This window comes from Lolium perenne, chromosome 4 (assembly GCF_019359855.2).
Source record: "Lolium perenne isolate Kyuss_39 chromosome 4, Kyuss_2.0, whole genome shotgun sequence".
Lineage (NCBI taxonomy): Eukaryota > Viridiplantae > Streptophyta > Magnoliopsida > Poales > Poaceae > Lolium > Lolium perenne.
Genome location: NC_067247.2, coordinates 289,171,906 through 289,243,994, shown reverse-complemented (window position 1 = coordinate 289,243,994; position 72,089 = coordinate 289,171,906). Strand labels below are relative to the sequence as shown.

Below are 72,089 nucleotides of genomic sequence, written 5' to 3'. Positions count from 1 at the left end.
ACTATCAGATTGAATCCACAACATGATTCAAATAGATTCATTACACCAAGCCACATGTCTTGACCTTGCTATACACTAATTCCATTAATCAGTGCAAGAAGGCTTACCTGAGCTGCACGAACCACGGCGGTCGAATCCACCTTAGCTATCTAGCTAGAAATACAACCTTTGCAGAAAGAGGATTTGCAGTACGGGAGGCTGACATTGGGGACCCATGAGCCAGCAGCGTCGTCAACGTTTTAAAGGCGGCAGGAGATCGAAACAAAAAAAAAGCCAAAAATCAGTTGGTAAACAAAATCCAAGAAATGAAACTTTTACCTTTCTGAGAGGATGACATGCGGGACCCATGAGGCAGCAGCATCCTCAACTATTCCAAGGCGGCAGGGGATCAAAATAAAAATAGGAAATAGCCAGAAATTAATTAGGGTAAAAAATAAATCTATCAAAGGAAACCTTTATTGTTCATAGAGGATGACATGTGGGACCGACCTGCCAGCTGCGTCGTCATGGTTTCAAAGGGGGCAGGGGATCAAAAGAAAAAGGCAAATAACCAGAAATTAGGGGTAAAAAATAAATCCAACAAAGGAAACTTTTATTGTTCATAGAGGATGACATGCGGGACCCATGAGCCAGCAGCATCCTCAACGTTTCAAAGTCGGCATGAGATTGAAAGAAAAAGGCAAGTGACCAAATATCAGGAGCCAAAAATAATCCAAGAAAAGAAATTTTATTGTACATAGAGGATGACATGCGGGTCCCATTTTGCAGCAGCGGTCTCAACATTTCCAAGGCGGCACAACACCAAAAGAAAAATGAAGTAGCCAGAAATCAGGGGGTGAAAAAAATCCAAGAAAAGAAAGATTTCAATTGGGCTGCATCTGGACATCTGGGCCTTCGAACTATCCTGCTGGGCCTTTTGACTCGTACAATTTCAGCCCACTCCAAAACAGGAAAGTTCGGATTTTTCTAAAAAAACAGGAAAGTCCTATGCTTCGCAAAAACACAAAACAAGGAGATTCAACATATAAGTTTGTTTATGTAAAAATAAAGATTTAATTTATCCGTTTGCAATAGCTCAGAGCAAAATACAATGTTTATTGTCTGCAAAATAATCAAGATATCACATGTTTCTTGTACGGGGAGGCTGACATCGGGGACCCATGAGCCAGCAGCTTCGTCAACGTTTTAAAGGCGGCAGGGGATGGAAAGAAAAAATAAACCAAAAATCTGTTGGTAAAAAATACAAGAAAAGAAACATTTTTGTTCTGAGAGGATGACATGCAGGACCCATGAGGCAGCATCATCCTCAGTGTTTATTGTTCATAGAGGTTGACATGTGGGACCCGTGAGCCAGCAGCGCCCTGAACGTTTTAAAGGCTGCAGGAGATCGAAAGAAAAAATAAGCCAAAAATCGTTTGGTCAACAAAATCCAAGAAAAGAAACATTTACCGTTCTGAGAGGATGACATGCGGGACCCATAAGGTAGCAGCATCCTCAACGATTCCAAGGCGGCAGGGGATCAAAGGAAAAAAGGAAATATCCCGAAATTAATTAGGGGTTCAAAATAAATCCATCAAAGGAAACTTTTATTGTTCACAGAGGATGACATGTGGGACTGACCTGCCAGCTGCGTCGTCATCGTTTCAAAGGGGGCAGGAGATCAAAAGAAATAGGCAAATAGCCAGAAATTAGGGGTCAAAAATAACTCCAAGAAAGGAAACTTTTATTGTTCGTAGAGGATGACATGCGGGACCCATGAGCCAGCAGCTTACTCAATGTTTCAAAGGCGGCATGAGATCGAAAGAAAAAGGCAAGTGACAAAATATCAGGAGCCAAAGATAATCCAAGAAAAAAACTTTATTGTACATAGAGGGTGACATGCGGGTCCCAATTAGCAGCAGCGGTCTCAACGTTTCAAATGCGGCTTGAGATCAAAAGAAAAAGAAAGTTGATTGTACATAGAGGATGACATGTGGGTCCCATGAGTCAGCAGCTTACTCAACGTTTCCAAGGCGGCAGGGGATCAAAAGAAAAAGGAAATAGCCAAAAATCAGAGGGTGAAAAAAAACCCAAGAAAATAAACTTTTCTAGCACATAGAGGATGACATGCGGGTCCCATGAGCCAGCAGGTTCCTCAACGTTTCAAACGTGGCATGAGATCGAAAGAAAAAGGCAAGTGACCAAATATCAGGAGCCAAAAATAATTCAAGAAAAGAAACTTGAGTGTACATAGAGGATGACATGCGGGTCCCATTTAGCAGCAGCGGTATCACCGTTTGAGAGGCTGCACGGGATCGAAAGAAAAAGGCAAGTGACCAAATATCAGGAGCCAAAAATAATCCAAGAAAAGAAATTTTATTGTACATAGAGGATGACATGCGGGTCCCATGAGCCTGCAGGGTCCTCAACGTGGCATGAGATCGAAAGAAAAATGCAAGTGACAAAATATCAGGAGCCAAAAATAATTCAAGAAAAGAAACTTGATTGTACATAGAGGATGACATGCGGGTCCCATTTAGCAGCAGCGGTATCACCGTTTGAGAGGCTGCATGGGATCGAAAGAAAAAGGCAAGTGACCAAATATGAGGTTCCAAAAAAATCCTAGAAAAGAAAGTTTTATAGTACATAGAGGATGACATGCGGGTCCCATTTAGCAGCAGCGGTCTCACCGTTTGAGAGGCGGCAGGGGATCGAAAGAAAAAGGTAAGTGACCAAATATGAGGTGCCAAAAAATCCAAGAAAAGAAAGTTTTATAGTACATAGAGGATGACATGCGGGTCCCATTTAGCAGCAGCGGTATCACCGTTTGAGAGGCGGCAGGGGATCGAAAGAAAAAGGTAAGTGACCAAATTTGAGGTGCCAAAAAAATTCCAAGAAAAGAAAGTTTTATAGTACATAGAGGATGACATGCGGGTCCCATTTAGCAGCAGAAGTATCACCGTTTGAGAGGTGGCAGGGGATCGAAAGAAAAAGGCAAGTGACCAAATTTGAGGTGCCAAAAAAAACTCCAAGAAAAGAAAGTTGATTGCTCATAGAGGATGACATGCGGGTCCCAATTAGCAGCAGCGGTGTCAACGTTTCCAAGGCGGCAAGGGATCAAAAGAAAAAGGAAGTAGCCAGAAATCAGGGGGTCAAAAAAATCCAAGAATAGAAAGAATTTTGGTTCATAGAGGATGACATGCGGGACCCATGATCCTGCATCGTAAACGGCTCGATCGGAGAGCGTTGAACGAGATGGCGCGATCGAGAAAAAAAACAATGCCAGAGAGGCTGCTATCTGGGCCCTACATCCCTCGGCGGTGCGGATTTGCGTTGACTCAGCCGGCGAACCCGAGAATTCGAGATGCACCACGTCCCGGGCCACCATACGCAACGTTTTGGCCGGTTTCGTCGGGCTAGGTGGCCTCAAAAACGAGAAAAAAACATTTTGACATGCACAACGGACAGACCCAAAATCGTCGGCCATGGTACACCAGCAACCATGGCGCGACTTCAACTTCGTCGGCCATGGCAACTTTTCTTGTAGTGTATGTTGCGTACCTAGACTTCATGTTGTACAAGACCCGCAAGGAGTTGGACAACGCCCTCACCTTTCGCCAATCACATTACCCCTGAAGATGAAGAACCCACCATGAAGAGTAGTATCATTAAAGCACTTTCGTAGGTGTGAGTTTGTATCAGGATCCTCTTGTATCGTAGAACGAATCAATGGTTCTTCAAACCAACTGTGTGTTAGCTTTGTAATGTGTGATGCTTGGTATGAATGAAAAAGTGTTGTTGGTTTTTACCCCCTCAACACTACTCAAGTTTTCAAGTTTTGAACTTTAAATCAAACAAACCATAGAAATTTCCCTCTTATCTTATCATCTACCTCAATATTCAGATGGCCCCACCAACCCGCAACACCAACCAGGACGCAATGATGCAGATGCTGCAGATGATGATGGCAGACCGAGAAGCCGAGAGAGCTGAACGACAAGCCAATATTGCCGCACTGCAGCAGATAGCCTAGAACAATCAAGGACATGGAAATCATGATCATCCTAGATCCAAGTTGAAGAACTTTCAGAACACCAACCCACCTATGTTCAGCAAGACTGAAGAGCTATTAGATGCTGATCACTGGCTTCAGACAATGGAGAACAACCTAGAAGTTGCGGGAGTTGAAGCCGCTGAGAAAGTACTGTTCGCCACCCACTACCTGTCAGGACTTGCAAGAGCCTGGTGGACAAGTGCCCGTGCAATGAATGCGGGACAAATGATGACTTGGGAAGACTTCAAACTCAAGTTCAGAAAATATCATGTACCTCAAGGACTGATCAAGAAGATGAGAGACGAGTTCCGCGAACTCAAGCAAGGAAGGATGTCCGTGGTGGAATACCGCGACAGGTTTCTTACTCTGTCAAGGTACGCCCCGGATGAGACCAACACCAACGAAAAAAGGAAGGAGAGATTTCTGAATGGACTGCACGACGAGATGCAAACTGTGTTAGTTAACATGCCGTTCACTGACTTAGAAGCTCTTGTGGACTCAGCCATCCAGATGGAAGGAAAGCTGCATCAAGCCAACGAGAACCGCAAGAGAAGGATGATGAATCAGAATGGGCCCAACAATGCCCAGAAATACCGCAACAACTCCTCTGGAGGATTTACCCCAAGACACAACAAGCCAACTGCTCAGACGTATCGCCCAAACTACACCAACAACAATGGAGGACCCCCGAAGACTGGAGGTAACAATAACAACAGCCACAACAACAACCACCGCAACAGCAACAACAACAATGGTAACCACAACAACCTCAATAATGGCCCAAGGACTGGAAGCAATGCCGTCCCCGTCACCCCAAAGGACAAATCAACGATAACCTGCTATGAATGTGGCACCGTGGGTCATTACTCCAATGAATGCCCCAAAAAGCTTGCCAAGACTGCCCCCAATACCGCTGCACCTGCACAACAACAACGCCGCTTTGCAGCCAGAAGGAACCAAGACAACCACAACAGCCACCTCTACCACATGAATGCATCAGAAGCACAAGAAGCACCTCAGGCCATGCCAAGTATGTTTTCCAGTTGATTCAACTGCTCAGTCTCTCTTAGGAACCTAACTTTTCTTAAAATCTCGGGACGAGATTTGTTTAAGGGGGAAGGGTTTGTAACATGCCAAATTTTCAAACAAAGAAGAAAATGAATCTCCTTTTTCCAAAAATGAGAACCAACAAAAACTTTTATTACATATGGTGCTATGCATAGTGCTCATATCTAATCCTTGTGTTATTGCCATGATTGTTTGTTTATTGCATTAAACACATTTCCAAAACCCTAAACCCTAACCTTCTCAAAATCAAATAGGATCAAATATGAAGAGACTAAAATAAAATAAAAAGACATATGTGGGCATATAGCCCTAGTATGCAAATCTTGACCCATACCATTCTTACTTTTCTAAAATGGTTGTGGACCCTTGTTAAACCCCATTAAACCCTAAACCATGATCTTTTAGATCAAAGAGAAACAATTAAGAAAAAGAGAAAATGCAAATACCCCTACCTATGTGCCTATGGCTATTTTTGTAAAACTTTAACCTAGACCTTTCTACCTTGTTTAGATGATTGGAAAACCTTAATAAACCCTACCAAGTACTTAACAAATCAAATCCAAGGTGCAACAACAACAACAACAACCAAGCCTTTCAGTCCCAAACAAGTTGGGGTAGGCTAGAGTTGAAACCCATAAGACCTTGATGCTGTCCAGGACTGGCGCGTAGTTGACGAGGGAGGAAAGCTTGTTCCTTCAGGTCCCCGGCAACGGCGCCAGAAAATAGCTTGATGTCTACGCTCCCTCCTTTTCCTGTAGACAGTGTTGGGCCTCCAAGAGCAGAGGTTTGTAGAACAGCAGCAAGTTTTCCCTTAAGTGGATCACCCAAGGTTTATCGAACTCAGGGAGGAAGAGGTCAAAGATATCCCTCTCATGCAACCCTGCAACCACAAAGCAAGAAGTCTCTTGTGTCCCCAACACACCTAATAGGTGCACTAGTTCGGCGAAGAGATAGTGAAATACAGGTGGTATGAATATATATAAGCAGTAGCAACGGCACCAGAAAAGTGCTTTGCCCAGGACAGTAAACAAGCAGTAGTAACGCAGCAGTAGTAACGCAGTAAAACAGTAAACAAGCAGCGATAGCAGTATTTAGGAACAAGGCCTAGGGATCATACTTTCACTAGTGGACACTCTCAACTTTGATCACATAACAGAATAGATAAATGCATACTCTACACTCTTTTGTTGGATGATGAACACCATTGCGTAGGATTACACGAACCCTCAATGCCGGAGTTAACAAGCTCCACAATTCAATGTTCATATTTAAATAACCTTAGAGTGCATGAAAGATCAACACGACTAAACCAAGTACTAACATAGCATGCACACTGTCACCTTCACACTATGTAGGAGGAATAGATCACATCAATACCATCATAGCAATAGTTAACTTCACAATCTACAAGAGATCATGATCATAGCCTACGCCAAGTACTAACACGGATGCACACACTGTCACCATTACACCGTGCAGGAGGAATAGAATACTTTAATAACATCACTAGAGTAGCACATAGATAAATAGTGATACAAAAACTCATATGAATCTCAATCATGTAAATCAGCTCATGAGATTATTGTATTGAGGTACATGGGAGAGAGATGAACCACATAGCTACAGCGGAGCCCTCAGCCTCGGGGGTAGATTACTCCCTCCTCATCATGGAGGCAGCGATGGCGGTGAAGATGGCGGTGAAGACGGCGGTGGAGATGGCTCCGGGGGCAATTCCCCGTCCCGGCAGGGTGCCGGAACAGAGAGTTCTGTCCCCCGAATTGGAGTTTCGCGACGGTGGCGACGCCCCTGGAGTCTTTCTGGAGTTTCCTCAATTGGTACTGCGTTTTTAGGTCGAAAGGGGTTATATAGGCAAAGAGGCGGCGCAGGAGGGCTGACAGGGTGGCCTCACCCTAGGCCGGCGCGGCCAGGGTCTGGCCCGCGCGGCCCTATGGTGTGGGGCCCCCTGGCTCTCCTCCGACTCTCCTTCGGTGTTCTGGAGCCTTCCGGGAAAAATAGGAGGTTTGGCGTTGATTTCGTCCAATTCCGAGAATATTGCCCGAACAGCCTTTCTGGAACCAAAAACAGCAGAAAACAGCAACTGGCCTTTCGGCATCTCGTCAATAGGTTAGTTCCGGAAAACGCATAATAATGACATAAAGTATGCATAAAACATGTAGATATCATCAATAATGTGGCATGGAACATAAGAAATTATCGATACGTCGGAGACGTATCAGCATCCCCAAGCTTAGTTTCTGCTCGTCCCGAGCAGGTAAACGATAACAAAGATAATTTCTGGAGTGACATGCCATCATAACCTTGATCATACTATTGTAAGCATATGTAATGAATGCAGCGATCAAAACAATGGTAATGCAATGAGTAAACAAATGAATCATATAGCAAAGACTTTTCGTGAATAGTACTTTCAAGACAAGCATCAATAAGTCTTGCATAAGAGTTAACTCATAAAGCAATAAATTCACAGTAGAGACATTGAAGCAACACAATGGAAGATTAAGTTTCAGCGGTTGCTTTCAACTTGTAACATGTATATCTTATGGATAGTTGTCAATGCAAAGTAATATAACAAGTGCAATATGCAAGTATGTAGGAATCAATGCACAGTTCACACAAGTGTTTGCTTCTTGAGGTGGAGAGAAATAGGTGAACTGACTCAACATAAAAGTAAAAGAATGGTCCTTCAAAGAGGAAAGCATCGATTGCTATATTTGTGCTAGAGCTTTGGTTTTGAAAACAAGAAACAATTTTGTCAACGGTAGTAATAAAGCATATGTATCATGTAAATTATTTCTTACAAGTTGCAAGCCTCATGTATAGTATACTAATAGTGCCCGCACCTTGTCCTAATTAGCTCGGATTACCTGGATTATCATTGCAATGCACATGTTTTAACCAAGTGTCACAAAGGGGTACCTCTATGCCGCCTGTACAAAGGTCTAAGGAGAAAGCTCGCATTGGATTTCTCGCTATTGATTATTCTCAACTTAGACATCCATACCGGGACAACATAGGCAACAGATAACGGACTCCTCTTTTATGCATAAGCATTCAACAATTATTAATCTTCTCATATGAGATTGAGGATATTTGTCCAAAACTGAAACTTCCACCATGGATCATGGCTTTAGTTAGCGGCCCAATGTTCTTCTCTAACAATATGCACGCTCTAACCATAAGGTGGTAGATCGCCCTTACTTCAGACAAGACGAACATGCATAGCAACTCACATGATATTCAACAAAGAGTAGTTGATGGCGTCCCCAGGAACATGGTTATCGCACAACGAGCAACTTAATAAGAGATAAAGTGCATAAGTACATATTCAATACCATAATAGTTTTTAGGCTATTTGTCCCATGAGCTATATATTGTAAAGGTGAAGAATGGAAATTTAAAGGTAGCACTCAAGCAATTTACTTTGGAATGGCGGAGAAATACCATGTAGTAGGTAGGTATGGTGGACACAAATGGCATAGTGGTTGGCTCAAGGATTTTGGATGCATGAGAAGTATTCCCTCTCGATACAAGGCTTAGGCTAGCAAGGTTTATTTGAAACAAACACAAGGATGAACTGGTGCAGCAAAACTCACATAAAAGACATATTGTAAACATTATAAGACTCTACACCGTCTTCCTTGTTGTTCAAACTCAATACTAGAAGTTATCTAGACCTTAGAGAGACCAATTATGCAAACCAAATTTTAGCAAGCTCTATGTATTTCTTCATTAATAGGTGCAAAGTATATGATGCAAGAGCTTAAACATGAGCACAACAATTGCCAAGTATCACATTATCCAAGACATTAAAGCAATTACTACATGTAGCATTTTCCGTTTCCAACCATATAACAATTAACGAAGCAGTTTCAACCTTCGCGATGAAAATTAAAAGCTAAGAACACATGTGTTCATATGAACCAGCGGAGCGTGTCTCTCTCCCACACAAGTATTTATTCAAACAAAAACAAAAACAAAAACAAAAACATACAGACGCTCCAAGCAAAGTACATAAGATGTGGCCGAATAAAAATATAGTTTCAGGGGAGGAACCTGATAATGTTGTCGATGAAGAAGGGGATGCCTTGGGCATCCCAAAGCTTAGACGCTTGAGTCTTCTTGAAATATGAAGGGGTGAACCACCGGGGCATCCCCAAGCTTAGAGCTTTCACTCTCCTTGATCATGTTGTATCATCTCCCTCTCTTGATCCTTGAAAACTTCCTCCACACCAAACTTAGAACAACTCATTAGAGGGTTAGTGCACATTCAAAATATACATGTTCAGAGGTGACATAATCATTCTTAACACTTCTGGACATTGCACAAAGCTACTGAAAGTCAATGGAATCAAAGAAATCCATCCCACATAGCAAATGAGGCAATGCGAAATAAAAGGCAGAATCTGTCAAAACAGAACAGTCCGTAAAGACGAATTTTATTGAGGCACCAGACTTGCTCAAATGAAAATGCTCAAATTGAATGAAAGTTGCGTACATATCTGAGGATCACTCACGTAAATTGGCATAATTTTCCGAGTTACCTACAGAGAATTTTGCCCAGATTCGTGACAGCAAAGAAATCTGTTTCTGCGCAGTAATCCAAATCTAGTATGAACCTTACTATCAACGACTTTACTTGGCACAACAAAACACAAAACTAAGATAAGGAGAGGTTGCTATAGTAGTAAACAACTTCCAAGACACAAATATAAAACAAAGTACTGTAGCAAAATAACACATGGGTTATCTCCCAAGAAGTTCTTTCTTTATAGCCATTAAGATGGGCTCAGCAGTTTTAATGATGCACTCGCAACAAATAGTATTTGAAGCAAAAGAGAGCATCAAGAGGCAAATTCAAAACACATTTAAGTCTAACATGCTTCCTATGAAAAGGAATCTTGTAAATAAACAAATTCAAGAAGCATAATGCAACAAGCATAGAAAGATAAAACAAGTGCAGCTTCAAGATTTTCAGCAAAAAGAGAGGTGTTTTAGTAACATGAAAATTTCTACCACCATATTTTCCTCTCTCATAATAACTTTCAGTAGCAACATGAGCAAACTCAACAATATAACTATCACATAAAGCATTCTTATCATGAGTCTCATGCATAAAATTATTACTCTCCACATAAGCGTAGTCAATTTTATTAGTTGTAGTGGGAGCAAATTCAACAAAGTAGCTATCATTATTATTCTCATCATCAAATATAGGAGGCATATTGTATTCATAATCAAATTCATCCTCCATAACAGGTGGTAACAAAAGACTATCATCATTATAATCATCATAAATAGGAGGCAAAGTATCATCAAAGAAAATTTCCTCCTCAATGCCCGGGGGACTAAAAAGATCATGCTCATCAAAACCAGCTTCCCCAAGCTTAGAATTTTCCATAGCATTAGCAACAATAGTGTTCAAAGCATTCATATTAATAACATTCCCATTAGCATGCATATAAAGTTCCATGGGTTTTTTAATTCTGTCTTCAAACACATCATGTCCTAATTCAAGATAAAGTTCATAAAGATCTCTCATATTTTTGTTGTTTTCCATTATGCCTAACTAGTGTAAACAAGAAACAAAAAGATGCAATTGCAGGATCTAAAGGAAATAGCTTCGAGCACAAACACAATGGCGCCAGAAAAGTACTGTTACCTGGAACCGGAGTATGAGTGTCTTTTACCTTTCCTCCCCGGCAACGGCGCCAGAAAATACTTGATGCTGTCCAGGACTGGCGCGTAGTTGACGAGGGAGGAAAGCTTGTTCCTTCAGGTCCCCGGCAACGGCGCCAGAAAATAGCTTGATGTCTACGCCCCCTCCTTTTCCTGTAGACAGTGTTGGGCCTCCAAGAGCAGAGGTTTGTAGAACATCAGCAAGTTTTCCCTTAAGTGGATCACCCAAGGTTTATCGAACTCAGGGAGGAAGAGGTCAAAGATATCCCTCTCATGCAACCCTGCAACCACAAAGCAAGAAGTCTCTTGTGTCCCCAACACACCTAATAGGTGCACTAGTTTGGCGAAGAGATAGTGAAATACAGGTGGTATGAATATATATAAGCAGTAGCAACGGCACCAGAAAAGTGCTTTGCCCAGGACAAGAAACAAAGAGTAACGCAGCAGTAGTAACGCAGTAAAACAGTAAACAAGCAGCAATAGCAGTATTTAGGAACAAGGCCTAGGGATCATACTTTCACTAGTGGACACTCTCAACTTTGATCACATAACAGAATAGATAAATGCATACTCTACACTCTTTTGTTGGATGATGAACACCATTGCGTAGGATTACACGAACCCTCAATGCCGGAGTTAACAAGCTCCACAATTCAATGTTCATATTTAAATAACCTTAGAGTGCATGAAAGATCAACACGACTAAACCAAGTACTAACATAGCATGCACACTGTCACCTTCACACTATGTACGAGGAATAGATCACATCAATACCATCATAGCAATAGTTAACTTCACAATCTACAAGAGATCATGATCATAGCCTACGCCAAGTACTAACACGGATGCACACACTGTCACCATTACACCGTGCAGGAGGAATAGAATACTTTAATAACATCACTAGAGTAGCACATAGATAAATAGTGATACAAAAACTCATATGAATCTCAATCATGTAAAGCAGCTCATGAGATTATTGTATTGAGGTACATGTGAGAGAGATGAACCACATAGCTACAGCGGATCCCTCAGCCTCGGGGGTAGATTACTCCCTCCTCATCATGGAGGCAGCGATGGCGGTGAAGATGGCGGTGAAGACGGCGGTGGAGATGGCTCCGGGGGCAATTCCCCGTCCCGGCAGGGTGCCAGAACAGAGAGTTCTGTCCCCCGAATTGGAGTTTTGGGACGGTGGCGGCGCCCCTGGAGTCTTTCTGGAGTTTCGTCAATTGGTACTGCGTTTTTAGGTCGAAAGGGGTTATATAGGCGAAGAGGCGGCGCAGGAGGGCTGACAGGGTGGCCTCACCCTAGGCCGGCGCGGCCAGGGTCTGGCCCGCGCGGCCCTATGGTATGGGGCCCCTGGCTCTCCTCCGACTCTCCTTCGGTGTTCTGGAGCCTTCCGGGAAAAATAGGAGGTTTGGCGTTGATTTCGTCCAATTCCGAGAATATTGCCCGAACAGCCTTTCTAGAACCAAAAACAGCAGAAAACAGCAACTGGCCTTTCGGCATCTCGTCAATAGGTTAGTTCCGGAAAACGCATAATAATGACATAAAGTATGCATAAAACATGTAGATATCATCAATAATGTGGCATGGAACATAAGAAATTATCGATACGTCGGAGACGTATCAGACCTCGAAGCCAAGTCATGGTTCCGGAACATGGATAGCTAACTTCCACGCACCCCTATCCATGGCTAAATCTTTGTCGATATTCCAAACCTTCAGGTCTCTCTTAACGGATTCCTCCCATGTCAAGTTTGGTCTACCACGACCCCTCTTAACATTCTCATCACGCTTTATCCGTCCGCTATGCACTGGCGCTTCCGGAGGCCTCCGTTGGATATGTCCAAACCATCTAAGACGATGTTGGACCAGCTTCTCTTCAATCGGTGCTACCCTAACTCTCTCCCGTATATCGTCGTTCCGTACCCGATCCTTTCTTGTGTGGCCACATGTCCATCTCAACATGCGCATCTCTGCTACACTTAACTGTTGGATATGTCCTCTCTTCGTTGGCCAACACTCAGCGCCATACAACATCGCAGGTCGGATAGCTGTCCTATAAAACCTGCCTTTTAGCTTTTGTGGCACTCTCTTGTCACAGAGTACTCCAGAAGCTTGGCGCCACTTCATCCAACCAGCCTTGATTCTGTGGCCCACATCTTCATCGATATCGCCATCCTTCTGCAACATGGACCCCAAATATCGAAAAGTGTCTCTCTCCGGTACCACCTGCCCATCAAGGCTAACCTCTCCCTCCTCGTGCCTAGTAGAACTGAAACTGCACCTCATGTATTCAATTTTAGTCCTACTAAGCCTAAAACCTTTCTATTCGAGAGTTCGCCTCCACAACTCTAACTTTCTATTAGCCCTCCAAGCTGAAACGAAAGAAAATAAAAATGTCCATAGAGGTATATGAGAGTAATGGCCAAATTGCCAATTTAAGCCTAAACCCTAATTCTTGGTTTGAAATGATGAAACACCAATCTAAACTCAATTAGTACATAAGAACATAACACAACACCACTTGGTTCAAAGCGAATCAAAGAAAAATAAAAAGAAAAGTGAAAAACCCTAATGCATATGGTAATGGTCAAAATCTTCCAAAATAAAATGTTACCCACTTTGAGCCCTTGTATCAAGAAATTCTCAAACCAAACCCTCTCAACTCTTTGCACCTCATCCAATAGCTCATCAAGATGAACATTTTTCGGGTTGACCACATTGACCAAATCATTGACCATTGCTCACAATAGTCAAGCCAAAATGCCACTTTGAAACAAATTCTAGATTCCCCCAAATTATAAATTTTTCACAACTCATTTACAAATCCCAAACCAATGCCACCCACTGCTGCCAAATATCATCTATAACTCATCCATGAAGAAACCTAGCAAAATTTACCAACACATGAGGTTATTACATGAGAATCCAATTTCTACATAAAGGTACACCTACTCTCAACCACTATTCACACCTCACTCCCTCTCTCTCTTTGAGCTCATCCATAGTACCATTTGTACCACACCAACTACCATGACATCACTTATCTTTGACATCATCAAGCATAGACAAGACACACCATGCCATGACTATGTCACATACACTTTTTGCTAAAATCAAATGTGCTTGTCCTACCCCTCTTTTACCATGCCCACCTTGTCAATTACCTTGGATTTACATTACACCAGCATGCCATGACCTAGGAGACAAATAAAAGGTACATCACCCACCCAATGCCATGTCATGCCACTCCAAATGACACCACCATGCACTACCTACCCCTGGACCATTTCCCTCTCTCTCACCTTGTCACACACCTTGGACTTGACCCTCTATACCCGCCAGACATGATCCTTGGTGGAGGAGAGCAAGTGGTGGACCAAGACAACCCGTGCCATGTCCATGATCACCCTCCCGTGGACATCATCACCTCCCTGCGTGCACACTGCAACCCAACCCCTCTCCCTGCGCCACTAGCTTCCTCTCACTCCCACGCAACTACTAGACATGACCGTTGACCCTCTCCCGTGCCAGGACGACGTCTTGACGCGAGGACGCCGACGTCGGCCTCGAACCCGTGTGCCCTGCACACGACGCCATCAAGCCCTCCACTACGCGCGCGTCACCACCTACCCAGTACCTCCATGGCTGACGCTGTAGCCGTGCCGGAGAGGCCTGCACACGACGTGCACTGTGGTGTCGCTGCCATGCCGGCCACATCGCGTTCCCTTCTCTGGAAGCTATATAAACCCCCCTCCATGACCTGGACATCACCACACAACATTGCAGCCTCCCTCTCTTCCTCCTAGCACCACTCTCTTCCCCTCCTCGCAGCTCACCGGCGCCAGAAGCTCGCCGGTGGCCACGCCAAAAGCCACCCCATTTCTCGCCACCTCAGCCTCCAACGCCTATACCATTTTGTAGACACTGAAAATCCTCGCCGGACGCACCAAACCCCGCCACCAACCGTGCCCGGAGATGAGCACAATCGCCGTCGCAGGCTTGCAGCATCAGGAGGTAGAAGACGGCCCAGCGCCGTCCGATCCAGATCCAACGTGCCGCGTGCTCCGCCCGTGCGCGACGTGCATGCGCCATGCATGCGTGGCCCAGGCCACAGCTGGGCCGGCCCAACTTCGTTCCCGCACCCGTTTTAAATTCAAACTTGGTTTTAATTTATTTCTGTTAAATTGCTCTCATATGCTTTGCTAAATATTTAATATCTCCAAATTTACTCGGCCAAATTTGATAAATTTTATATATTTGGAAAGCCTGTGAAATTATCTATCCAACCCAATTGGATTCAAATCAAAATATATTGCAGAACTTGAACAGTAAAAATCACAAGACATAGAGTTTTCAGAATTCAAATAAATTTATAAAATCAACCCTAATGAGTTTTGAGGTGAATCCAATTGCTATGATTCACATTTCAACCCCTCTAATTTAGTATACAAAAATATTATATAGTTTCTGTAATAATTTTTGAGCTATAATGCAAACAATGGCTATGTAGTCATTTCTAGAGCAATTGCACTATTTCAAAATTTTGAAATTTAAATCTATGAGGTGTAGCACCTCATTTAAATCATCTTCCCAAGTAGTGTGAAGTAATGTGATGACCCTTAGTTGCATGGTCTCATATTTGCTCACTTGAGGATCTTAAATCAAAGTAGCATTTAAATTACATGAGATGATGAATCTCATTTAAATCATTTTTCTCAAATGATAAATATGAAATGTGACTTTGGTCAACATGTGTTTATACCCTATCATTTGAGGAGATTAAATATTAACAAGATTCAAGGAGGGGAAATTATTTCCCAAAGAACTAAATAGAAACCCTAATAGAATTTTTAATTGAGATGAAGTTATTTTTCACACCCTAAGGAAGAAACCCTAGTCTAATGTTGAGTAATGGTTAGGATGATGCTAGATCATCTTGAGTGACCCACTAAGGCTAATTAGTTTACTTAAGTATTGTTTGGTGATTGTATCCTCGTATTCGTTTATAGACTCTAGTGCCAAAGACTATCAGGAGGAGGAAGTCTACTTTGAAGAAGAGGAAGAGAACTTTGATCACTACCCCAACCAAGGCAAGCTAATATTCTTGCAAGTTGCCCTAGTGCAAAGCTCTACAAGAGCAAGGCACCATTACATATTACTTTATGCTTAATGATCCTATCCCAAGTTTTTTACTTTACAAGTTTTGACTTTGGTTTATCAAGGTTTAATTTTGATTCATGAATTCACTTGGTTTAGTTATGTTGTAGTACAAGAGCATCACACTGAGCCTAGAAAGCTATAAGCTAGTTAGCACCCCTCATGACTAGTTGCTAGTGCTAACAACTAAAGGTGACTACTCTAGATGGGAACTTGTGAAATGAAATGACTTTGAAAACCTTGGAATGATGAGTCATTCTATTGAAAGATTTTGAAGGTGAATATGACTTGTGAATGACTTGGTGAATTTTACAAAACTGATGGTTGGGTTTGGATGCGATACCATTCCAATTCTTAAGTACCCCCACAATACCTGAATCTGGGTAGGGCTTAACTGGAAACTTATGTATTTTAGTATGGGTTCCCTCTGAACAAGCGTCATAGGGGTTATGCCGAGGCTGCCTCCACTGAGAGTGAAATGACGTGAAATGAGGTGAACGTCCGACCCAAGCCCTGTGCAGTTCCCAGGTTGACGGTTGGTCTTCACTGGGAGGCCAAGCTCATGGGGAGAGGAGCCAGTACTAGGATATGTATATGAAAGGTTATGACTGGTAGTCCGTACACTGAGTGTGATAAATCAGGGCCAGTTACCCCTGACAGATTATTGCAATTGTTGTGGCACAAGTGTGCGACCTCTGCAGAGTGTAAACCTATTCGAATAGCTGCGTCCGCGGTCATGGACAGTTGGAAAGGCCATACTGTTCCTTCATCAGAACTTTTCCAAAATATGAATGGTGACTTGTGACTTGAATTTGAAAGGTGACTTTGACTTTGAATCACAACAGAGTTGTGGGAATGACACTAATGTTCTCACTTGAGTTAGTTAGACAATCAAATAGTCTTTTATTACTAAGGTGTTTATGAAATAAAACTGGCTTTATGCAAATGAACCTAGAGCTAGAACCACATTACTATAGTTGATAGTGCTTACACTAGTATTAGTTTGCGAGTACTTTCAAGTACTCATGGCTGTGTCCCTGGCTATTCAAATGGCCAGACTATGAAGATGAGCCCCAGTACCAGGATGAAGGACAACAGGACGTCTACGACAAATAGGACCACTCCTGACGTCAATAGTTGCCTGTGGAACAGATGGACCACAACCGCTACTTCGCTTCCGCTATGTGTTTTGTAATTGATCAATAGATCAACCATTATTGTAATGAGACTGGATCATGTGATCCTTTTATTTGTAGGACTATTATGATGTTGTAATGAATGATGTTCTGTGATATCAATCTATTATGTCTCGCAAAAACAATATTCCTGGGATTGCGATGAATGGCATAATAGGCATCTGGACGTAAAAATCCGGGTGTTCACACAGATCTGCCCCCGTCATGGATGGCGAAGTAAACAACACGGTGGTCTCTCCTCGTGTCTCTTCTCCGATGGTGTGCCTCTTCGCCTCGCCGCTGCTGTTGTTCCAGATAGCGCGACAAACACCGGTACCTAGGGCACCGGTAGCTTTGGCGCGACCAAGGACGCTGGGGGAATTCCTCGAAGCTGCGAAGTCGCGCTTGGATGCCCTCATGCAAACCCCAACGATTAGACGGAGATTGGTGGAACTAAACTTCTAGCCACGATGGAGCTCGAGGATTGCGAAGCAGTTGGGAGGGATGAACACTGAGATGAAGGTGGTGCAGAATCTGATGCGCAGGCTTGGTCTACTCTCCGGAGATTAGGCGCCGTCGGTGGCTGCCCTAGAAGGTTACCACAAGATGTACGAGCTCCCCTTGATGGATGACATGATTGAGGCGATTGCGGAGTTCTACAGATGGACGCTCTCCTTGATTGGAGGCTGCTCCCCGCTGTTGATGGGGATGTCGGGTGGTCGCCTCCTGGAGGCCTGACCCTGACCCTGACGTGGGTTTCTCAGGTGTTTTTTGGTCGTTCCAATGTTATATGAACCTAAGGTTATGGTGGCCAATGTGATCGCGCAAGGCGTACGGGTGTTAGGAGTGTTATAGGTACCACGGGTACATCTATCGTTTGTCTCCAGGAGACGAAACTATCGACTGTAACCCCTACCATTGTTATGGAAGCGAGTGACGCGGATTTTAACGCTTACTTCTGCTTGCCGACGTCTGGTACGCGTGGTGGGGTGATTGTGGCTGGGATGATCAGGGTGGCGCAGCTTGACAGCGCTCACATAGGTGCTAACAGAATCACTGCAAGGGTGTCACCCCTGGGAGGGGAACCATGGTGGTGGCTGACCTGCGTTTATGGGCCCAGGCTGAGGCTGACAAGATCGTCTTCCTGGATGAACTACGCGATATCCGCGGAATCCACCAAGGCCCATGGGCCCTCTGTGGGGACTTCAATATGATATACCGGGCTGAGGACAAAAACAACGGTAACCTAAACCATAGGATGATGGGCAAATTTCGCCGCTTCCTGAACGACTGCAAGGTTAAGGAGATCTACCTGCATGGCCGACGCTACACGTGGTCAAACGAGCGCGAGACTCCCACCCTAGTTCGGCTCGACCGGGTGTTCGTCACGGTGGCATGGGAGGAACTCCACAGTAGTTGCACTTTGCGGTGCTTGGCGACGGTTGTGGCGGACCATTGCCCCTTCCTCCTTGACTATACCACACAGTCATCAGGACGGAAGAGATTCCAGTTCGAGCGATTCTGGCTGAAGCTAGATGGGTTCAAGGAGGTGGTTCAGAGCGCCTGGGAGGTGGTCTAGGGGGACACATACCCCTTTAGGAGGCTCACCGCTAAGCTGAAACTCGCAGCGCACAACCTTATGATCTGGAGCGATAAGAAGATAGGATGTGTCAAACTGCAGCTGATGATAGCGCGGGAGGTGGTGCTGAGGCTTGACATCACCATGGAATCTCGACAGCTCTCCCCTGATGAGCGTCGACTCCGGCGCAGCTCAAGCAGGCCTACCTAGGGCTGGCCTCTCTAGAACGAACGATGGCACGCCAACGCAAATATTGCATGGATGAGGGAGGGGGCGCCAACACGGCCTTCTTCCACCAGCATGCGGCCTATAGGCGCCAGAAGAACGTGATCCACAACCTGAGGGTGAATGACGCTGTTGTATCGGACCATGCGGCCATGGCTGAAGCTACCTTCGCACACTTTGAGGGCTTGCTCGACACCTCGGTGGAACAGACACACTCGCTGGACTTGGACTTTCTGGGCACAGCCTCAGAGGACCTCTCTGAGCTCTAGGTGGCGTTTACTGAGGAGGAGGTCTAAGAGGTGATCAGGCATCTTCCGCCGGGAAAGGCCCCCGGGCCCGACGGGTTCACGGCTGAGTTCTTGCAGAAGTGCTAGGGTGTGGTCAAGGCTGACTTCATGGCGGCCTTTGACAAGATACTCACGATGTGTGGGCGCGGATTTCAGGGCCTCAACCAGGCCTTGCTGGTTCTGCTGCCCAAGCGCCTGGACGCTATGGTGCTAGGTGATTATAGGCCGATAAGTCTAATCCACATTTTCGCCAAGTTGGTGGCGAAAACTTTGGCTACTAGATAGCCCCCCCGGCTGGAGTCGCAGGTGGATCGTAACCAATGCGCTTCAGTCGCGAACGATGCATTCATGACAACTTCATGTTGGTCCAACAGACAGCTAAATTCCTGCAGCGGGGAAAGGAGCTGAGGGTGATGCTTAAGCTGGATATAGCTCGCGCTTTCGGGTCGGTATCCTGGGGATTCCTTATGGAGATTCTCCAGAAGATCGGGTTCGGGCCGAGATTCTGGGAGCTCGTCTCCTTACTGCTCGCCACGGCTAGTACTCGGGTGATGCTCAATGGCGATCCAGGCCCCTCGATTTGGCATCGGAGGGGACTGAGACAGGGCGACCCCTTTTCACCATTATTTTTTGTCTTGGTGATGAACTCGCTCAACAAGGTACTTGCCAAGGCCGCCGGGCTGGGTATGCTGCAATGGTTGGCGCGGCGTGACTTGGTGACATCCATGTCGCTATATGCGGATGATGTGGTGATATTTTGTCACCCGGATGAGACGGAGTTGCATGCGGTTCAAGGCATTCTGGAGCTCTTCGGACATGCCTCCGGCTTGCACACCAACTTCGCTAAGTGCTCGGTGTACCCCATAGCTTGTTCTGACGAGCAGGCCGTGGGCGCTGTGGAACTCATTGAGTGCCAGCTAGCGCATTTTCCGGTGAAGTACCTAGGTATCCCTCTGTCTACCAGGCGACTGACGGCTGAGTCATTCAAACCACTTTTGGACAGACTAGCCGACAAGCTGCTGGCGTGGCGTGCATCTATGATGCTGCGTGCAGGGCGCTTGGCGCTGATCCGCGTGGTGCTTGCGGCGATCCCGCTGCACCAGTTGATGGTACTGGGACTGAACAAGAAGACGCTTAAGCGGGTCCACAAGATCCTACGCGGGTTCCTCTGGGAGGGCAGGGCAGAGGCCAACGGAGGTCACTGCCACGTGAATTGGGCTAGGGTGTGCCGACCACTTAACCTGGGTGGCTCGAAATCCCAGACCTCGCATGGATGGCTATCAGCCTTAGGGTGCGCTGGCTGTAGAGGATGCGCACGAACCCCCTACGACCGCGGCGCAGGCTGGACATGCAGTTCTCGAAGGCGGAGTTGGACATATCTGCGGCATCCACTGCGATGGTGGTGGGCAACGGAGAGTCCGCTCTCTTCTGGGAGGACAGATGGGTGGACGACAGATCCATCAAGGAGTTGGCGCCGGAGGTATATGCGCTGGTACCTAAACGACACATGATGTTGCGTACAGTACGCGAGGCACTGCTAGACCGCACTTGGATCCCGAACATAGCTAGAACACCTAGCACCCTTGCACTATGGCAATACATACAACTATGGGGCAGGCTAAGGGAGCTCCAGCTTTCGGCGGAACAAGACAGGATGAACTGGAGATGGACGATGGATGGCCAGTACACCTCCCAGTCTTGCTATGAGGCCCTTTTTCACGGGGTGATCGCCTCAGCATCTTGGGAGCTAAACTGGAGATCCTGGGCACCTCTGAGGGTGAAATTCTTTATCTGGATGGCCTGCCTTGACAGGTGTTGGACGGTGAGAGGCTGGCGCGTCGTGGCCTACCACATATGCTCAGATTCCCACTCTGTGATCCGTCTAAGGAGACAATGACACATCTACTCACCGGATGCCCATTCTCCAGGACGGTCTGGTACGAGGTCCTCTCCTGGATCCGATCCACTTCGGGGCCTCCTTCGGAGGGAGCCTTCACGGAGTGGTGGTTGATAACCCACAAGTATAGGGGATTGCAACAGTCTTCGAGGGAAGTAAAACCCAAATTTATTGATTCGACACAAGGGGAGGTAAAGAATACTTATAAGCCTTAACAATTGAGTTGTCAATTCAGCTGCACCTGGAAAAGCACTAGTAATAGGGGTGATCTGAAAGCAGCAGTAATATGAGAGCAATAGTAACAGTAACACAGCAGCAGTAATAGTAACACAGAGGCAATGGCACCAGAAAATAGTTGATACTACTTCCAATGACATATAGAACGAGTATACGATGATGAAAGATGGACCGGGGTTCCCAGCTATCTTCACTAGTGGTAACTCTCCAATAACAAGTGACAAGTGTTGGGTGAACAAATTACAGTTGGGCAATTGATAGGATTGAAATAGCATTAAGACAGAACATCAAGATTATTAATCATGTAGGCATGTTTTCCATATATAGTTATACGTGCTCGCAATGAGAAACTTGCATAACATCTTTTGTCCTACCAGCCGGTGGTAGCTGTGACGCCCCGGAACCGGTACCATGAGGATTCCAGCGATTCCGCCAAAATCCGCACGATATCGATTCTGAGACGCCCTCCGACACGACGTGCGCGACAATTCACACACGTGATGCTAGAGGAATTAACACGAGCGGTAACATTACAACAGGATTACAATAGCGCCCACAAGAAACATATATTACAACAACGACTCCAACGAGTCAAGATACAAATATACAATACAAAGATCTAAATCATACAGAAGATCGAATACGTCCGAGTACGGACAAGATACAAATTGGACTAAGAGTCCTGAAGATAACCAGTGGCGTCCATAACCCTGCCCAGGCCAAGCCGGAAGGGTAACCTTGCTAACATCGTCTTCATCGAACATATCTTCATACCTGCCCGGTTATATCCCGTAGAAGCAGCAATAAGTACGGGTTCGTACTTAACAAGACTTCAAGACGTATAAGCATTCGTCAACCAGTCGTCCTTTGTACTTGAGGCACGCAGGGGACTTAGAGGACGCAAGAGGAACGTCATGGACAATATGGTGGGGTTAAGCGGCAGCGCGCAAGCACTAAAAACCTATAGAGACACTCTACAACATTCGTCTAATCAGAGAAGATGAGAGAGCGCATAAACTAACAATTCTATACTCTGCAAACATAACCCAACCGATATGTTCCCCCCTCGCAAGGAAGTACTTACAAAGCCACTCACACGGTTGTCAAGTTTTAATCATTTATTATTTAAGTTGTTCTATCTTACTATGCAAGTTATTAGTATTGAATCAACATGTGTAAGTTGTCTATGGTCGAGTCATACAGCTCCAAGTCGTCCATAACCGCGGACGCGGCTTATCGATAAGATTGTAACCCTGCAGGGGTGCCCAAATGTGCCCACACGCACGATCAACCCACTTACGACAGGTGGATATCACGACACGCACTCTCCTTCACTACAACAATGTCTAGGAAGCCAACTAACTAAGTTAACCCATTTCGGAGCCCGATCGAAACTCCGACGCGGACTTAGCTGTTTGCATCTACGGCATTCGGATGAAAACGGTGCCCGCAGGGTGAATCCATCTTCAGCAATACGTACCGCATCCTACGAGCGTGCAAGAGACAACGGGGTTACAAGGCAACATGGCTTCCCCAAGAGTAACATCATATCATCTGACCACAAAGAAACAAGCTTGCACGCCCGGGAGAAACAAAACAAACATCCAAACTAGTTGTGGCCACTGGAGAAAGCTGTAGATTCTGGCAGTGGTCGAGGGGAGACCCGGTAAGCATACCCACATGTGGTTAGAGCGCTCAGTTTCGGAACAGATAACAAGAACTCGGGGTCCTAAGATATTTAGGAAATACAAGTGAGCCGTCACAAAACAAGCAGCTGACCCACTGATGCCTCCGCTAAACAATTGTCAACAACTAAAGTAACCATGATTCTTCCCAACATATAACCCGATAGGATAACAACAACAGTAATGAGATAAAACAGCACTAGCATGCACTACGACTCGCAAGGGCAGACTCGATAACCAAATAATAGCCGTGGGAGGTGATGGTGGCAATATGGGCTGCTTAAGGTAACAAGTGGAAAGGACACGTGACAAGAACGCAACTTAAGGATAGCATGAGGGAGAAGGCAAAATAAAATAGGTGAGCGACTTCCGCAGGGGCAGAAGTATAGGGGAAAATGCTTGCCTGTTAAAGCTTGCCGAGGAACATCCGGAGAACTTGTCGTATCTCACCACACCACTTCGCGATCCTATCCGGGAAGAAGCAAATGCTGGAACACACAACGTATGCAAGTCTTACTACTATGGATAAAGAAGATCCAGCATGTTCATGATGATATGCATGACATGGCATAGATGGTGCAATGCATCTTATCCAATTTAATCGGAGTCGGAACCCCGGACACACAAATTAGGTTGGAGTTGCATTTCTACCGACAATTTTAAGTGTTGATTAGCATGGCAAGACATGGCAGGGGTGCGCTACTTCAATATTAAACGGAGCGGGGAAAACCATAGTTGGAAATCCAAAATACTCCGCATATATGTAAGGTGAACATGCACGACTATCAATGCGCGATATGATGCGAGATGCAAACAGATGAATGGATGACATATTAATGTTCCTTATGTTTTTCTGATCAATTTGCATATATAAAACATTTTATTTCGGGTTACGGTTCGGGAGATATGATTTTTGCAAGTTTATAACATTTTCTACCATTTTCCAGAAAACAGAAAAGATGCCGGGGTTTTCTCACCGAGGCAGAAGCTAGCCCAGGTCGCTGACCGGCGGGGCTAGGGAGGTGACGAGGCACTGACAAGGCGGAGATGTGCTGAGATGGCGTCAACAGACACTGAAGACAGGACCCCACCTGTCAGGATCGGAAAAAGATAAAAAAGGTTGTGTTTATCACACAGATAGAGGATTCGAACTCAGAATCTATTGATCCAGGACAAAGGAACGAACCAGACAGGCTAGGGTGTGTATGTTGATTAGACTGAGGCACGCGTCCTTTTGAAGCTGTTCACAACGGAGCTCGGGGCCAGGACGTCAATGGCGGAGCTCGCAGGTCCAGCATCGATCTCACGATTCCGCCTGAATCAGGGCACGGGAGGGGGCGCGTTCGACGCGGAAGATCACAAGGATGCGGGATCTGGTGGAGGTGAAGCCGGGGAGGCAACGTAGCAACACCGACAATGGGTACCTACGGCGACGGGCGGCGGTCAATGACGGCGGCGCGTCCAGGAGAAGAAACGGGAAGAGCGAGGGGTCTAGGAGACGCGGTTTCTCACCAGGAACGCGTTGAAGTGGTCGGCAAGGATAGGGGAGGTTGGTGGCTGCCGGAATCGGAGACGAAAGGGGCGAACTGCGCAGGGAATCGGCGACCTTGTGCTCGATTCGAGAAACTCTAGCTCGATTCCTTGCACACGGAGGAAGAGGACGACGAGGCGCATCTGTTGGTGGCTTCGGCTCAGCGAGGGGAGGTCTGCAGCGGCGCCGCCATGGCGAGGTGGAGATGCTACTGTGGTGTTTTTCTCCTTCGTTTGGTTACAGGGAAAGGAGCAAAGGGGTGGAGGAAAAAGGGGAGTGGCGGCGCGAGGGAGGGAGAAGGGCTAGGGTTTTCTGGCGCTGGGGTGGGGATAAAAGTAGAGGGGAGCAGGTGGGGAGTGGTGGTGCGGTGTGACGTCTGGTAGCCTCACGCCATTCTCGTGCTCGAGGAAGAAAAGGCAAAAGAGAAGAGGCCTCTGCGAAGGGGTACGGGCCGGTGAGGAAAAGAGTTGGGCCGGGCTGCCAGGCTCGGGCTGAGAGGAAAGAGAGGGGGACAGACTGGGCCAGGGAGAGAGAGGCCTATAGGAGGGGTTTGGGTTTTAAAATAAATAAATAAGAGAGGGTTGAATAAACCATATGAGAGGGAAGGCACAAAATAGTTTTTATTAAAAATAATTTTATTTGATAAAATCTTGTGGATGATATGATGCATGATGCACGATGATGCATAAAAAAAGGAACAAGCAAAACTAATAGGGTATATCCGGGGCTGTTACAATCGACACCACTAACAAGGAACCTCGCCCCGAGGTTCCACCTCAAGGTACGGGGGAGAGAGGTGAACTATCGGATCTTCTGGCGATGTGTCGAGCTCCTCGACACCACTAACAAGAATTCTTCCTCCAGGTTGATCGGGCGACACCACTAACAAGAAATCGTTGTTCCGTTGTTGATGATGGGGCTTTCGTCGGGACCTCCGAAGATCGGACCTAATAGGTGAAGGCATAGATCGTCCAACCCGAGTAGAAACCTAAGACTTTGAAAAACTCAGATAAGAGAGAAGAATCAAAACTCGCATAGGTAAGATGAGAAAGAATAGAGGTAAGGAGAAAAATCAGAGCTAATCAAAAGTATCCAACGAATTTTAGAAAATAGGTTTTGACACTAGACACATCGTCCGTTGGCAAGGTTATCCTAAAGGCTGGACTAGTGGGGTACCGTCAACCTGAGCTCTGATACCAACTTGTGACGCCCCGGAACCGGTACCATGAGGATTCCAGCGATTCCGCCAAAATCCGCACGATATCGATTCTGAGACGCCCTCCGACACGACGTGCGCGACAATTCACACACGTGATGCTAGAGGAATTAACACGAGCGGTAACATTACAACAGGATTACAATAGAGCCCACAAGAAACATATATTACAACAACGACTCCAACGAGTCAAGATACAAATATACAATACAAAGATCCAAATCATACAGAAGATCGAATACGTCCGAGTACGGACAAGATACAAATTGGACTAAGAGTCCTGAAGATAACCAGTGGCATCCATAACCCTGCCCAGGCCAAGCCGGAAGGGTAACCTTGCTAACATCGTCTTCATCGAACATATCTTCATACCTGCCCGGTTATATCCCGTAGAAGCAGCAATAAGTACGGGTTCGTACTTAACAAGACTTCAAGACGTATAAGCATTCGTCAACCAGTCGTCCTTTGTACTTGAGGCACGCAGGGGACTTAGAGGACGCAAGAGGAACGTCATGGACAATATGGTGGGGTTAAGCGGCAGCGCGCAAGCACTAAAAACCTATAGAGACACTCTACAACATTCGTCTAATCAGAGAAGATGAGAGAGCGCATAAACTAACAATTCTATACTCTGCAAACATAACCCAACCGATATGTTCCCCCCTCGCAAGGAAGTACTTACAAAGGCACTCACACGGTTGTCAAGTTTTAATCATTTATTATTTAAGTTGTTCTATCTTACTATGCAAGTTATTAGTATTGAATCAACATGTGTAAGTTGTCTATGGTCGAGTCATACAGCTCCAAGTCGTCCATAACCGCGGACGCGGCTTATCGATAAGATTGTAACCCTGCAGGGGTGCCCAAATGTGCCCACACGCATGATCAACCCACTTACGACAGGTGGATATCACGACACGCACTCTCCATCACTATAACAATGTCCAGGAAGCCACCTAACTAAGTTAACCCGTTTCGGAGCCCGATCGAAACTCCGACGCGGACTTAGCTGTTTGCGTCTACGGCTTTCGGATGAAAACAGTGCCCGCAGGGTGAATCCATCTTCAGCAATACGTACCGCATCCTACGAGCGTGCAAGAGACAACGGGGTTACAAGGCAACATGGCTTCCCCAAGAGTAACATCATATCATCTGACCACAAAGAAACAAGCTTGCACGCCCGGGAGAAACAAAACAAACATCCAAACTAGTTGTGGCCACTGGAGAAAGCTGTAGATTCCGGCAGTGGTCGAGGGGAGACCCGGTAAGCATACCCACATGTGGTTAGAGCGCTCAGTCTCGGAACAGATAACAAGAACTCGGGGTCCTGAGATATTTAGGAAACACAAGTGAGCCGTCACAAAACAAGCAGCTGACCCACTGATGCCTCCGCTAAACAATTATCAACAACTAAAGTAACCATGATTCTTCCCAACATATAACCCGATAGGATAACAACAACAGTAATGAGATAAAACAGCACTAGCATGCACTACGACTCGCAAGGGCAGACTCGATAACCAAATAATAGCCGTGGGAGGTGATGGTGGCAATATGGGCTGCTTAAGGTAACAAGTGGAAAGGACACGTGACAAGAACGCAACTTAAGGATAGCATGAGGGAGAAGGCAAAATAAAATAGGTGAGCGACTTCTGCAGGGGCAGAAGTATAGGGGAAAATGCTTGCCTGTTAAAGCTTGCCGAGGAACATCCGGAGAACTTGTCGTATCTCACCACACCACTTCGCGATCCTATCCGGGAAGAAGCAAATGCTGGAACACACAACGTATGCAAGTCTTACTACTACGGATAAAGAAGATCCAGCATGTTCATGATGATATGCATGACATGGCATAGATGGTGCAATGCATCTTATCCAATTTAATCGGAGTCGGAACCCCGGACACACAAATTAGGTTGGAGTTTCATTTCTACCGACAATTTTAAGTGTTGATTAGCATGGCAAGACATGGCAGGGGTGCGCTACTTCAATATTAAACAGAGCGGGGAAAACCATAGTTGGAAATCCAAAATACTCCGCATATATGTAAGGTGAACATGCACGACTATCAATGCGCGATATGATGCGAGATGCAAACAGATGAATGGATGACATATTAATGTTCCTTATGTTTTTCTGATCAATTTGCATATATAAAACATTTTATTTCGGGTTACGGTTCGGGAGATATGATTTTTGCAAGTTTATAACATTTTCTACCATTTTCCAGAAAACAGAAAAGATGCCGGGGTTTTCTCACCGAGGCAGAAGCTAGCCCGGGTCGCTGACCGGCGGGGCCAGGGAGGTGACGAGGCGCTGACAAGGCGGAGATGTGCTGAGATGGCGTCAACAGACACTGAAGACAGGACCCCACCTGTCAGGATCGGAAAAAGATAAAAAAGGTTGTGTTTATCACACAGATAGAGGATTCGAACTCAGGATCTATTCATCCAGGACAAAGGAACGAACCAGACAGGCTAGGGTGTGGATGTTGATTAGACTGAGGCACGCGTCCTTTTGAAGCTGTTCACAACGGAGCTCGGGGCCAGGACGTCAATGGCGGAGCTCGCAGGTCCAGCATCGATCTCACGATTCCGCCTGAATCAGGGCATGGGAGGGGGCGCGTTCGACGCGGAAGATCACAAGGATGCGGGATCTGGTGGAGGTGAAGCCGGGGAGGCAACGTAGCAACACCGACAACGGGTACCTACGGCGATGGGCGGCGGTCAATGACGGCGGCGCGTCCAGGAGAAGAAACAGGAAGAGCGAGGGGTCTAGGAGACGCGGTTTCTCACCAGGAACGCGTTGAAGTGGTCGGCAAGGATAGGGGAGGTTGGTGGCTGCCGGAATCGGAGACGAAAGGGGCGAACTGCGCAGGGAATCGGCGACCTTGTGCTCGATTCGAGAAACTCTAGCTCGATTCCTTGCACACGGAGGAAGAGGACGACGAGGCGCATCTGTTGGTGGCTTCGGCTCGGCGATGGGAGGTCTGCAGCGGCGCCGCCATGGCGAGGTGGAGATGCTACTGTGGTGTTTTTCTCCTTCGTTTGGTTACAGGGAAAGGAGCAAAGGGGTGGAGGAAAAAGGGGAGTGGCGGCGCGAGGGAGGGAGAAGGGCTAGGGTTTTCTGGCGCTGGGGTGGGGATAAAAGTAGAGGGGAGCAGGTGGGGAGTGGTGGTGCGGTGTGACGTCTGGTAGCCTCACGCCATTCTCGTGCTCGAGGAAGAAAAGGCAAAAGAGAAGAGGCCTCTGCGAAGGGGTACGGGCTGGGGAGGAAAAGAGTTGGGCCGGGCTGCCAGGCTCGGGCTGAGAGGAAAGAGAGGGAGACAGACTGGGCCAGGGAGAGAGAGGCCTATAGGAGGGGTTTGGGTTTTAAAATAAATAAATAAGAGAGGGTTGAATAAACCATATGAGAGGGAAGGCACAAAATAGTTTTTATTAAAAATAATTTTATTTGATAAAATCTTGTGGATGATATGATGCATGATGCACGATGATGCATAAAAAAAAGGAACAAGCAAAACTAATAGGGTATATCCGGGGCTGTTACAGTAGCCGGGCCTCAAGGGAATCTACTGGCAATTAAGGTATTCCTTTTAATAGAGCATCGGAGCAAAGTGATGTCTACGCACGCTTCTATTCCTGTAGACAGTGTTGGGCCTCCAAGAGCAGAGGTTTGTAGAACAGCAGCAAGTTTTCCCTTAAGTGGATCACCCAAGGTTTATCGAACTCAGGGAGGAAGAGGTCAAAGATATCCCTCTCAAGCAACCCTGCGATCACAATGCAAGAAGTCTCTTGTGTCCCCAACACACCTAATACACTTGTCAGATGTATAGGTGCACTAGTTCGGCGAAGAGATAGTGAGATGCAAGTAATATGGATGAGTATGAGTGGTAATACCAATCTGAATAAAATATGGCAGCGAGTAAACATGCAACAAAACAGTAAACAAACGGAGATTTGATGTGTGGAAACAAGGCCTAGGGATCCTACTTTCACTAGTGGACACTCTCAACAATGATCACATAATAGAACCACTCTACACTCCCTTGTTGGATGACAAACACCATTAATTGTGTAGGGCTACAAGAGCACCTCAATGCCGGAGTTAACAAGCTCCACAACATTCGATGTCCGTATTTAAATAACCTTAGAGTGCATGATAGACCAACGCAATTATACCGAGTACTAACATAGCATGCACACTGTCTCCGACAAGCTATGAAAGGGGGAATAAATCACATCAATACCATCATAGTAATATTTAACTTGATAATGTACAAGAGATCACAATCATAGCATATACCAAGTACTTCATGATGCACACACTGTCAACATTACATCATGGAGGAGGAATAAACTACTTTAATAACATCACTAGAGTAGCACATAGATGATATTCAACTAGATCACATAGAGAGAGAGATGAACCACATAGCTACAGCAGAGCCCTCAGCCTCGGGGGTGAATTACTCCCTCCTCATCATGGAAGACAGCGATGACGATGAAGATGTCGGTGGAGTCAATGGAGATGGCTCCGGGGGCAATTCCCCGTCCCAGCAGGGTGCCGGAACAGAGACTTCTGTCCCCCGAATTAGAGTTTCGTGATGGCGGCGGCATCACTGGAGTCTTTCTGGAGTTTCATCAATCGGTGTCGAAGATTTAGGTCACGAGGCATCTTATAGGCGAAGAGGCGGAGTCGGAAGAGTCCCGAGGGGTCCACCCCATAGGGTGGGGTGACCACCCCTTTGGCCGCGCCGACCTATTATGAGGAGGCCCTGGGCCTCCCCCTGGCTTGCCCTTTTGGCTCCGTGAGTCTTCCGGTGAAATAGAATTTCTGTGATTTTTCTGGATTTTTCCGAGCACTTTGGTTTTTGGGCCTTTTCTGCAATAAACAGACATAATAAACAGAAACTGGCACTGTGGCATCTTGTTAATAGGTTAGTCCAATAAATGCATAAATATGACATAAAGTGTGTATAACAATGATGAGGACCCTGCGACGTATGAAGAAGCGATGATGAGCCCAGATTCCAACAAATGGCAAGAAGCCATGAAATCCGAAATGGGATCCATGTATGATAACAAAGTATGGATTTTAATAGACTTACCTGATAGCCAAAAGGCTGTCGAGAATAAATGGATCTTCAAGAGAAAAACAGATGCTGATGGTAATATTACTGTCTATAAAGCTCGACTTGTCGCAAAGGGTTTCCGACAAATTCAAGGAGTTGACTACGATGAGACTTTCTCACCTGTAGTGAAGCTAAAATCTGTGAGGATTTTGTTAGCAATAGCTGCATTTTTCGATTATGAGATTTGGCAGATGGATGTCAAAACGGCGTTCCTTAATGGAGACATTGAGGAAGAGTTGTATATGGTACAACCCAAAGGTTTTGTCGATCCTAAAAATGATGACAAAGTATGCAAACTTCAGCGTTCAATCTATGGACTGAAGCAAGCATCAAGAAGTTGGAACCGACGCTTTGATAAGGTGATCAAAGACTTCGGGTTTATACAGTGTCATGGAGAGGCCTGTATTTACAAGAAAGTGAGTGGGAGCTCTGTAGCATTCCTGATATTATATGTAGATGACATATTATTGATCGGGAATGATATAGAACTATTAAGCAGTGTAAAAGGTTATTTGAATAATAGTTTTTCAATGAAATACCTTGGTGAAGCATCGTATATATTAGGCATTAAGATTTATAGAGATAGATCAAGATGCCTAATAGGGCTATCACAGAGTACATACCTGGACAAGATTCTAAAGAAGTTTAGAATGGACGAAAGTAAGAAAGGGTTCTTACCTATGTTACCAGGCAAGGTCTTGAGTAAGACTCAAGGACCGGCTACGGCAGAAGAAAGAGAAAGGATGAGTAATATCCCCTATGCCTCGGCAGTAGGATCTATCATGTATGCCATGCTATGTACTAGACCGGATATAGCACATGCTGTTAGTTTGACTAGCAGATATCAAAGTGATCCAGGAATGGAACACTCGACAGCGGTCAAGAATATCCTGAAGTACTTGAAAAGAACTAAGGATATGTTTCTTTGTTATGGAGGTGACCAAGAACTCGTTGTAAACGGTTACACCGATGCAAGTTGGAACACTGATCCTGATGACTCTAAGTCACAGTCTGGGTACGTGTTTATATTGAATGGTGCTGCAGTAAGCTGGGCAAGCTCGAAGCAGTGCACGGTGGCGAAGTCTTCAACAGAATCAGAGTACATAGCGGCTTCAGAGGCTTCATCAGAAGCGGTATGGATGAAGAGGTTCATTGTAGAGCTCGGTGTGGTTCCTAGTGCATTGGACCCATTAATCATTTATTGTGATAACATGGGTGCCATCGCCAATGCACAAGAGCCAAGGTCACACAAGAGGCTGAAGCATATCAAGCTGCGTTACCACTCGATTCGCGAGTACATCGAAGATGGAGAAGTAAAGATTTGCAAAGTACACACTGATCTGAATGTAGCAGATCCGTTGACTAAAGCTCTCCCTAGGGCAAAGCATGACCAACACCAGAATGCCATGGGTGTTATGTATATTACAATGTAATCTAGATTATTTACTCTAGTGCAAGTGGGAGACTGAAGGAGATATGCCCTAGAGGAAATAATAAAGTGGTTATTATTTATATCTTTATGTTTATGATAAATGTTTATATATCATGCTATAATTGTATTAACCGAAACATTAGTACATGTGTGATGTGTGGACAACGAAGAGTCCCTAGTATGCCTCTTAACTAGCTTGTTGATAAATGGATGATTAGTTTCATAATCATGAACATTGGATGTTATTAATAACAAGGTTATATCATTATATGAATGATGTAATGGACACACCCAATTAAGCGTAGCATAACATCTCGTCATTAAGTTATTTGCTATATGCTTTCGATACATAGTTACCTAGTCCTTATAACCATGAGATCATGTAAATCACTTATACCAGAAAGGTACTTTGATTACACCAAACGCCACAGCGTAAATGGGTGGTTATAAAGGTGGGATTAAGTATCCGGAAAGTATGAGTTGAGGCATATGGATCAACAGTGGGATTTGTCCATCCCGATGACGGATAGATATACTCTGGGCCCTCTCGGTGGAATGTCGTCTAATGTCTTGCAAGCATATGAATAAGTTCATAAGAGACCACATACCACGGTACGAGTAAAGAGTACTTGTCAGGAGACGAGGTTGAACAAGGTATAGAGTGATACCGAAGATCAAACCTCGGACAAGTAAAATATCGCGTGACAAAGGGAATTGGTATCGTATGTGAATGGTTCATTCGATCACTAAAGTCATCGTTGAATATGTGGGAGCCATTATGGATCTCCAGATCCAGCTATTGGTTATTAGTCGGAGTGAGTACTCAACCATGTCCGCATAGTTCGCGAACCGTAGGGTGACACACTTAAAGTTGGATGTTGAAATGGTAGAACTTGAATATGGAATGGAGTTCGAATATTTGTTCGGAGTCCCGGATAAGATCCCAGACATCACGAGGAGTTCCGGAATGGTCCGGAGAATAAGATTCATATATAGGATGTCATTTTATGTGAATTAAAATGATCCGGAAGGTTCTATGGAAGGTTCTAGAAGGTTCTAGAAAAGTCCGGAAGAAACCACCAAGGACCTCCATGGCCGGCCAACCCTAGAGGGGGAGGAGTCCCAAGTGGACTCCCCCAAGGGGGGCCGGCCACCCCCTCCATGGAAGGTGGAACTCCCACCTCTAGTGGGAGTCCTAGCTTGGGTAGGTTTCCCTATCATATGGAAGGTTTTGGGTTCGGGTCTTATTCGGAGACTTGTAGTCCAACACTTGGGGCTTCCACCTATATAATGAGGGGCCAAGGGGAGGGGCAGGCCACCCCAAGACCACAACCTGGCCGCCCCCCTTGAGTGGCCGGCCACCCCCTCCCAAACCCTAGCCGCCCCCTCTCCTCCATAAGCTCCCGCACGCTTAGCGAAGCTCCACCGGAGTTCTCCACCGCCACCGACACCACGCCGTCGTGCTGTCGGATTCAAGAGGAGCTACTACTTCCGCTGCCCGCTGGAACGGGAGGTGGACGTCGTCTTCATCAACAACCGAACGTGTGACCGAGTACGGAGGTGCTGCCCGTTCGTGGCGCCGATGATCAAGATCTTCTACGCGCTTTTGCAAGCGGCAAGTGAACGTCTACCGCAGCAACAAGAGCCTCATCTTGTAGGCTTTGGAATCTCTTCAAGGGTGAGACTCGATAATCCCCTCGTTGCTACCGTCTTCTAGATTGCATCTTGGCTTGGATTGCGTGTTCGCGGTAGGAAATTTTTTGTTTTCTATGCAACGTTATCCTACAAAGGGTACTCCATTTCGGATGGCCAGCTTCTCACACATATTGTTGGGGAGGTGTCGGAGGTTGTACTAGATGATACAATGTTTGGTTCGTGCTATAGACTTAAAGCAACTGCACGCAAATCTAGGGCCTCGTCTTTTAAAAGAAGCGCTTGGCCTAATAAAAAGGCGAGAGAGTCTAAATTTAACAATGTTTCCAAATGAATAGAATGTTTAAGAACAGCAGAGGTTTTAGTGACTTGACTAAACACTTACACATTTCTTATACCATTCGAGATCATTCTTTAGACTTCATTGCTATCTTTGAGACGGGTAAGCGTCACTACTCAATAAGCTTCCTAAACCGCCTTTCTGGGGAGAATATTTTGCTTGGGTATCGCTCCCACCTAGAGATCGTTCCGGAGGCCTTCTTGTAGGCCTACGGACTTCGACTATGGAAATTTTAGATAAGTCTAGAGGCGACTTTCATATAAATCTTCACATTTCGAATAAATCTGATAATTTCATTTAGAGTCTAGTATCGATTTATGGGGCAGCTACCCGCCTTCCTTCGTGAATTGGTTAATCTAGCAAAGGATAACCGTCACCCTATTATTATAGGAGGGGATTTTAATTTTCTCAGATTTCCACATGAGAAGAGTAAGGACATATTTGACAATCACTGGTCGTTTCTATTTATTGCTATCATAGACAGTTTGGATCTGAAAAAATATTAATGATTGGTAGGCAATTAACTTGGGAATATAGCCTCCCTGATCCAACATATGAGAAACTAGATAGAGTACTAATGGACTCAGATTGGGAACAAAAATACTCACTAGTCTCGGTAAGTACTCTACCTCAGATTGAGTCATTGTCGGATCATGCCCCATTATTGCTAACCACTGGGATCCCCTCCCCTCCACATAAACGCCCTTTCAAATTTGAACTTGGGTGGTTACAGAGGGAAGGGTTCTCAGATATGGTTAAAAATATTTGGGATCAACAGTTTGTCGCGGGCACTCCGATCCAAAGGTGGAATACCAAGCTTTGGGATGGGCGCGACATATGACTGGTCTGCTCAAAAATAAGAAACTCAACCTATCAATGTCAATTGACGATTTAGAGGCAATCGCGAAAACTAGACAGCCAACGACGCATGAGGTTGATTTGAAGAATCAACTTAACGCAAAGTTGGGTGGCTTATTACGTGAGGAGGAACTCAAATGATACCAACTATCTAAAACTCAATTCTTGTTGGAAGGATATTCGAATACGAGATACTTTCATAGTGTTATGCAAAAAGAAACATATTCATTCTCTTCTCAACGACGATGCTACGATCGAGGGTCATGAGAAATTAAAGTCGTACATCACTTCTTATTATAAAGGTTTATTTGGTGCACTCGAGGAATCAGAAATTACTCTGGATGAATCCAGGATTGATGACATTCCTCAAGTGTCCCCTCAGGAGAATGCTGTTTTTACCGCCCCATATACGGAGGACGAGATAATGAAAGCAGTATTTCAGACGAAACCCGAATTCTATCAAACATTCTGGGATACAATAAAAAAAAGATCTCCTGGAGTTGTTTGAAGAACTACAGGCAAGACAGTTAGAATTGTTCCATATTAATTTTGGGGAGATCATTTTGCTCCCTAAGGTTAAAGATGCTGAACGAATTCAACTATTTAGACCAATATGTCTCCTTAATGTCTGTTTTAAAATCTTCATTGAAGTAGCTACTACTAGACTAAGTTCGGTGGCTGATCATGTGGTGTGACCAATTAAGACTGCGTTCATGCAAGGACGATACATCCTAGATGGTGTGGTTACTTTGCATGAAACAATACATGAGATGCACCGTAAAAAGATGAATAGGATCATCCTCAAGATCGACTTTGGAAAAACTTACGATAAGGTTAAATGGTCCTTCCTACAACAAACATTTCGGATGAAAGGCTTTTCTCCCGAATGACGCGCTTTAATTAATAACTTTGTCTTTTGTGAAAGTGTTGCTATCAAAGTTAATGATGATGTGGGCAATTACTTCCAACCGAAGAAAGGTTTGCGACAAGGCGATCCCCTATCTCCAATGTTATTTAACATTGTGGTGGATATGCTTGCCATATTAATTGAGCGTGCTATGGGAGATGGGAAGATCGAAGGAGTGGTTCCCCATCTAGTTGATAGTGGGCTATCTATTCTGCAGCATGCCGACAACACGATTTTTTTTATGGATCATGCCATAAAAATGCCACTGAGCGTATGAAAAGGCATGAAACCTGAAATTAATTTTATGAGCGTTTGAGTTACTTTCCGGCCTAAAGATTAATTTCCATAAGAGTGAATTGTTTTGTTTCGATGAGGCCCAAGACAATGCTAACCAATATGCCGAGCTATATTCAGCTGTGGTTTAGGCAGTTTATCGATATGCGACTTGGGTATTTCGACTCATCATCGGAGACTCACCTTAGCAGAATGGAAAATAGTCGAGGAAAGGCTGCAGAAATGACTTAGTAGTTCGAAAGAAAAATTACTATCTCTGGGTGGAAGATTAGTCCTCATAAACTCAGTAATCATGAATATGGTATTGTATATGATTTCGTTCTTCCAGTTACCTAAAGGAATTCTTCATAGATTGGATTATTTTCGATCAAGATTCTTTTGGCAAGAAGATAGTAAAAAGAAGAAATACCAGTTAACAAAATGGAATGTGGTATGCCGTCCTAAAGATCAAGGTGGACTTGGTATCCACAACTTAGAGGTTAAAAACAAGGCCCTACTAGGCAAATGGTTGGCCAGGTTTTTAACCGAGGATGGTGTATGACATACCTTGATGAGGAGGAAGTATGTAGGCTCAAAAGCGATTTCCCATGTTATTTTGAAACCCGGGGATTCTCACTTTTGGGCTGGTATTATTGCAACTAAGAAGCACTTCTTCCCACATGGGTCGTTTACCATTAGACATGGGTCGGAGATACGGTTCTGGAAGGATAGGTGGTTGGGTGCAACCACGCTCCGGGAACAATATCCAGCTGTATACATGATCGTATGTCATAAGGATGTTGCTCTCCATAGTGTGATCGAAACCTCTCCACCAAATATGACATTCAGACGCGATGTAATCGGTCCCCGGTTAACCTCTTGGAATGAATTGCTACAAAGATTAGCTTCAATCCAACTGGTTCAGGGGAAAGATATTTTCCGCTGGCAACTCACTAAGAATGGTATATTCTCGGTAAGATCCATGTATGAAGCCTTAATTGAACATATTCAACCGGTTGTGAATACTAAAAACATTTGGAAGCTGAGGATACCACAAAAAACGAAGGTGTTCGCTTGGTACCTACATCGTGCTCTCACCAAAGATAACCTTGCAAAGCGAAACTGGCATGGCTGTAAGAAATGTTCATAAAGGTGAGACAATAAAACATCTTTTCTTCCATTCCATTGTCAATCGCAAGAGCTATATGGTCAATCATTCAGATATGATCTAGCTTATACCCACTCCAAAGCATTGCTAATATTTTTGGCAATTGACTAAACGGGGTTGAGGTTAGGTATAAGAGCCTTATCAGGGTGGGAACGACCGCCGTTATATGGTCTCTATGGCTATGTAGAAATGACAAGGTTTTTAATTCTTCTCTTATGCATGTAATCTAACGGTGTACGGCCTTGCTCCGTTTATGGTCGTCGCTTCAGCGTTTGGAGGACCGCAATCTCTTTACGGAGGTGTCTACACGGTTGGAGAATTCGGCCAAAGAGTTTATTACCCAACATGGGTAGCTGCATAGTCAGAGGACTGCAGCTTCTTCACCATGATGCGTTTTTCACTTAGTCACTTTTTGTGTATTGATCATTGTGTTTCTTTACTCTTGTGTGAACCGGCTCTGTACATCTTAGTTATGCAGATGCCGGTTGTATTACATCAAACTATGAAGTAATAAAGCTCATTTTTTCGAAAAATATGTCTCTTCGTTCAAACTACACCAATAAAGCTATCTTGTGCTTTTTGATCAGGACGTCCGTTCTTCTCTTCTCATTTTCTCCGCTCATCTGCCCACTCGGCCGTGATGCCGATTTGACAAGACATTCGTTCCTCTTAGGGCATCTCCAGCGGCGCGACGCATTTCGGACGCCCAAAAGTGGTCGCGAGGGTCCGCTTGCATCGCCCCGCGGACATATTTTGTCCGTGCGTCCGTTTGCGTCTGGGTGGGCGACCCATTTTTGAATTGCAACATAGTTAAAAACTTTCAAAGTAGTACATAAAAATGCATAAAAACTATACAAAGTAGATCTATAGGCCTAGACTACTTGCTTCCTGATGGGCCGACACCGTCGTTGCGTCGCTCTGTCGCCTCCGGCGCGGCCGCTATGGCTCGGTGCGCCGCCGCATCCTGGCTCAGTGCCTGCTCCAGCCTCGCGTTGGCGGCGTCATCCTTGAGCGTCTCGAAAGACTCGACGATGGCCCTCTGCTGCGCCGCCCTCTCCTCCGGCGTAGGCGCATCAGGGTCATCGGAGGACCAAGATATCTCCGAGTCGGAGTCCTCTACTGCAGCGGCCCGCCAGCTCCTCCTGTGCTTCCTTCTCCGCTTCAGCCAGGGCCGCGGCATCCCTGACCGGTTGGAGGAGGTCGATGCTGTCTTCGGAGTCGAACTCCTCGGAGGTGCTCGAGGCCGGAGGAGGTGGAGTGGGAGGTGAAGGTGGAGGTGGAGGCGCGGCAGTCTGGCCGCGTCCGGTGCTGCTCATGGTGGATCTGCTGGAGGCTGAGAGGAAGCGGCGCTACGATAGCGGCGGCTAGGGTTTAGTGGGGAGGAGATGAGATGCTCACGCACCTGTATATATAGGTCGGAGGCAGGGCGACGGCCGCGCCACGCGTGGCATCGCCATTAATACGTGCGCATAGGTAGGTGACGGCCGCGCGCCACGCGAGGCATCGCCATTTACGCGGCCGCAAACTGCCGAAGCGATGCCTCGGTTCACGTACTGGCGGAGAAGACGCATCGACGCAGGGTCGCTGCCAGGCGGGCCCGACGAAACGTCCACCAGACGCGAGCGGACACTTTCCACATCCGCCGAGCGTCCGCCAGAGACGCATCCCAGGCGTATATTTGGGCCAGGTTTGCGTCTCCGCGGACGGCCCGGTCATTTTGCGTCGTCCTGCTGAAGGTGGTGCCAGACGCATTTTCGGTCACGACGGACGAAAACGATCGCTGAGCGACCATTTAGCGTCGCGCCGCTGGAGATGACCTTATATCTAAATATTGACGCGTGCTTTTTGACTAGCAAAAGCAATGATAAAAGCATAGGCGACCGACGGGGCCATCCAGTTTGGAAAAAGCTCGATCCCCGGTTTGGCGCCTCACACCTTCACCAGTCTCCACTCACCAGACCCATATCGCGAACGGGCCAAGCTTCACCAACCCCAGTTTTCGAGCCCTATTTAGAGCTCTTACTTCTCCTATCTCCAGGGCAACCAAGCAGCAGCTGTACTACACAACCCTTCCAGCTCCTATCAGTTGCACCAGCCGGTCATAGGCATCAATGGCCTCCACCAACAGCTGGACCCTTGAGTTCGAGTCGCCGGTGGCAGCGCCACGCCTCTTTCGCGCAGCCGTACTGGACTGGCACACCTTGGCACCCAAGCTCGCACCCCACATCGTCGCCAGCGCCCACCCCGTTGAGGGAGAAGGCAACATCGGCAGCGTGAGGCAGTTCAACTTCACCTCAGGTACTCATTCTGGTAACCTGGTTCCCTACATGGGTGCCAGCATAGTCTACGGATAAAAGTCCCCACCTACACCTTAGGCGTCATATGATTCATCGTTCCGATATGTATCTCGTCTAGTTTTTTTATCTTTTTTTACTTGAGACAACAAAACAGCTGTGTGCATCCTGGTTATGCAGAGGCTGGATGTAATTGCTTTTTAAAGTTATAAAGCATCCTTTATCGAAAAAAATTCCGGTAACCTGGAATCTGGCATATATATGGTTTAAATAACACTCATTTAATCTTTCAGCCATGCCCTTTAGCCTCATGAAGGAGAAGCTCGAGTTCCTGGACGAGAACAAGTGCGAGTGCAAGTCGACCCTCATCGAGGGTGGCGGCATTGGCACGGCGATTGAGACAGCCACGTCGCACATCAAGGTGGAGCCAACGGCCAGTGGTGGGAGTGTTGTGAAGGTGGAATCGACTTACAAGCTACTTCCGGGCGTGGAGGTGAAGGACGAGATCACCAAAGCCAAGGACTCCGTCACTGCCATATTCAAGGGCGCCGAGGCCTACCTCATCGCCAACCCGGATGCCTACATATAAATCAATTCATCACTAGGCGGAAATTCATTCGGTAATACATTGTTCCTATATTGTGCGTGTGTTTTTCTTTCCGTCCAAATAAATCTGCTCCCAGTGACGACGAGAGAGCACCAGGCAGGCGGTATGTGTGGAATCGGGACATTTTAATTTGAGTCGTGAGCATATGAGACTTGAGAGTGTCTATTTGTATTTTGTTGTCGTTGTGAACTCAGATTTGCTCCTTGGTTTTTAAAGCAAATACTAGTTTTTCATGTAGTCTCAGTTTAGGAACATGAAGTTTGTGTCTATTCTGGGAGGTGTGCTTCGGTGCGCACCCTGTGCAAACTCGCGACTCATCGCCGAAGGGGTACGGTGGTCCCGAATTTGTTTTTCTTGTGCTGCCCGCCGAAACCCATATCCAAGCCCAGTACAAGGCTCGTATGGGTATACAGGGCCTAGGCGTATCTATACGGACGACCCCACGTGGGTGGGTCCCACGTGCTAAGCTAATCACCGTGATTAGCTCCCATTGCATGCATCGTTTTCATCGGCTCTGGAGATCTGATCGAGCTGTTCCACGCCGTTGCTAAGTAAAACGCAAGCAGTTGTTGCCGGCCCGGCCGTCGGCGGTTGTTGCCGGCACGTCCGTCGTCGCCGGTGGTTGTTTCGCATCTCCACGCCGCCCCCCGCAGATCGACGACCTTGGAAAGGCGCGCCACCGGCTCGGCATCTTCCCCGCTAGGTTTTAAAATTAGAGGTACCCATGACTTCATCTTCTAGCATAGTAAGAGGATGCAAATCTACCTGTTTTTCAATTCTAATTATGGTCCAATACTACAGAATATGGAGAACTCTGTATCTGGTATGATTGAGGAACAAAGCGAGTACGTCGGCTATAATTCCGATGACTCTGAAATGGAGGAAAATTTGCAGCACGAAGACGGCTGGAGCGAAGACGAGTTTGATGTGAGCCACATTACTATATATTCTTGGTGCACTATTTTTCATTTCGATTACCAGCAGTCCAGCATCATCAAATAATATATGGCTCCTGTCATAATTTATGCAGATTGCGTACGATGAATTTTAATAATGATGAGAACCATGGTAAACACATAGACGATCAAAATGATGAGAACCATGGTGAACACACAGACAGTCTAAATACTAGTGAGATATGTGTAGTGACTCATAAAATGACATAAAATGATGCATGAAATGATGACAACTGTAAAATTTACGGTTACTAAATGATGACGATCAAAATGCATTAATAAATTTCAGGCACAATTTGACACGCAGCTTGAGTACGACTATTACGGTGAATCTGACTTGGACACGGGTCATACTGATGATGTGGAAGGTGCATCAGTTCCTGAGGATTCTGTTGACATGAGCCAGGTTGTTATCTCTTTTTTATCAGTCTCATATAGCTGGAACACATAAATTTATAGTTTTAATTAATGCCTACGTTTTACACTTGCAGGCGATGCCAAGCGCTAGTCAGCCTGAGAAAACACAGAAAGGTAGCAATGGCAATGAATATCCTGATAATAATCGGGATTTATACTGCATGATAAAAGAGATGACTTTTATTTCTGAAGCAGCAGCATTTTCTTTCTACAACAGATATGCTAAAGATTATGGGTTCAGCGTCCGACTGGACCAGGTTAAGCGGTTTGATGATGGAGTAATTCGGCTAAGGCGTTTTGTGTGTTCCAGAGAAAGCAGACGTCCCAAAAAGCAACTGACCACGGAAGGCCGCGTATATAGGCTCAGACCTGAGTCTCGCTGCGGCTGCAAGGCACGTTTGGTGGTGAAGTTTGATGGAAGAACTGGTTTCTGGGTTGTTGAAGATTTTCGAGACAAACATAACCATGACCCAGCTGAACCATGTGAGACTCCGTTTCTTCGGTCCCATAGGACGATCAACGACGCGCAGAGATCTGAGATATTATCACTGGGATCCATGGGGGTCAGGAAGCACCTCATTATGAGAAAATTCATTGCAGGCTCCGGTTCATTTGCCGGTGTTGGATTCACAAGAAAAGATTTGTACAACATGTGCTCTAGGGAGAGGAGGAGGCTGCTTTTCGACGGTGACGCTACCACAGCCATCCGCATTATGGCAAAGAGGAAAAAGAGGGACCCTGAATTTTTCTATGAATATGACGTTGATGACAAAGGCCGTCCGAAGCACATGTTCTGGTGTGATTCCCAGTCACGTAGGGATTACCAGGACTACGGAGATGTGCTGGTGTTTGATAGCACATACAAGATGAATAAATATAAGATGCCATTTGTTCCTTTTGTGGGCTTGAACAACCACCGTAGGACAACGGTTTTTGGGTGTGCCATCCTTTCAAGCGAGAATGAACAAACATATGTTTGGCTTCTAAAGACCTTTCTCAAAGCGATGTGTCAACAGAAGCCAAAGGCAGTAATCACGGATGCAGATTACGCGATGATTGGCGCAATTGTTGCGGTCAGAAACCCACTGGCGAGCAGCGACGGGCAACACAATAGAGCCGGGAACAACTTAGGGCTGCTGCTGGCCCTGGTCCCTCCGAGCGACGGCCCGCAAAGCCTCCGGCACGCACGTCCGATGCTGGTGCAAGGGCGTGCCACCTGACCTATACCTGGTCAGGAAGGTGATGGAGATGCCTCGCTTAGTTTCCTGCATGGCATACACGTAAACATTAAATACGAGCCTCGATCGGCTCTCAGGTTGTCCTGTGAATCGGCTCAAGGAGCCGATCCACCCATGATTCGTACGAGGTGCACGAATATATGGTGGTCCTGCTTGATCAAGATAAAGCTAAAACGATCTACGACGATTTGGGGTTTTCACCGCATAATCGGATCATCCTACTCACGATTGGGCCTCGCGGCCACGCACGGTGACCGTAAGCCGATCCTAGACAGGGCCTAAAAACCAACACGAGGTTGATCCCCGGAACATCCTGTCTAGGGCTAGCAAACGACACCCTACGCGCCGCTGGATCCTCCAACCCTTTGTAAGGCCTAACTATTGCAGATATTAAACTAATCCTTGAAGAACAAGGAGCAACCGTAACGGATCGGATCTACTAAATAATGATCAAGCGGGGTGCCGCCCCTACACCTAAGATAGGTGTAGAGGCGGCTAGATGTATAAGGGTTGCACTACGACAGCATATGATACGAAGAACAATGCTAACCCTAACACATCTAAGATAACTACGTTGCTCGCCATCAAAAGGGCTTCAGTACGAGCAACGCATGAACAACGAAATAAAGAGGCCGCCTAGATCGCAAGATGCGATCTAGGCAGCATGATGCTTACCGGTAGAAACCCTCGAGACGAAGGAGTTGGCGATGCGCCGAGATTGATTTGTGTTGAACGTTGGTTGTTGTTTTTTCTTCATAAACCCTAGATACATATTTATAGTCCAGGGGACTTTCTAATTCAGGCGTGCACCTAACCGTGCACGGGTCAAACTCTATCTTTTAATCTAAGATGCGATCTACTATATTAAGATACACGGGCAATCTAGCCCAAACCCCTCGTGCAAGGCCGCTTCAGAGATCTTCTACGGGTAATCTTCCAAGCCCATCTCCCTTACGGCCCATCTCCTGATTTGGCCAAAATCTGGTGATAACACATGCCCCCCTGGTTTTGGTAATGATAATTTCAAAACCACTCTGTTTTCCCTTCGAAGGGTCATGTCGTGGCAGATCAGAACCGTCGCAGTATTCTTCATCGTGATGACTTGCCTTCTCAACTTCTCTGCACGATTTGACAATTTTGGCTCCACCTCCTTGGAAACTGCTCGAGCAATAAATCTCTATTATATCCCCTTTATTTATCGAACAGTTCACCTCTTCGTCCCTCTGCTCCAAATTAGCCGCCAGCCAAAAAACCCTCTCCTTCCATAGCCATGTCGTCCTCGTCCTCCTCTTCCGTTTCTCTCCAATCCTGTTCCTCAAGCGAGTCGATCCCAGGGCACAACCAGATGGAGGCGTACAACAGGCGCGCTCCCAAGCATTGGGACGAGCAGGAGTGGGACTTCGATTTCGTGCCAGAGGGCCTACCCGAGGACCTCGTCTGGTCAGATGGGGCCATGCCCCTAACTGACGGGGAGGATGACCTCCGGTTCCTGATTGACGGAGCACTGGAGGCGAAGAGCGATGACGACGACCCTCCCTTCCGAGGTAAATTCACCTCCATCACCAAAGAAGAAACAGAGGATGACGAAGACGAAGACATCTCCTCCGGCATGAAGAAGGAACAGGAGGACGACACCTCCTCCGACGAACCGCCGCCAAAGCGCATCCGTGGCTGGGCTTGGTCAGATGAGGACGATGATGATGACGAGGAAGAAGCCTCCGCTGAAGGTTACAGTAGCAGCAACGAGGAACTCGTCAACAGCAGCAATGACGGCAGCTACCCCAGCGACGGCGAAGACGGCAACAGCCCTTAGAGTAGGGACCTACTAGCATAGGATTAGCAGTAGCAATCTGTCCCTTTTGTTGAACAATCGGCTTCTCTTTGTAAGAAATCTTATTATCAATGAAAAACTTCCTTTGATTTTGCCGATGTCCTTTATGCTGATTAGCCGATTTTTCCTCATCTGACTTTGTCGATTGTTAGCCTAACCAATGCTCAATGACCAGATGGGGCCACGCATTGGTCTCTCACGATAATCTGCGAGACAGGCCAATTCAGTCGTCCCTCCAAGTTAGCCAGCTCCGCCGATGACGATAGCACTGGGTGCAGCCGATCGCAGCAGGCCGGCGATTTGGTCTTGAGCGGGCGTCTTTAAGAGAGCCCTGGAACTGTTGCTGAATCAGCTTGGATGCTGAAACTAATAACTCTGTAACAAAAGCACCACTCTTCAGAATAGTTGCGACGTAGAGCCAGCCGATTCCAATCAAATCGGCTCCCCAGAGCCAAGAACCTTTCGGGCGAGTTGCCCCCCAAGCCTCATCCAAGGCGAGAACAATAATGAATCAGCCAAACGTGTCACCATCGGCTTCCAAGTTATAATGCAGAACCAGCCGATTCTAACAAAATCGGCTTTCCAGAGTAAAGATTCTTCAGGGCGAACTGCCCCCCGAGCCTCTTCAGCTCCCATCAAAACGTGACAGGAAAGCTCAAAAAACCGACGCACTGAAAGGGTTCGGAAAGATCAGCAAATCCGTTCCTTGAACCAAGAAACCTCCAATATAATGGCTTTCCGACTCCTCCTAGTTCAATCCTTTGCGCCTTGCCGATCAGATCGGCTCATCATCTTTGGCAGCCTGATGCAACTTCCGGTGAGGATGTTTTGAATTTCTGATGCCCTCCAAGACTCTGGATGTAACAACCTCTGAAAGTGACATCGACCAAGCCGCCACCTTGGTCCACGCCAGGCAAAAACGCCATAGCCGCTTGATTCACCCATCGGCTGTGCTCATGCTCCTAGGATCTGCATGCTTACACTGGCACCGCTGAACTTGAAGACTTGCAGAAGGAGTTGGAGGTCTTGAGAAAGAATTCATCAGTAGAGCCTCTCCTTGTAACTCAACAACTGCTCCATCAGGCTTCTGCTTATATCAGCTGTACCTCCTGAGTCGATGGCCATGCATCGGCTTTCTATTCTAAAGTCGATGTCTGTGCATCGGCTGTATACCCACTGTGAGTATTTTTTTTTTACTGGCCGATTTTTTCTATCGGCCCCCAAAGTTTCACTGCACACATGTTTATCTGCACCTGTTCATCTGATTAGATGCCCCCCGAGCCGAATCTGCCAGGTGACTACAGATATCGGCTTTGTGGTTAGCCAAGGCACTGTATTTGCACGTCGGCTCCGTTAGGATTCGTGTTGACTCTCATCCGCCGACGTGACCGCTGCCCAGTAGATCGATGTCGAACACAAGCAGAACATGTGGTGAGGATAATTTTGGCCGATTGCTGGAATCGGCCTCCATATTGAATCGCTCAATGAAGGTTTTGTAATGTTCCTTCATAGATCTTTGGGGCCGATCCCAAGGATCGGCCTCGCCACGTTTGCTCATCGGTTTGTTCTTGCTACACGGTCAGGCCAGTGGATAAGACCAGCCTAGCCCCATCCTTTGTCACGTCGATGCGCTCGCCGTCATCCAACTTGAGTGCATCGTTTAATCCTGGAGCACTAAACTCCGTTGGAAGGATGAGCACCATGTTTGTGCCAGCCGATGTTCCATCATCGGCTTTCCTTTGCTTGGGGCGCCACTCCATTTTTTGTGGTCGACCCTCTTAGCGTGTGCAGGTATAACCTTTCGGCTTCTTCCAAGCCGCGCAGTCGCTGAACCCTACGCTTTTGGGAGCGGCTGAGTCCATCAGGGCACCACCTCGGCCGGTGGTACTTGTCTTCTTCTTCTTCGTCATCTTCCAAATCCTCGAGATCTTCCACTCGAGGGGACTCAGCGTGTTTGCTTCGAGGCGGGAGAGGCCCTAAGCGTTGGAACACGGACACGTTGGCTGCCTCCTTCTTCTTCTGGTTACATTCTGGGCAATTGCCGATTGTAGGCAATCGGCTCATTCCTGAATCCCAGCAGTGTCTGAAGAAGGGACAGTCCCAGTGCCTATCTTCGTCGTCTCGCTCCCTTGACTTTTCCTTGGCACAGCGCTCGTACTCCTCCTCATCGCGATCATGCCGACGATGTCTTCTGGCTTCTCTAGCCAGACGATCTCTTTCATCATAATCGCTGGATCGTCGGCGTTGGTCATACTGACTCACATACTTGTTGAGGAGGTGATCAGAGAGGGGTCGCTGATATCTTATGTTCTTCACTTCTCCCTCTGTGACGTAGCGCTTGCCATCGTGACGGAGCCGATCGCGTGGAGCGGCCTCCTCTGTGTCCCTGCTACGAGAGCAGCTGCCCTCGTCTCCATCCTTGCCAGCGTGGTGTCCAAGTCCTACCATGTTGATGCTGAGCGAGGATCCTGGCTGGCAATCTTCAGGGTAAGTGCACTCCACCATGTTAACGGCGGGGAAGGGGTGGGTGTCGACCTTCATGGCGTACTGGTTAAAAATCAGACGTCCTTGTTCTATCGCCATTTGGATCTGCTGACGCCACACCCTGCAGTCGTTGGTGGCATGGGAGACCGAGTTATGCCATTTGCAGTACGGCTTTCCGTTCAGCTCCTGTACCGTGGGGATTTTGAGGCCTTCGGGTATCTTCAACTGCTTCTCCTTGAGTAGGAGGTCGAAGATTTGCTCAGTTTTGGTCACGTCAAAATCAAATCCCCTGGGCGGACCTGGTGGCTTTACCCATTTGCAGGACACGGGGGTTGCCCCCCGAGTCCATTCAGCCACTGCTACCTCTTGGTCTCCCGCAGAGCCTTCATCTTCATCTGCCTCAACCAGGACTACCGCACTCTTGAATTTGTCCTGGTACAAGTCCGGGTGGCGCTGTTCATATGCTGACAGTTTCTGAACCATGTGCGCCAGTGAAGGGTAGTCTGCTTGGGAGGCCATGTCCTTGATTTGTGAGGCAAGGCCCACCACTGCCAACTCGATCGTTTTTCAGTCACACGAGCCGAATAACATCGGTTCCTTAGATTTCTGAAGCGCCGGACGATTCTTCCGCCACGGTTTCTCCACGCTTCTGACGTATTTGAGCTAGATCGGCAATGCCGGCCTCGGAAGCTTCTGAGTGAAACTGCATGTGGAACTGTTCTTCCAACTGCTTCCAAGTCCGGATCGAGTCCGGTGGCAACGAAGTGTACCACCCGAAAGCCGATCCCGTGAGGGACTGTGCGAAGAACCTCACGCGTAGTGGATCCGACGCTGAGGCCGTTCCTAGCTGTGCCAAATATCGGCTCACATGCTCGATGGAGCTGGAACCATCTGATCCACTGAATTTAGAGAAGTCAGGGAGCCGATATTTGGGTGGTAGCGGGACCAATTCGTACTCGTCGGGGTACGGCTTGGAATAGCCGATTGTCCTCCTTTTCGGCACCATGCCGAACTGGTCTCTTAGGATCGTGCTGATTTGATCCGCGGTGCTGGCTGCAGAAGTCAAACTCTGAAGATTCGCCGGGGTGGCGTACTTAGCCAGCCATGCTTGCTTTTCCAGCTCTGAGCCAACTGCAGGAGCTGAGCTCTGGAGGTTCGTCAGAGTGGCATACTTAGCTAGCCACGTCTGCTTCTCAAGATCTATCAATGACGTTCCTCCTGCTTTTCCAGAAGTCCCTGCTGTTGCGGCTTGGTTTGTGAGCGCCCAGTTACCGCAGTCTGGCACGTATGTGCACATGTACCCGTGAGGGATCTCCTTAGGCGCCTCATGCAAGAACTGGCAGTCACTAGGGTCACCGCCGATCTTGTAGACGACGAATGCCGGTGAGCTCGGCACTTCTGGTGCTGCCAACGCAAATGGCAGCGGTGGACGGGACTGGAGTGGCATCTCTCCTTGATGTGTCCCGAGAGCTGGTCCTGACGGAGAGTACTGGTGCCTCATGATCTCCTGGATCACCCAAAGAGCGATACGCTCCAAAGTGTTCACCAGGTTCTCAGAGTGGCGGTGTAGCGAGTGAGCCACCATGTAGTTAATCTCCTGACGCAGGGACCTGGTGCGCTCTTCTGACGGGGCAGACAGGTCTATTCCATCGAGCGCACCATCAGGCGAGAACCCTTTCCACCTGATGCCATGTGAACGGGTTCTGTGAAAAGAGCCGATGAGGTCGGCTTTGAGGATTGCTTTGACCTCGTCATACTTCTTCTTGAGCTCGTCGGTCAGATCCTCGTACGTGACTGGGGTGCCGTCCGCCATCTCAGATGTAGATGGCGATGTGGTTGATGTCGAAGATGGTCCCACCGGGTGTGCCAGAATGTGTTGCGGTCAGAAACCCACTGGCGAGCAGCGACGGGCAACACAGTAGAGCCGGGAACAACTTAGGGCTGCGGCTGGCCCTGGTCCCTCCGAGCAACGGCCCGCAAAGCCTCCGGCACGCACGTCCGATGCTGGTGCAAGGGCGTGCCACCTGACCTATACCTGGTCAGGAAGGTGATGGAGATGCCTCCCTTAGTTTCCTGCATGGCATACACGTAAACATTAAATACGAGCCTCGATCGGCTCTCAGGTTGTCCTGTGAATCGGCTCAAGGAGCCGATCCACCCATGATTCGTACGAGGTGCACGAATATATGGTGGTCCTGCTTGATCAAGATAAAGCTAAAACGATCTACGACGATTTGGGGTTTTCACCGCATAATCGGATCATCCTACTCACGATTGGGCCTCGCGGCCACGCACGGTGACCGTAAGCCGATCCTAGACAGGGCCTAAAAACCAACACGAGGTTGATCCCCGGAACATCCTGTCTAGGGCTAGCAAACGACACCCTACGCGCCGCTGGATCCTCCAACCCTTTGTAAGGCCTAACTATTGCAGATATTAAACTAATCCTTGAAGAACAAGGAGCAACCGTAACGGATCGGATCTACTAAATAATGATCAAGCGGGGTGCCGCCCCTACACCTAAGATAGGTGTAGAGGCGGCTAGATGTATAAGGGTTGCACTACGACAGCATATGATACGAAGAACAATGCTAACCCTAACACATCTAAGATAACTACGTTGCTCGCCATCAAAAGGGCTTCAGTACGAGCAACGCATGAACAACGAAATAAGCTTGTGCTGCCTAGATCGCAAGATGCGATCTAGGCAGCATGATGCTTACCGGTAGAAACCCTCGAGACGAAGGAGTTGGCGATGCGCCGAGATTGATTTGTGTTGACCGTTGGTTGTTGTTTTTTTTCATAAACCCTAGATACATATTTATAGTCCAGGGGACTTTCTAATTCAGGCGTGCACCTAATCGTGCACTGGTCAAACTCTATCTTTTAATCTAAGATGCGATCTACTATATTAAGATACACGGGCAATCTAGCCCAAACCCCTCGTGCAAGGCCGCTTCAGAGATCTTCTACGGGTAATCTTCCAAGCCCATCTCCCTTACGGCCCATCTCCTGATTTGGCCAAAATCTGGTGATAACAGCAATCGGCAAAGTATTTTCAGGTGTGTCGCATCGCATCTGCAGCTTCCACATTGAAAAAAATATGGAGATGCATCTACCTAACAAGTCACTGAACGAGTTCAGGACTCTTCTGTATTACACCACCTCAGAGCAAGTATTTGAGGAGCGATGGCATGCATTTTACAGAAAATGGCAATCCCCAAAAACCAGAACATGGATGAAGAGGATGTACAACAAGAGGAAACTTTGGGCTGCAGCGTATCTCTCTGAAGGATTCTGGCTGGGTATGAAAAGTAACCAGCGGAGTGAAAGTTTAAACTCTTGTCTACACCTGCACCTAGATGGGGAAATGACAATTGTTGATATGATTATGCACTACGACAACGCAATTGTCCGTCTCCATGAGAACGAAGCCCACGACGACTGCACGGCTTCACAGACTACACCAGTGCCAATTACTAATTTCAGAGAACTAGAGGTTGCTGCTGCAAAAATCTTCACTCCTGCTGTGTTCTATATTATTCAAGGTGAGCTTTCAAAAATTGGCGGCATAGAGATCTTAGAAAAAATGCAGGTAGGAGACTCAAACATCTTCATTGTGGCATGGAGGGATCATGTAAGGACCAGGTTCTACGTGGAATATAGACCCAAAGAGGTAGAAATTATAAGGTGCAACTGTCAAAGGATGATTCGAAAGGGGATCCCTTGCAAGCACATACTGCATGTGCTGCATTTCTTGAAATTTACTGAAATTCCTCAATGTTGTGCTCTACGACGATTCACAAAAAATGCCAGGTTAGGGTTGCCAGCTAGACGCACCAGTGACATGTTTGGGTGGGGTTGGTCTGGGGCAGAGGAGCGGATGAAATACAGCAGGATGCATATTAAGGTATCACAGGCTATGCATATTGCATTAAACAATTCAGAAGAATATGATCTGCTCAACAGTACCATTGATGGCATAATTTCTAGAAGAGAGGGGTATGCTAAAGGTAAAGCATATGGTCCCCTTAGGTCGGTGCATGAAAATGAAGATGCTAGTGGACCATGCGATATTGTTATCGGTGATCCTTTGAAAGTGTCCACTAAGGGTGCACCTAGGCAAGAAGCGCAGAATTCTCCGATGACTAAAAATGGAAGACCACTAGGACACAAGGAACGCAGGGTGCAGGTGTGCGGGGCATGCCAAGAAGAAGGGCATAACAGAAGAAACCCAATATGCATATTTCATCCGAAGTAAGTTTTTCTGCCATTTTGATTCGTATATTTTAAAAGATCCCTATGATTTGTTGTGTAATTTTATGTCTGTGAACATGTGCAGGAATGTGCTGCAGCAGGAAGGGTAGTTCTTTCATAGTTATCTAAAGGGCAGTAAATTTCCTTAATTATGAATGGGACGAAAATAGCTTTGTATTCGATGGAGTTGTTAATGTTTGCTACATACTGATGTTTTTATTTTGTACTGATGTTGTTAATTCTCTGGTGTTCTTTTGTAAAAATGGCAAAAGACATTATATATTGTGAAGTAGGCATTTCCTTATGTACATCATAGCATGCATGTACAAACATAAAATAATTGCATACTTTCGACAATGGGAAATAAAATCATAACCGAATAAATATTGTTTACAACCAAAGACAATTATAAATTCAATATTCTATGTGTCACCCGAACAGTCACACTATCAAATTTACATTTTCCTGGTCTTTGCTAGAAATCTCACTTTGTTTTTCACCCTGTCAAGAATGTTTTTAGGTGAAAAAATAATATTTGCAACTGTACTTTCTCTCGATTCATCGACTCTGGCCTGCCAAAACATTATAAGGTGTTATACACATGACTTGTTAACATTGTTAAAATTAACCGAGTGCATGGAATGAACATAGTATGGCCAACCTGAGAAACCGGGCAAGTCATCTGATCTCCGTCCCAGTGCTCCATACATTGCAATACCCATAATCCGCATGAATTGCTGGTATATAATGTGAAAAAATTTAAAAGTGTCCGCATATACAAAACTGACTTTCTTTATGTGTAATGCAATATAGGTACTTACGTATCGGTTTGCTTAGGGATAGGATAGCTTTTAATAGGCCATTCTTCGACATCAGGATATTCTGTGTCACAGTTATTGTTTGCTTCTTGTATGTCCTGTGAAATTTGCCCAATCTACAAAACAACAAATATATTATTGCACAGACATGAGAAAGTACACAAAGACATATATGTAGAGAGTGTAATACCAAGTCTTCCACAACAGATTTTGTCGCTGCTGAAACAAACAGAGGATCAAGGACCTGGAATTCCTTCTTCTTTGTATGCATGACAACAGTTATGTAATGAGTTTTCCGTATGTTTAGTGCAAAAAATGTCTACAAGAGAAGGAAAAAAACTTTGTCAATTATCATATTGTATTATTCTAATTTAGCAGGAAACATTGAAAGAAACTGTTGTTACCTTCTCACGCTTGAAATATTCATCCAAAACCCTACCTATGGCTCCTGGTCTTTTAACTACCTCATCTATATTTTTAATATTGTATTTTTTTCTATATTGTTTTTATGCTTGTTCAAGGAGATAGTTTGTCCTCCACGCTGGACATAACATTCGATCAGACCCAACACGGAGAGACAAATACCCAATAGCAGCATCAATAATCTGAAAACAACAACAATAATTTCAAATTCAAATAGTTTAATTACGAGTATAACGCAAACTTTTGGTTTTGAAGACTTACATCATCAGATAGCCATTCGTGCACAAGAACGACGTTAAGCTTTTCTGAAGACAAGCTGGCGCCAAATTCATTCTTGTACACTCCTTTAGATGCTTGTTTTGGTATCTTGGATAATGTTTTAACATATAAAGCGGCAGCTTCTATTTCCTGATGTGTTGGTACTGCCGAAGATACCCCATCTGCATGTTCTGCAAACAACCCTGATGCACAAAATAGTAATAACCTACGTGTTATAGGTTGCAGCATCATTTATTTGCCAACAAAGAAATAACGAATAAATGGTGTTACCTTTCTTTACACGGCTTTGACGTTTTGCTCTAGGTTTCGCGACCACAAATGGTGATCCATATTTTTGATTCGTCGTCCGTTTCCTTTTCCCTCCAACTACTACGGCCGCTGCGTTTCTCCTTCTACCATTACTATTTGCAAACTTTGCTGTATTGCCCTTCTTCCTACTAGCCTCTCGCCCCATTGTTTGAACAATATGATCAGTACTCATAACTTCATCTTCACCGTCATGTAGGTCATCCTTATGTCCAGCATTCACCTTGGTGGTAGATCTTGCGAAAATGTCATCCGGTATATCCGAGGATGATGCCGGTTTTGTGGTATCATTTACGATAAAAGGATTATCTTGTGTACCCTCCGTGTTAGCAAGGTTTCCTGGTGTGACGTACACATTATCTCCGGCCTCCGGCACCCCATTATGCTTAGGAAGTGTGACAAACTTACCAGAATTCTTTGTTAAATTATTGCTAACTAAAGCATCTAACTCGTCAGAACTGTTATTGTACATGAACTCTTTCTTAGACGAATCATCGATGTGAATAGAAGTGTCTTCTTCCTCATCTCCTCCTTTATCTGACTCTGATCCTTCAACCGGTTTGTACATGACACCATTCTTATTTAGCATTTTTAGAACTTCCTGCAAAACAAGTAGTACCATAATTATTCATTACTGATAATGTAATACTTTCGTGTTTGTAAAATGTATGGCTCCTCACCTCTGCACATCTCTTTGGTACAAGTGCTAATTGTGTGTCAATGTGATCCGTCAGTTCCTTCTTCAAACTTTCCAATAGTATGTCCTTGTTACTACGCCTCTGTCTCGAACGTGTCGAACGTGACTGTTCACCATTCTGGGATGTGATTTGCTTTGTTTGCGCACTGGCATTGGCTTGAGGTGTAAGATCATTAATAATCTGCATGTCAAATTAGAAAAAAAATGGCATAAATTAATATAACAACACAACGTCGACTATGATATAATGTAGCTAGAATTAGTGATAAAAAACAAAACCTTCACTTTGCCTCTCCCACGATCATTTGCATAGTCGTACTGCGACCTGCTTTCCGCTTCCGCTTCAGTCCAGTTTTTCATTAGTGGCCGAATAGACTTGTGTGGAATATACGTAGGATCATCCACGACTACCACCTTTTCCCAGTATAGTAGCTACAAACAACACATTTTAAATGAAATAAGTTTCAAATTGTCACATACATCAAATATAGTGCTAATCATGTTTGCATACCTGAGTGAGACAAAGATTTCCAACCGGCCATCCCCTACCTTTTGCTGCTGATCTTGTGTAAGCAGACAAATTATCCAGGAGGTAACGCAATGTGAAGTGATTCCAGTTAATTTTAAATATTCTAGGAACATCCTCCACTAAACAGTAGTGATCTCTATCGACTGTTTTTGGGCCAGATAGCGCCAGAACCGTGCCAATTAGCACAAGCACTGCTTTCCGCACAAAGTCATCATCGGAAGCTTTCTCTCTCTGTATGTCAGCAATCAAGTCGGAAATAACTAGATTTCCACTAGACTTGCTGAGATAACTAGCCGGTATTTTCGTTCTACTTATTAGTCATTCTTGATCAATTATTTCAAAAGCGGAATAACCGTCACTACGTAGACCATAAATGCATTCTATGTCTACAGAGGTTGCAGCTATCGCTCCTGCCTTGTCTTGTACGACGAATGTCTCAGTTTTAGGATCATATAGCTCAATCATAAATCTAATCAAATTAGTGCGCGTGCCGAAGGCTGGCAGTTGCAACATCGTCCGCAAACTAGTAGAGCTAAACCTCGCACGTTGAGGTCCTGAAAAAGTGGCTACGAGATCCGTCCAGAATGTGTAGTCACAATAGACGGGGCCATCTAATTCATCCATTCTGCAAATAACATATACAAACAACAATTATTGCCGACATAGAAAATCTCCTAACCATCTAGAGCGTAAATGTAAACCTAAAACTTACACGTCCGACAAAGAATGAAGGTTTAGATCAAGCGCCCTCTAGATCAAGTGGGCGAAAGGATCGATGATAGAAGAGATTGCCAACGCGCGCACCTGGAAGACTGGAACACAGATGTTGCCGTCGTTAGATTGAGCTGTAGGCTCCACCGACGAAAGGACTCCTATCTTCTCCAGACGGCGATGGAAGGCGACGTTGACTTGAAGAAGAAATCGTGGGTAGTTAGACGTGGTGCGTCCGATGTGCCGCTAACTAGGGCATCTGCTGTTAATACTATAATTACGCAAGCTCTCTATGGATATCTGGGCCAGCCCGTTAGTACCCAGCCCATACACGGATCGAGGCCACTCTATGCATGTGATAAGACACTGCTTTGCATTCGGCAGACGCAGCGACAACTTACTTCTCCCTCTCTCTTTTGGAGCAGCAATACATGTTGGGCTCTGCTACATCGAGGTGGACCTCCATTCCTGGTAAAACGAGGTCAGTCCGACCAGGTGTAATTTCCTTTTTTGGCCCACCGTGGGGACCACGTGCTTTCCGGAAACAACCACCCGTATGGTGGACCCCGCAGCATATTACAAAAAATCTACATAAAAAAAGAAGTTATAATTTATTAGAAAATGTAACCTGCATAAGACATTTCACAAGAAAGTGACCCCTAATAAAAGGAAATCTTCTATTTCAGAGTAATAGAAATTGAGATGGAATACATTACAGAAAAAGAGTTATAGACCCTCTCTAAAAAGAATCAAACAATCCACATATAAATAAAAAAATTACAGACCATAATGTCGTTCATAGGAACTAATATAAAATGATATTGAAGGCTCGACATAATAAAAAGTACTTATTACATTTCCATGTTCAAAAGTACATTGCAGCATAGGTAAAAAAAACAGGGGGAATATGACAAACAAGATTTGGGAACATCCTCCCAAAAATCTAGTTATGAAATTCCAAAAAAAAAAAACGATCACTCGAAGCCTCTCCCACCCGGTGCAGTCTGATGGTATTTCCTCCCCTAGATGCACTAGACAACACGTTCCCATGCATCATCGATTGAAGCCCTGAAATATATTGGCATGAAAGACGCGTCAAGGGCAGCAATCCTTTTGTTGACATATGCTACTCGATAGAACTTGATCATCATGTGTCCACCCACGTAGAAGTGATGCATAGATGTGTAATGAGCTTCAAATGTGGTCCTATACTTCATGTACATTGTTCCATCTTGGTGAACAGCAAACTTGTGGTTTGGGAGGTTGGCAACTCGTATGGCATACAGGAAATCTCTAAGGCGTCCGAAATACTTGATTTCCACTCTGAGCAGAGAATCTGAAGGGCCTTCTTGTACACCAAGGATGTCCATTGTGGTGGCGGACAACGTGTGGTAGTAATGCAAGTCCATGTCTTCGATTGGAGTCCCAAACCCTCTAGGGTAGTGCATAATAGAATTGCCTTCATGGCATGCAAGGAAATGCTCAACAGTGCATGAGTAAACATCGTCTTCATCATAAGGTAACATGCTGATGGTTTCGAGGTTGATGCATTTGATCAACGTGTCATTAAACTTGAAGGTGCCCCTTGTGTAATCTAGGTTTAGTGCATCAACTGGGTTTGTGCACCTAACAATCAGTTGAGCATGCCGTGTGCTGTTCACGACATAATTGATAGGAGCAGAAGTCAAAGCTCTGACTGTGTGGAGTGCATGGAAAATTGCCTCAGGTGATGAAGAGAAACGGACACAAACCAAGAGGACACCAATTACTGGGCCAGGCTGCAGACTAAGGTAATCTATAACTAAACGAGAAACCATGGGGTTCCTAGATTCTTCGTTGTTGTCCATAGCTCTATTTTCTGTCAAAGAACAATAGTTAGTTTTACTGCGAAAAAAATTAAAAAAAAAATAAACTGAAAGCTAAGAATTTCCATAAGACAATGGAAAACAAAAAACAACTAATCTGAATATACAGAAGGAAAAAAAGCTAGCTCAAATCTCTTATTGCGTATAACATATAGGTAAGCTGCATGTTCCATTTTGTGTCCTACACCTTATGATGTTACATTCACCAAAAAACTCCATCATAGAAAAAAGGATGGTAGAGAGTGGGAGCTATAAATTTTAAAAATATGTGATGCTATAAACACCGCATGTAACATGAGAAAATCTATACTTACCTTACATGACCCTATAGCAGCCAGAAAAAGATTTTAAGTATAGAATTCTCATGTAACATACTACATCGAGGTCTGGAGGTAATATCCTGACCAGATTCAGTTACATGCACCTAGACTTAGCATTTGATTTTGCAGATGCACAGACTAAAATTGAAAAAGAGGGGACTGCAAAAACCATGGGTGGATGTAACCACTACTTAGGAAAAAGCATACAAGATTAGAATGTAACACTATATAAAACAAACATCAGCTATGAGCATAGTGATGAGCATGTACCAGAAACCACAGATATGTGCAGATCTGACCAGGGGCACAAGCAGCATCAACAAAAACAGCTCAGATAGACACCTGTTTGCATAAAAAAAAAAGGATAGACAAAACATCAGCTACGAGCTTAACCATGCATATGCTGCTACAACAAAAATCAGCGGTTGCAGAGGGAGATCCTCGAGAATATAACTTAGATCCGTGAATGCTTCAACAGATCTGCACATATGCTCAACGAAAACCGACATCGCTTACCAGGAACAGGTCGGGCGCAGGTAGATGTAGCAGCAAAACAGGGGAAAATCCGAAAAATCCCCGAATACCTGCCAGAACATGCGAAGGATGTAACCACAGAAAGCAAAAACACATATGCGGTGTTGCAGTGGAGAGAGGAGCCCGCGCAAACCAGAACTCACCCGTCGACGAGCGATGCAGGGATGTGACCGGCGCGCGACGAAGCCAACCCTCCCCCCGCCGAGCGGACGAAAATGGAGCTCCGACGACGAATCAACCGCCAGCCGACATGGTGTACATCCGCCGCGGCCAGGATCTTCTACTCTCCTGCAAACGTACGGCGAGAATCGCGGGGGAGTGGCGGCGATTTGGGCGAAATGGATTGCACGAGTCCCGAAATTTGAAACGCTTGGAAATTACTACACGCACCAAAGCGGTCCCGAGACTAACCGTCCGATCTGATCCAACGGCTCAGCCGCGCGACCTCGATGTAAGCCAGAATTACGATTTGAATTGTTTGTAACGAAGAATTTTTTAAAAAAATATGGTCTTTTTTGCACATTACTAGATCTGCAATGTACATAATTGACATATCTATAATGCCACTGTCGAGTAGGGCATCAACAAATTTCACAATGCTACAACCCTCACACAACACTTGTTCATGTCCAAATTTGTAGAGAACTAAGCTGGATATAATTCATAAGCATTCACGAACGAACTCTTCACACATTGTCATAAAAGTGTTCAAGGGCTATATTGTACCATTAAAAATAACATAAATGTGCACCATACTAAAAGTGTACCAACAAACATGACATAAACGAAAATTTAAGATAGCTATAAACTTCACGACCGAAGTCTGAACCGGGCTGCTCTCACACACTGTCAATCATAATCTTCAGACCACTTTCTCCTTGCTTACGGAACCAGAACACGTATTTCTGATTTTTCTTGATGTCATTCTGCCTCACCACATCCATCCAGTGTGATGTTATCATGGCACCTCCTTTTGGTACCCCTTTCACCGTTGACATGTTCATCACCATCGTAACTTCTGTAACATTGGCACCTGGTGAGTAGACCTTTATTATTGCTGGTAGCTGAATATTGGGCAGAATGTGCTTGAGGGTTAACCTCCTTGAGAAGTACTGCACATAAATTTGACAGTCAATTATCAGCATATCTTGGATAGTAGTAAGAAATGATGGAAATCAAAATTAATTACCATCTTTGCTTTATTCTTCACGATGTGTGATTTCTTGATGGTGCACACGTACAATGGAATTATTGGTAGGGTTTTCGCAACTAGTCGTTCGAGTGCATCAAAATCGTCATAATTCATCTTAACTCGATTTGCATACTCTATGAAAGCTTCAAAATCATACTCTTCCTCTTCTTCAGGACCTACATGTAATATTAAAAAACATAAGGGACATCAATTAATTCTAAATTAAGTTGTTCATAACACTGTGTTCTCATTGAGTGCCATAAACAGCCTTACCCCTTATAATAGGCCTTTTCCTCCAATTCGGTAAAGCACGAAGCTGGGCAGGCGTAGCAAGGAATGGCTGATCAATGTCAATGTTCTCATATGTCATATACGTACGATCAAATTAACCACTAGATCTAATTAACTCGGTCGATATTTTTTCCCAAGCGACCCAACCAAGGGAACTAAGATTAGACGACCAGATCTAACTCAGGCAGATAAAACTAAAAAGGATCTATCGCCTCTACATGTTGTCAGGCAAGAGGTCATAAAAAAATTAGGTGCATAGCACGAGGTGAGCGAACTATACTTATATCTATGGCGATGAGATCCGAGTCAGCTCGTAACCAACGTCTTCGAGGACGCAGTCGGCGTCCAGTCGTAGATTAGAGGAGGCGCTGAGGAGATAGATCGTTTGGGAATTAGATTTGAGGCTTAGTACGGCAGTTAAATACGCCGTCGGCAATTACGGTAGTTCACTTACCTAAATAAAAGGTTGGGCCAGGATGGGCCTCAATTGCGGCCCACGAGGACCATAAAGAAGCATACCACGAACGTAAAGATGGATCTCTCGGCCCGTTATCTCGTCAGCATCTCCATCCCTCCTCCACCTACAGGTCGCCGCCGCCATGGTGATTTCGGCTATGGACGACATCGACCTCGTCGAAGCCATGCACAACTCATCGGATGAGGTATTGTGATTCTAAGTTAACGTCTTCATCTCATGGGATTCTAAATATCTTGAAGAGTCATCGGTATGTGCAGTTCATAAGTTATGTCGAATTTAATATGTTTTCCATTTTATTGTAGGAATCAATATGTGAGTGTGGTATTCGGGATGGCTGTGCCCAGTTTCAACATTGTCTACAAGCAAAAATTGTTCTCCTAGAAGAACTAAATTTTAAAAGAGAGGAGAAAATGAAGAACGATGAAAAACTTATGAAGATTGGTGAAGAATTGAAGATTGTCAAAGAGAAGCTCGGGGTGGCTCATGAGACAATTCGGAAGATGGAACAAGCATTGATGACCACCAACAAAAAAATAGAAACACTTCTGGAAGAGAAAGGCCGAATTGTGATGATGGCTGATATCATCGATGAACACAACATTAGTAAAAACGAAACAAGGGCGACAACAAGGTTGAAGATGAATAAGGTCAAAAAATATGCTCTCCAACGGGAATTGTTTCTTCAGTACGCCTTGTGTGCTATTATTATACTAGTAGCTGTTATAATCGCGATGTCGTGGCTTTTAAAATGCTCGGCCTAGATGTTATGGCGTTGGGCAAACATGAATTCTGTAATGTGATCATGTCCAGAAATAAAAAGTTCGTTTTTCGACAGTGAAAAGCTGATGAGGAGAAGTACATAGCATAATCTTATATTTACTAATTGGAGGCCCCATACGAGACACCTCATTAATCCACATCATTAGAATAATTAAGACAGTTAGATCTGTAATTTGTGGCTGAGATTAATCCATAGAGTTGTGATTTATCGTGTCACGTAACCAATTACGTAGGCACGGTAACATAGTTTGTAATTCAAAGAATTCTGATTTATAATGTCACGTAGCTGGTCTCACCTAGCCACGATACTTGACAAAGTTCGTGTCGTCGTAGACTGTTGATTTATTTGTTGCAAAACGTAACAAGAAGATTGAGATCTATAGAGTCTAAAGCATACACGTCTATCTCAACACAAAACGTCGTTTTTTTTTGCAAGAAGCAGCTGAGCTTTTAATCCTCACGAGGTAAGTCAAAACGATCGTTATTTCTCCGCTGCACGTGATATGGTCCATCGGTCTGTGCCGAGAGTCCTCCAATCCGTCCATGCCATCCAGACTAGGAAACAGTTCCAGAAAAAAAAAAAACCTAACCATATTGTCAAACCATGGCCGCTATATCCTCTCGCCCTTCTCACACACTGCCGTACGTCCGATCTAGCGGTAAGAGATAGGCAGTTCGTTTCACCCTCGGCATGTCTTGCCAGTTTATTTGCTTCTTTGCAATTCAATCACCGGCACCGTCAACAGTTGTCCTTCCGGGCCTATGTAAGATTCAGTCACCGGTCCGAGACCCCCAAGTTCCGATGATGACATGAGTCATCCCAGGCTCCCACCGCCAACCTGTGTATTTGAGGCAAATCATCAGTTTTTTTGGACTCGGAGCCTAATGCTCACGAGATCATTCAGATATGAGCTCCGATCCATGAATTTTTCTGCGCTCACACTTTAAAAGGTATAATTTCTATCAAATTTTTAGAGACCACTGAAAACATAGGCGATAAGAGCTGATGACTCCATCGCTATATGTTGTGTTCGGATGTAATTTTTCCCACGATGATTTTGATATATTATACGTTTTTTTTCGACGTCGGATGCAAAAATTAATGCGGTTTTACCATTTTTCAAACATTTTTTGCAATTAATGTGAAAATTCAAATTTGTTAATTTTCCCTAATAGTAGGTTGCATAACATACATGAATCTCAAAAGATTTTATTTTTTGAATAATCTATCATTTTCTTTTCTATTTTACAGTGTTAAAAAGGCGATCCACTGTGGTGGAGGTGCGTGGGGAGCAGAAAAACCTTTTGCACCGGTTCGTGTTACGAACCGGTGCAAAAGGGTAGACTTTTGCACCGGTTCGTAACACGAACCGGTGCAAAAGAGTTCGTGGTCTGACGCCAACCCTTTTGCACCGGTTCGTAATACGAACCGGGCAAAAGGTCCCGCACGAACCGTGCTAATGCCCCTGACGTGCGCACCGCACGAACCGGTGCTAATGACCCCTTTAGCACCGGTTCGTGCCAAATCCGTGCAAAAGCACTTTCGAGGACAGGATAAAAGCCCTTGTTTCTACTAGTGGAGGCTTAGTACGGCAATAAATACGCCGTCGGCAATTACGGTAGTTCACTTACCTAAATAAAAGGTTGGGCCAGGATGGGCCTCAATTGCGGCCCACGAGGACCATAAAGAAGCATACCACGAACGTAAAGATGGATCTCTCGGCCCGTTATCTCGTCAGCATCTCCATCCCTCCTCCACCTACAGGTCGCCGCCGCCATGGTGATTTCGGCTATGGACGACATCGACCTCGTCGAAGCCATGCACAACTCATCGGATGAGGTATTGTGATTCTAAGTTAACGTCTTCATCTCATGGGATTCTAAATATCTTGAAGAGTCATCGGTATGTGCAGTTCATAAGTTATGTCGAATTTAATATGTTTTCCATTTTATTGTAGGAATCAATATGTGAGTGTGGTATTCGGGATGGCTGTGCCCAGTTTCAACATTGTCTACAAGCAAAAATTGTTCTCCTAGAAGAACTAAATTTTAAAAGAGAGGAGAAAATGAAGAACGATGAAAAACTTATGAAGATTGGTGAAGAATTGAAGATTGTCAAAGAGAAGCTCGGGGTGGCTCATGAGACAATTCGGAAGATGGAACAAGCATTGATGACCACCAACAAAAAAATAGAAACACTTCTGGAAGAGAAAGGCCGAATTGTGATGATGGCTGATATCATCGATGAACACAACATTAGTAAAAACGAAACAAGGGCGACAACAAGGTTGAAGATGAATAAGGTCAAAAAATATGCTCTCCAACGGGAATTGTTTCTTCAAGACGCCTTGTGTGCTATTATTATACTAGTAGCTGTTATAATCGCGATGTCGTGGCTTTTAAAATGCTCGGCCTAGATGTTATGGCGTTGGGCAAACAGTGAATTCTGTAATGTGATCATGTCCGTAAATAAAAAGTTCGTTTTCGACGGTGAAAAGCTGATGAGGAGAAGTACATAGCATAATCTTATATTTACTAATTGGAGGCCCCATACGAGACACCTCATTAATCCACATCATTAGAATAATTAAGACAGTTAGATCTGTAATTTGTGGCTGAGATTAATCCATAGAGTTGTGATTTATCGTGTCACGTAACCAATTACGTAGGCACGGTAACATAGTTTGTAATTCAAAGAATTCTGATTTATAATGTCACGTAGCTGGTCTCACCTAGCCACGATACTTGACAAAGTTCGTGTCGTCGTAGACTGTTGATTTATTTGTTGCAAAACGTAACAAGAAGATTGAGATCTATAGAGTCTAAAGCATACACGTCTATCTCAACACAAAACGTCGTTTTTTTTTGCAAGAAGCAGCTGAGCTTTTAATCCTCACGAGGTAAGTCAAAACGATCGTTATTTCTCCGCTGCACGTGATATGGTCCATCGGTCTGTGCCGAGAGTCCTCCAATCCGTCCATGCCATCCAGACTAGGAAACAGTTCCAGAAAAAAAAAAAACCTAACCATATTGTCAAACCATGGCCGCTATATCCTCTCGCCCTTCTCACACACTGCCGTACGTCCGATCTAGCGGTAAGAGATAGGCAGTTCGTTTCACCCTCGGCATGTCTTGCCAGTTTATTTGCTTCTTTGCAATTCAATCACCGGCACCGTCAACAGTTGTCCTTCCGGGCCTATGTAAGATTCAGTCACCGGTCCGAGACCCCCAAGTTCCGATGATGACATGAGTCATCCCAGGCTCCCACCGCCAACCTGTGTATTTGAGGCAAATCATCAGTTTTTTTTTGGACCTGGAGCCTAATGCTCACAGATCATTCAGATATGAGCTCTGATCCATGAATTTTTCTGCGCTCACACTTTAAAAGGTATAATTTCTATCAAATTTTTAGAGACCACTGAAAACATAGGCGATAAGAGCTGATGACTCCATCAGTTATATGTTGTGTTCGGATGTAATTTTTTCCCACGATGATTTTGATATATTATACGTTTTTTTTCGACGTCGGATGCAAAAATTAATGCGGTTTTACCATTTTTCAAACATTTTTTGCAATTAATGTGAAAATTCAAATTTGTTAATTTTCCCTAATAGTAGGTTGCATAACATACATGAATCTCAAAAGATTTTATTTTTTGAATAATCTATCATTTTCTTTTCTATTTTACAGTGTTAAAAAAGGCGATCCACGGGGGAGGTGGAGGTGCGTGGGGAGCAGAAAAACCTTTTGCACCGGTTCGTGTTACGAACCGGTGCAAAAGGGTAGACCTTTTGCACCGGTTCGTAACACGAACCGGTGCAAAAGAGTTCGTGGCTGACGCCAACCCTTTTGCACCGGTTCGTAATACGAACCGGTGCAAAAGGTCCCGCACGAACCGGTGCTAATGCCCCCTGGACGTGCAGACCGCACGAACCGGTGCTAATGACCCCTTTAGCACCGGTTCGTGCCAAATCCGGTGCAAAAGCACTTTCGAGGACAGGATAAAAGCCCTTGTTTCTACTAGTGGAGGCTTAGTACGCGGCGATTAAATACGCCGTCGGCAATTACGGTAGTTCACTTACCTAAATAAAAGGTTGGGCCAGGATGGGCCTCAATTGCGGCCCACGAGGACCATAAAGAAGCATACCACGAACGTAAAGATGGATCTCTCGGCCCGTTATCTCGTCAGCATCTCCATCCCTCCTCCACCTACAGGTCGCCGCCGCCATGGTGATTTCGGCTATGGACGACATCGACCTCGTCGAAGCCATGCACAACTCATCGGATGAGGTATTGTGATTCTAAGTTAACGTCTTCATCTCATGGGATTCTAAATATCTTGAAGAGTCATCGGTATGTGCAGTTCATAAGTTATGTCGAATTTAATATGTTTTCCATTTTATTGTAGGAATCAATATGTGAGTGTGGTATTCGGGATGGCTGTGCCCAGTTTCAACATTGTCTACAAGCAAAAATTGTTCTCCTAGAAGAACTAAATTTTAAAAGAGAGGAGAAAATGAAGAACGATGAAAAACTTATGAAGATTGGTGAAGAATTGAAGATTGTCAAAGAGAAGCTCGGGGTGGCTCATGAGACAATTCGGAAGATGGAACAAGCATTGATGACCACCAACAAAAAATAGAAACACTTACGGAAGAGAAAGGCCGAATTGTGATGATGGCTGATATCATCGATGAACACAACATTAGTAAAAACGAAACAAGGGCGACAACAAGGTTGAAGATGAATAAGGTCAAAAAATATGCTCTCCAACGGGAATTGTTTCTTCAGATCGCCTTGTGTGCTATTATTATACTAGTAGCTGTTATAATCGCGATGTCGTGGCTTTTAAAATGCTCGGCCTAGATGTTATGGCGTTGGGCAAACAGTGAATTCTGTAATGTGATCATGTCCGTAAATAAAAAGTTCGTTTTCGACGCTGAAAAGCTGATGAGGAGAAGTACATAGCATAATCTTATATTTACTAATTGGAGGCCCCATACGAGACACCTCATTAATCCACATCATTAGAATAATTAAGACAGTTAGATCTGTAATTTGTGGCTGAGATTAATCCATAGAGTTGTGATTTATCGTGTCACGTAACCAATTACGTAGGCACGGTAACATAGTTTGTAATTCAAAGAATTCTGATTTATAATGTCACGTAGCTGGTCTCACCTAGCCACGATACTTGACAAAGTTAGTGTCGTCAAGTAAATGACTCGTTGATTTATTTGTTGCAAAACGTAACAAGAAGATTGAGATCTATAGAGTCTAAAGCATACACGTCTATCTCAACACAAAACGTCGTTTTTTTGCAAGAAGCAGCTGAGCTTTTAATCCTCACGAGGTAAGTCAAAACGATCGTTATTTCTCCGCTGCACGTGATATGGTCCATCGGTCCGTGCCGAGAGTCCTCCAATCCGTCCATGCCATCCAGACTAGGAAACAGTTCCAAAAAAAACCTAACCATATTGTCAAACCATGGCCGCTATATCCTCTCGCCCTTCTCACACACCTGCCGTACGTCCGATCTAGCGGTAAGAGATAGGCAGTTCGTTTCACCCTCGGCATGTCTTGCCGCTTTATTTGCTTCTTTGCAATTCAATCACCGGCACCGTCAACAGTTGTCCTTCCGGGCCTATGTAAGATTCAGTCACCGGTCCGAGACCCCCAAGTTCCGATGATGACATGAGTCATCCCAGGCTCCCACCGCCAACCTGTGTATTTGAGGCAAATCATCAGTTTTTTTTTGGACCTGGAGCCTAATGCTCACAGATCATTCAGATATGAGCTCTGATCCATGAATTTTTCTGCGCTCACACTTTAAAAGGTATAATTTCTATCAAATTTTTAGAGACCACTGAAAACATAGGCGATAAGAGCTGATGACTCCATCAGTTATATGTTGTGTTCATAATCTGTTTCTCTCTTAGGTGAAACTAGTAAATTTGCCCGTGCGTTGCACCGGGAGAAAATAATATTCTACAACATATCCTGAGAAGGACACCCCCATCAAGTCCATCTCCCTTGTTTCAACACGACGGTGTATCTACGTAGCCTCTTATCATCCTTCCGACCCTTGTTGATGGTGGTTGGCGTGTCCACCCGATCGCACGAGATGGAAGATGCTATTCTTGTTTCATGTACTTTTTTATAAAAAAGCTGAAGGTTTGCGCCCTTTTACTCGTTGACGATGACGTCGACGTACAAAAATGAATTTTAGAGCCTCAACAATAAGACATCCTTGAACACTGAGAAGCTAGACGTGACCACGTATCTTCCCTGTGGGTCGCCTCCCATAGGTTTTTTAGCGCCGCGCGTGACGTCAGAAGCCCGTGTACCTCGTAGTACTCTTCCCACCACCATTCGGTTAGACAAGGTTGAAGCTTGTTCATCATTCTCCTCGGAGGAGGAATCATTCTGGAAGGAAACCGAGTTGTGAACGGAAAGGGATCGCCTACTTGAGGAGCTTGCGTACTTCATCCTTGGCGGCGCTTAGGTTCCTAGTTGGTCGAGTATGCTAGCATGCACGTCGGACTTCCTCCTTGGTGGCCCTCAGGTTCCCCTAGTTGGCTAGTAGGCATGCCTCCAAAAATTCATGTAGATCCGATCATCGATGAAAATTTGTTTCAAAAAATCGATCGTTTGTCATCTTGATTCAGGTAGATGGATGCTTGTGTTGGGTGGTGTATATATATAAGCGCAAGGTGTCACCGATCTGGCCTGATACGTACTACTCATGTCTGACGGTAACGGTTTGGGCTTCGCTAGCTTTCGACCCCAAGACAATTTTGATACCCACAAAGCACGAAGGAAACCTTTTTTCCTTTATTATTTTCTGCAAAATAAATCATACCGGAAATAGACACCGTATTACTCTATCCTTCTAATTAACCGTTACACGAAATGTGAATACTATGACCGTTCTAGCTCATAATGTAACAAGACCGAGTCCTTAGTAGAGAAGAACAGAGCTGGTGTGAAATATCAGAAATTTATAGGAGCAAAATGAGGAAGTGTTGAACGTATTAGATTCCCCAATCCTTCTACCGTTGACTTGAGAATTTCAGGTCGTGGCTCCCTAATTTTTTTTAGATCGTTGTCCCAATCAGCTGAGCTGAATGCGCTTGCTCGCGGGATTGCAGGCGCGGAGGCTGGTCGTGTTCTCCATGGGGTACCTGGCCATCTTGTACGTCGATTGCAACCAGCCCAGAGCCCAAACGGAAAGTTCGAAGAACGCGAGGCCATGGCACTCTTGCACAAAGATAACAGCAGATAGACCCAGCGTTTTGGATCAATGATGGCGGCGTGCGCTTAACCATTGATACACCGGGATGAGCAGCAAAGTAGCACCAGGAGGGTGACGGAGGGCTCACGCTGACCTTGTACGCGCGGCATCACGGGCACTTGACGAACGGCCGGTGAGGAGCAGTCGGACGCGCGCACACCGTGGGGATACACGGGAGGCGCAGATTAGATTTGTGTGTACGTACGGCTGGAGACTTATAATTGCTGTTACTTACGCTCGCATCGCCGCCGATGGCCCCTTGAGCAGGTTGAGGCGGCGAGACGGGGGCAAGAAGCACCGGGTCAAAGACGTCACACGAGAGTGACAGCGAAAAAGAACCAGCTGCGGCAAGAGCCGAGGGAAAATGACGGGTGAAGGAAAACATACGAAGGGGTATCCAACTTACCGGTGGCACCTGGGTGTAATTTTAACCAACTTTAGGGGCAAAAACAGACGGACCAACAAGAAACCTTATTTTCTTTATTATTAGGTATAGACTAGGAAATTTGCCCGTGCGTTGCACCGGGAAGAAAAAAAAACTTTTGAACAAAAATTATTGGCACAACCTAAATTTAGCGAAAAAAATCAACCCGCATAACCCTAGCCTCAATTTGCCCATTTTATTATCTTTTATTTGATTTAATCTTTTAAAAAAAATAAAACTCATTTAATCTACTATTTTAGACTATGTTTTTAATTTGTTTCCAAATTTACCAATCACAATCCTGAGAAAAATTCTCAGATTCACATATATGACATATCAAGATGGAAATATGAGTAGACGAAACAATCTTCCTATTTTTGTTTATCCTCCTTTTATCCCCTATTTCTCTCCCGCACAATCTGAGCACCATAGTTCTGGTACAGATATAATTTTTTTCTTCAACTTCTCAAAACCATATTTTTTCTAGAGCCAGCGAGAAAATACAGAAACCAACGCTTGATTTCACTTACATGATAGGCAGATGAGAGATAATATCCGGTGGTGAAGACCCGAGCATCGAAACCAAACTGTGCAAGTGTGTTCGTGTTGGTGCCGGCGTCCGGTGGCTGATACCATGAGCAGTTAAGCGAAGCTGTAGAAGTGCGTTCGTGCTCGCTAAGCGGATACGTGTGTGCTAGCTTGCTGGGCATGTACCGCGCAGCAACAATGCACCTACGGAATTTTTCAAAGGGCCAGACTTACGGACAGGTCGTGGTTCAGTCTTATTGGTGAGTCCTAGCTTCCCCTGGACTGACTCGTCTGCTTTTGATTCTTGTTCGTGTAGCAGCAGAACTTTTGAAAGAAGACCTGCGGCGCAACGGCGACTTGAGAAAGGACCTGGGCTTGCTTGACTTGTAAATAACTGAGAATATGTCGTGTTTTGATTCCACCACATTTTAATTGTCCTCTGATTCTCTGATAGGCGAGTACCATGTGCCCCCAACGACTCCTTCTATTCCTGGTGTCTCTGTCCTCGGCTCGGTTGCTCCTGAAGCTGCAGCCTGAGATTGAAGCAGCCTCGCTGTCATTCAAGGATTGATTTAAATCTGAACTCAATTAACGCGCTGATGCTCCTCCTGATCTTCAGCTTACAACTGCACAGAAATTCAGAAAACAGCACCGTTCATAACGATTGAACAAATTCTCTTCCATCTCGTAGGTTCAGAATTTCGTCGCGTTGCCTGGTGGTGCTCGTGCACAGCATGTTCGTGTGCTTCTCCCGCCGTCATTGTGGGCTTCCCATAGCCAAACGACTTGTAGAGGAACGGCGCGACCTCACACCGGTGGTGCTCATGGATGTTGTGACCGCTGCAGTGGTGGTTGCGGGGCTGTCAAAATCGCGTCTCCCGCACGCACGTGTAGCCTCCGATCATCCGATGTCATCCTGTGCTAGAACGGTGAAGATGAGTGGTCGGTTTCTCTAGCCAGTAGCCACTCAGCACCGACGCCGGGAGCAGCTTGTGCCGGTAAGCCGCCGAGAGAGGAAAGATGTATCCGGTCAACTGCTGAGCCATCGGCAAGATAGCGGTGTCGCTCGTGATCTTGGGCACTGCTCGTACGTCGTCCTCGCCGTGCTGGTGTTTCCGGCATGACCGCAATGCATCTCATCGCTAGCGGCTCGATCTCGATCTCAATCCTGGATCGATCTGTTTTTGATCTCGACGTCCGTCGCTCTCATATTTAAAGACTTAGAAAGGAAAAATAAAAACTACTCGAATCAGGTCCGGATACTTTCTCAGAAATCTATACAGCAGAACGTACAAAGCCAGGACACCAGCGAGACATAGCAAACGAAAACACGATCGACGGACGAAGAAAAGGACGGACCAAACAACGGACGAAACCACGGAAACACTTTTCTCTTTATTATTAGGTATAGATAACATGATTATTTCCTAGAGCGCTTTGAAGTTTGAATTCTACCAAACTAAGCTCATCCTTCACCAAAATCATTCGCGATAGAGCCGCCGGCAGCGACAACTTGATGGGATGGTCATAGGATGCAATCACCTAGAGTAGTATATGGGTCACCTCTTGCCCTCTCCATCCATCTTTCTTTTCTTTTTGTGGGTGATTGCATACTCATCGGCCTTTTGACTTTGGTATGTTCTACTATTTTGTGCCTAGGTCGTATATGGAACAGGGATGCACCAGGAAGGCGAAAAATATTTTTAGCCAATCAAAAGTAAGAAAACGTGAGTTTAACATATTACTATCTGGTATGTACTTCCCTACATGCACCAATAATTTTTTTACTGCTCTTATTAGCTCGCCCACTTTTTCTTGCCCACTTAATATAAGGGTTAGATAAATGAGAACGAAAGCATACATGCTTCTTATTTCTGTTGACGAGAACAAAGTTTTTTTCAACTTACATAACATGTTTTTCTTTCTCAGTTTTCAAGGTTACGGCTCACATTATGATGTTGGTATGCATAAATCTTTTGAACTTATTGTCCAAAAAAAGCATAACACATGCGTCTTATTTTTGGGCATAACGTCTTAAACTTTGAATCTTCCTACAACACAGCACACAATTCAAAATTATAGGAATATACTATAAAGAAAATTTGGTTTTTAGCTTAACGTCATAGATCTCATTACAACTGCGTCCATTAAATAGTTTCCTTCATGGTATATAATTGAATAAAAAAAAGTAGTCCTCCATTTATATGCTACACGAGTCATATTGGATTTTGTTTTGTGTGGTATTGTTATGGATTAGACTGAAACAAACACATGACGTATAGCGTCCATTTTGTCGATGAACTCTTTGAAATAAAATGTTTATTAAAATAATTTGGTATCGAAAATTTTCTTTTGCAGTTTATTCTTTTGTGCGAGGTCTATCATTTCTTGAAATTAGCTAACTTGAGATTGTAAATTTTGTTTTCTTCGATCCACTTTTTCTAATGGTACTGATCCGAAATGCTCAATACGATTTATAAATTTAATGTTTACATATAATTTGTGCCCATATTCGTAAAAAACACATGTAGTGCTATATCTTGCAAATATAATCTGTATGATCAATATATAAAGTCTATGATAAAAAACTACTTATATAAAGTGTGATCCTTATACTATGATCCGATACTGAAAAGTTTGGTATAAATCCAAAATTATCTTTTATTTTGTCATCTCTTTGTAATGTAATAGGCAAAAAGTTAACCCATGTTTGTGTTTGCGCACAATTTTTATTTGGCATTTGTATTGTCATAATTCGTGATGGTGCAGACGCATATCACCGGTGAATGATAGTTGCATATATAAAGCAATCAAGCATGTCAAACAAATATAGAACCATACATAATGTATTACAAAATTAGAAAGGCATACAATTAGGGGCGCTTAAAGTACATAAATCTACTCCAGTTTGAATACATAACAAAGAAAAAAATGTTGTATGTGGAGCTTATTCTAACAACATATTCCTATATT

The 72,089-nt window shown here is 45.2% G+C and overlaps 3 protein-coding genes and 2 long non-coding RNA genes across 5 annotated transcripts; 3 read left to right on the top strand and 2 right to left on the bottom strand.

Moving 5' to 3' along the window:
• Window positions 1-19,339: 19,339 nt before the first annotated feature.
• Window positions 19,340-21,128, top strand: LOC139830188 (uncharacterized). Its single transcript, XM_071818189.1, has 3 exons — window positions 19,340-19,438; window positions 19,606-20,439; window positions 20,538-21,128. Exons 1-3 carry the CDS (start codon window positions 19,340-19,342, stop codon window positions 21,126-21,128), a joined length of 1,524 nt encoding a protein of 507 aa, XP_071674290.1.
• A 762-nt stretch (window positions 21,129-21,890) lies between these two features.
• On the bottom strand, window positions 21,891-23,790 carry LOC139839154 (uncharacterized). Its single transcript, XR_011756852.1, has 2 exons — window positions 23,454-23,790; window positions 21,891-22,139 (listed from the first exon to the last, which is right to left on the bottom strand). It is a non-coding gene; the product is annotated as an uncharacterized lncRNA (long non-coding RNA).
• A 2,154-nt stretch (window positions 23,791-25,944) lies between these two features.
• On the bottom strand, window positions 25,945-27,740 carry LOC139830663 (uncharacterized). Its single transcript, XR_011743691.1, has 2 exons — window positions 27,484-27,740; window positions 25,945-26,169 (listed from the first exon to the last, which is right to left on the bottom strand). It is a non-coding gene; the product is annotated as an uncharacterized lncRNA (long non-coding RNA).
• Window positions 27,741-39,593: 11,853 nt separating this feature from the next.
• LOC127295727 (pathogenesis-related protein 1) lies at window positions 39,594-40,738 on the top strand. Its single transcript, XM_051325714.2, has 2 exons — window positions 39,594-39,860; window positions 40,150-40,738. Exons 1-2 carry the CDS (start codon window positions 39,674-39,676, stop codon window positions 40,443-40,445), a joined length of 483 nt encoding a protein of 160 aa, XP_051181674.1. The 5' UTR covers window positions 39,594-39,673; the 3' UTR covers window positions 40,446-40,738.
• Window positions 40,739-41,187: 449 nt separating this feature from the next.
• Window positions 41,188-51,767, top strand: LOC127295726 (protein FAR1-RELATED SEQUENCE 5-like). The gene is made up of 5 exons (XM_071818188.1): window positions 41,188-41,208; window positions 41,265-41,390; window positions 41,709-41,825; window positions 41,911-42,909; window positions 51,732-51,767. The coding sequence occupies exons 1-5, from the start codon at window positions 41,188-41,190 to the stop codon at window positions 51,765-51,767; spliced, it is 1,299 nt and encodes a 432-aa protein (XP_071674289.1).
• The last annotated feature ends 20,322 nt before the right edge of the window (window positions 51,768-72,089 follow it).

Coding starts and splice junctions, on each gene's coding strand:
- LOC139830188 (XM_071818189.1), top strand. CDS start 19,340: ATGGCGGCCTTTGACAAGATACTCACGATGTGTGGGCGCGGATTTCAG. Junction 19,439..19,605: donor CCAAGCGCCTGGACGCTATG/GTGCTAGGTGAT, acceptor TTGGTCCAACAG/ACAGCTAAATTCCTGCAGCG. Junction 20,440..20,537: donor CCAACGGAGGTCACTGCCAC/GTGAATTGGGCT, acceptor CGCTGGCTGTAG/AGGATGCGCACGAACCCCCT.
- LOC127295727 (XM_051325714.2), top strand. CDS start 39,674: ATGGCCTCCACCAACAGCTGGACCCTTGAGTTCGAGTCGCCGGTGGCA. Junction 39,861..40,149: donor GCAGTTCAACTTCACCTCAG/GTACTCATTCTG, acceptor TTAATCTTTCAG/CCATGCCCTTTAGCCTCATG.
- LOC127295726 (XM_071818188.1), top strand. CDS start 41,188: ATGACTTCATCTTCTAGCATA. Junction 41,826..41,910: donor ATTCTGTTGACATGAGCCAG/GTTGTTATCTCT, acceptor TTACACTTGCAG/GCGATGCCAAGCGCTAGTCA. Junction 42,910..51,731: donor TGATTGGCGCAATTGTTGCG/GTCAGAAACCCA, acceptor GAACATGTGCAG/GAATGTGCTGCAGCAGGAAG.